The 67,945-nt window shown below is 43.7% G+C and overlaps 8 protein-coding genes, 7 non-coding genes and 2 pseudogenes across 17 annotated transcripts in view; 12 read left to right on the forward strand and 5 right to left on the reverse strand.

Moving 5' to 3' along the window:
* Positions 1 to 1,878: 1,878 nt before the first annotated feature.
* LOC130210575 (uncharacterized) lies at positions 1,879 to 4,195 on the forward strand. Its single transcript, XM_056441001.1, has 5 exons — positions 1,879 to 1,886; positions 2,215 to 2,518; positions 2,711 to 3,086; positions 3,194 to 3,269; positions 3,346 to 4,195. Exons 2-5 carry the CDS (start codon positions 2,511 to 2,513, stop codon positions 3,606 to 3,608), a joined length of 723 nt encoding a protein of 240 aa, XP_056296976.1. The 5' UTR covers positions 1,879 to 1,886; positions 2,215 to 2,510; the 3' UTR covers positions 3,609 to 4,195.
* Positions 4,196 to 5,122: 927 nt separating this feature from the next.
* LOC130211404 (U1 spliceosomal RNA) lies at positions 5,123 to 5,246 on the reverse strand (annotated as a pseudogene).
* Positions 5,247 to 7,945: 2,699 nt separating this feature from the next.
* LOC130211409 (U2 spliceosomal RNA) lies at positions 7,946 to 8,136 on the reverse strand. The gene has a single exon (XR_008835044.1). It is a non-coding gene; the product is annotated as a U2 spliceosomal RNA (small nuclear RNA).
* Positions 8,137 to 11,321: 3,185 nt separating this feature from the next.
* On the forward strand, positions 11,322 to 18,205 carry rps3 (ribosomal protein S3). The gene is given in 8 exon segments (XM_056441002.1): positions 11,322 to 11,421; positions 14,064 to 14,194; positions 14,730 to 14,760; positions 14,762 to 14,848; positions 15,445 to 15,563; positions 16,790 to 16,977; positions 17,201 to 17,404; positions 18,131 to 18,205. Coding segments are annotated over 7 exon segments (786 nt in total). The 5' UTR covers positions 11,322 to 11,391; the 3' UTR covers positions 17,401 to 17,404; positions 18,131 to 18,205.
* Positions 14,332 to 14,476, forward strand: LOC130211440 (small nucleolar RNA SNORD15). Its single transcript, XR_008835067.1, has one exon. It is a non-coding gene; the product is annotated as a small nucleolar RNA SNORD15 (small nucleolar RNA).
* On the forward strand, positions 15,171 to 15,321 carry LOC130211441 (small nucleolar RNA SNORD15). Its single transcript, XR_008835068.1, has one exon. It is a non-coding gene; the product is annotated as a small nucleolar RNA SNORD15 (small nucleolar RNA).
* On the forward strand, positions 16,506 to 16,651 carry LOC130211438 (small nucleolar RNA SNORD15). Its single transcript, XR_008835065.1, has one exon. It is a non-coding gene; the product is annotated as a small nucleolar RNA SNORD15 (small nucleolar RNA).
* On the forward strand, positions 17,798 to 17,944 carry LOC130211436 (small nucleolar RNA SNORD15). Its single transcript, XR_008835063.1, has one exon. It is a non-coding gene; the product is annotated as a small nucleolar RNA SNORD15 (small nucleolar RNA).
* Positions 18,206 to 18,792: 587 nt separating the features above from the next.
* kctd14 (potassium channel tetramerization domain containing 14) lies at positions 18,793 to 22,653 on the forward strand. The gene is made up of 4 exons (XM_056441267.1): positions 18,793 to 18,875; positions 20,894 to 21,121; positions 21,218 to 21,352; positions 22,021 to 22,653. The coding sequence occupies exons 1-4, from the start codon at positions 18,822 to 18,824 to the stop codon at positions 22,330 to 22,332; spliced, it is 729 nt and encodes a 242-aa protein (XP_056297242.1). The 5' UTR covers positions 18,793 to 18,821; the 3' UTR covers positions 22,333 to 22,653.
* A 1,145-nt stretch (positions 22,654 to 23,798) lies between these two features.
* LOC130210869 (uncharacterized) lies at positions 23,799 to 27,471 on the forward strand. The gene is made up of 3 exons (XM_056441368.1): positions 23,799 to 24,141; positions 24,770 to 25,244; positions 25,922 to 27,471. The coding sequence occupies exons 1-3, from the start codon at positions 24,084 to 24,086 to the stop codon at positions 26,259 to 26,261; spliced, it is 873 nt and encodes a 290-aa protein (XP_056297343.1). The 5' UTR covers positions 23,799 to 24,083; the 3' UTR covers positions 26,262 to 27,471.
* Positions 27,472 to 27,707: 236 nt separating this feature from the next.
* On the forward strand, positions 27,708 to 40,768 carry ints4 (integrator complex subunit 4). Its single transcript, XM_056441463.1, has 24 exons — positions 27,708 to 27,793; positions 28,528 to 28,722; positions 28,941 to 29,058; positions 29,581 to 29,687; positions 29,821 to 29,935; positions 30,802 to 30,887; positions 31,117 to 31,167; positions 31,435 to 31,523; positions 31,806 to 31,926; positions 32,459 to 32,530; positions 32,616 to 32,790; positions 32,905 to 33,110; positions 33,208 to 33,350; positions 34,190 to 34,305; positions 35,706 to 35,839; positions 36,326 to 36,480; positions 37,362 to 37,455; positions 37,584 to 37,664; positions 37,761 to 37,891; positions 37,978 to 38,037; positions 38,172 to 38,331; positions 38,419 to 38,562; positions 40,018 to 40,138; positions 40,386 to 40,768. Exons 1-24 carry the CDS (start codon positions 27,740 to 27,742, stop codon positions 40,583 to 40,585), a joined length of 2,928 nt encoding a protein of 975 aa, XP_056297438.1. The 5' UTR covers positions 27,708 to 27,739; the 3' UTR covers positions 40,586 to 40,768.
* Positions 40,762 to 43,239, reverse strand: aamdc (adipogenesis associated, Mth938 domain containing). Its single transcript, XM_056441464.1, has 4 exons — positions 42,911 to 43,239; positions 42,061 to 42,210; positions 41,874 to 41,969; positions 40,762 to 41,278 (listed from the first exon to the last, which is right to left on the reverse strand). Exons 2-4 carry the CDS (start codon positions 42,190 to 42,192, stop codon positions 41,138 to 41,140), a joined length of 369 nt encoding a protein of 122 aa, XP_056297439.1. The 5' UTR covers positions 42,193 to 42,210; positions 42,911 to 43,239; the 3' UTR covers positions 40,762 to 41,137.
* Positions 43,240 to 45,546: 2,307 nt separating this feature from the next.
* On the forward strand, positions 45,547 to 45,710 carry LOC130211400 (U1 spliceosomal RNA). The gene has a single exon (XR_008835036.1). It is a non-coding gene; the product is annotated as a U1 spliceosomal RNA (small nuclear RNA).
* Positions 45,711 to 49,044: 3,334 nt separating this feature from the next.
* LOC130211155 (uncharacterized) lies at positions 49,045 to 52,068 on the reverse strand. Of its 3 annotated transcripts, none has more exons than XM_056441812.1 (6): positions 51,530 to 52,068; positions 51,249 to 51,436; positions 50,830 to 51,152; positions 49,814 to 50,712; positions 49,234 to 49,703; positions 49,045 to 49,133 (listed from the first exon to the last, which is right to left on the reverse strand). In XM_056441812.1, the coding sequence occupies exons 4-6, from the start codon at positions 50,523 to 50,525 to the stop codon at positions 49,062 to 49,064; spliced, it is 1,254 nt and encodes a 417-aa protein (XP_056297787.1). In that variant the 5' UTR covers positions 50,526 to 50,712; positions 50,830 to 51,152; positions 51,249 to 51,436; positions 51,530 to 52,068; the 3' UTR covers positions 49,045 to 49,061. The 3 variants fall into 3 exon arrangements, with proteins under 3 accessions (XP_056297787.1, XP_056297788.1, XP_056297786.1); XM_056441813.1 differs by having other exon boundaries at positions 49,814 to 50,002; positions 50,090 to 51,152; XM_056441811.1 differs by having other exon boundaries at positions 49,814 to 51,152; positions 51,249 to 52,068.
* Positions 52,069 to 56,552: 4,484 nt separating this feature from the next.
* Positions 56,553 to 56,730, forward strand: LOC130211425 (U2 spliceosomal RNA; annotated as a pseudogene).
* A 270-nt stretch (positions 56,731 to 57,000) lies between these two features.
* On the forward strand, positions 57,001 to 57,113 carry LOC130211433 (U5 spliceosomal RNA). Its single transcript, XR_008835060.1, has one exon. It is a non-coding gene; the product is annotated as a U5 spliceosomal RNA (small nuclear RNA).
* Positions 57,114 to 66,252: 9,139 nt separating this feature from the next.
* Positions 66,253 to 67,945, reverse strand: part of LOC130211304 (dnaJ homolog subfamily C member 13-like) — an 8,461-nt gene continuing 6,768 nt past the window's right edge. Inside the window, exons 15-16 of the mRNA XM_056442044.1 lie at positions 66,447 to 66,770; positions 66,253 to 66,402 (exon numbers count right to left, since the gene is read on the reverse strand). Coding sequence (XP_056298019.1) covers positions 66,253 to 66,402; positions 66,447 to 66,770 — 474 coding nt within the window. The remainder of the gene's footprint in view (positions 66,403 to 66,446; positions 66,771 to 67,945) is intronic.

Genomic DNA, 67,945 nt, shown 5'->3' on the forward strand with positions numbered 1-67,945 from the left:
ATCAGAGGCAACACAAGTCTTCTTGGTCACGTGACATGCTCTGGTCTCATCACAAACAATGATCTAATTTACAGCCACAATACAAACAGTTGAAGCAAGAAAAAAAAGACTTATAACAATGTTCCATCATTCACTTAATGGGAATGTATGTAAACTAATATATGGAAGTGTAAACAATAACATTGAAGGAACTGATTTGGCTTTACCAAGAGACTATTTCACACCAAAATCATTAACTGCTTCACAGCAGTGAAACTCTGACCTTTTGATTATTAACCGTTTTGTTTAATTTCATAAAGCCAACCTTAATATTTATTTGTTCACATTTTAATCAGGGGAGAGCGTGAACGCAGTCCCCCACTACCACAAATTATGCAGTCAAGATTTCTACATTTGAGAAATTCGCAGAGCTCAGTCTGCAGTAGTGCAAAGTCTACAGTCAAGTGCGCAGCGACTGTAGACAATAACGTTTTGTGATTGGTCAGATCGACCGTAGACTTCCAATCAGATCTTTGGATTCGACTGTAGACGACCAATCACAAGTCGAGCTGCAACAAAATGAATACTAAGTAGGAAGAAATCCGAATTTAGCGGACAGGGTCCGAATCTACCGTTTCCTGCCGCGCTGAACTACAGTGTTCCTGATGAGACTGAATTCATGTATTCTTCACAGTATTTATAACCATCACTGTTTACGTAATTGTCCCAATAGTTGAGTAAACATTTTACCAGTGAATACATATAATGCAAAGGCAAACTAATATATGGAAGTGTATACAATAACATTGAAGGAACTGATTTGAATTTACCAAGAGACTATTTCACACCAAAATCATTAACTGCTTCACAGCAGTCAAATTCTGACCTTTTGATTATTAATCGTTTGGTTTAATTTCATAGAGCGAACCGTAATGTTTATTTTTCACATTTTAATCAGGGGAGAGCGCGAACGCAGTCCCCCACTACCACAAATTTTGCAGTCGAGATTTCTACATTTGAGAAGAACGCGCTCGAGTCTACAGTAGTGCAAAGTCTACAGTCGACCGTAGACAGTTAAGCGTTGTGATTGGTCAGATCGACCGTAGACTTCCAATCAGATCCTCGGATTCGACCGTAGACTACCAATCACATGTCGAGCTGCAACAACATGAATACTAAGTAGGAAGAAATCGGAATTTAGCGTTCCGAATCTACCGCTACCTGCCGCGCTGAACTACAGTGTTCCTGGTGAGACTGAATTCATATATTCTTCACAGTATTTATAACCATCACTGTTTACATAATTTCCCCAACTGTCTTTTGGTCGTGGACCGAGTCGTTAGCTAGCTCGCTATCCTTCAACACAAGCTGCCGTGACTTTGCCCTACTACTAGTTCACGGTTAACGTCTCGATAACATACCTCATAAAGTATAGATTTTATTTGCTATATTCACTACTGTCAATATCCACATTGTTTTAACCCGTTAACTCTGAGCACACTGTTCGCGTGCTTGAGCGCGCGCCGGGTCCGGTTACGTTGTCTCGGGTCTCTAAAGAGAATCAATCTCTCCAGTCATTATTAACAACGCAAAATTCAATTTTGCATCCATAAATAACCCGTCACTCACTAATCAGCTGATCATCAACTATTATCCAGTGTTTTAGAAGTTAGGCAGACAGTATTTTGGAAGGTTTATATTGTTCCCTGCCTTCAGAAACACCTGCATGAAGTAGGAGTGTTAATAAATAACCAAGACAAGAGCATTTAAGAGCTACAACTACTTCTGTCAGCGTGTTTTTTGTCTCCAGTGTTATCTGGAAGGCTGCACTTCTTCCCAGGCTGTGGATATGACGTGAGATACAGAATATGGAATAAAAGTAGTTCCATATTTCTGATATCTTACTGGTAAGATTGCATGCACACTTGAATGTTTTTGCCATGAATGTACCATAAAACAAGCTGAAAACGTCCATAACATTTCAGTGGAATCAGTCTTTCTCGTCGGCCCAGGAGTTATTATTATGATATATGAGTTATAACATGAGAATAACTCTCTCCCAGAGATCTCTATTCTGAGGAGCTGTAATCAGGGCAATATTGTGGCCTATTGTACTCTGACGTTCATTGTTGTATTCGTAATTAATGATTATAACATAACAATACCTCGTCTAACAATAATAACACTATTTTGTTGTAGTGGTGTTTCTCTACAAGTGTCTTTGAGTTACTTTAGAAAATGGCGAACCCCATCATACGGATCGTCAACCCAGATGCTCCTGGACATCGTCAGCAGGCCGTCATCATCGCCACCAAAGAGGCCCGGGACTACAGGGAGAAAAGAAAGGTCTTCCCCAACCCCCCACAGGAGCTGCTCTACCCGACCTTGGCCCTGGTCCACGCCAAGAAGCTTCTTCGAGCAGAAGGCGTCCCGCTCCATCTCGTCAGCTGTGCCTGGGAAAGCTGGTGGTTCCATTCGGCCAGTATGGAAATGCACCGTTCCACTGGCTCGTGGCCAACGATGTGGGCTACATGAAGTAGTAAGCATGTTATATTATCTTTATTATATTAATACCATCATCATGCATTTTAAGTACAATGCATATGGCATGCTTAAAATAAATTATCTGTATATATGTTTCAACAAAACTATCATCCGTGTTTATTAATCTTCCCACATTATCTCAGTGATATTAATGATACAAGTACTAAGTTGATGTATATGATTCCAGCATGCTGGACAAGCACAGACTGGAGACAACAAACCCACAGACAAAGGGAAAGGTGGGGAACCAGTGGGTGAAGGACTTCCTCACCGAGGATGCAGAGAGCTTGACACAAGTCTCCAGTCTGCTTGAGGCCCACATCGACAGGTGTATCTACGGCCAGAGAGGGTTTGAGCATCACACCTTTCAGGAGATGTGGGAGCTCTACAGCCAGTACCTCGCCCAGGAGGACCGGCCAGAGCAGGTCAGTGCTGAGCAGAGGGAGCTCACTCAGAAGGCCCACAGTTCTGTGAGGAGGTGGCTGCACACACCAGTGACCCACATCACCAGCGTGCAGATGAAGAGGTTCAGGAGGTTCATCAAGGAGAAGGACCAAGTGAGGGTTGATTTATTTATTATTTAAAGTGCTTTGGAGATTTTTTTTATTTCAAAATTGCTACGTCATAACATGTTGATAGTTACTTTACATTTGTTGTCCATTAACCACAGGTTAGCACCAGGTGTGATGTGTCATCATGGCCAAATGATGAGGCTGAACTGGTTGCTGCAAGCCAGGCTGTGGAAGGTAAGAGAGATACATAAGTAATAGACATCAAAACTTTTACGAGAAAATACAATAACACTAAACAATATTTTCTTAGACTTGCTCAACTCTGAAGAGGCTGCACGTCTGGGAAAGACGAGCAGCCATTCCCAGGGTTCCTGTCCTACAGAAGGGACCAAGCAGCCGAAACAGCCTGATCCCACTGTCCGGCAGAAACAGCCTGAGCCCGCCATACTGGGCGAGGTCTACGCAGTACAAGCGGAAGGGTGCGGAACAGCCCTCAGCAGTGGACTTAAAGGTGTCGCGGGTACAGAGTCTCCCAGTCTGTTCATGCTGTGGACAAGCGACCCAGGGACATAAAAAGTATTTTAAAAAAGACTTTCTGCCCTGTCAAGTTGATGTCCACATCCAAAGGTCTGAACAGAACTGTGTACAACAGCTATGAACACTTCACATCTGTTGTGGATAGATAGATAGATAGATAGATAGATAGATATATACTTTATTAATCCCCAAGGGGAAATTTGTCGTGACAGTAGCAGCAACACACAAGAAACTGGAGCAATAACTGCAAATTAGATTCTCATACACACACTCACACACTTGTAAATATTTGAGTCATGTACATACTTGTGAATATTGTAAACATGTTACATTGTCATGCAGACCACAAGTCCTTCCTTCCCGCTGCTGTCAGGCTGCACAACAAACTGCAGTAGATCGCTGGAGGTCTTGGCACTCAGCACTTTGTTTTCCTGGACACTTTAACCGGCTTGAAATTCACTTTAGTCACTGCCTTGTGTATCTATTTAGTTTCCTCTGTATATTTAGTATTTTAGTATTAGTATTTAGTATTTTGTTTCTATATTGTCATGCTTTTTTTGTGCATATTGTAAATCATTTACATTGTCATGCAATCTAAATTAAAAGTGTTTTTTCAGACTGTTCTCCATTTCAAGCCCTTCATTCAATAAAGTGGTAAGTGTTACAGTAACATCGAGTTGAGGAATATCAGCTAATGAATATTGATATGGGGTGTATTTGTTTTCATGAAGAATAGGAACATGGATATATAGTGACAGATTACACATATAAGTGCATATGCTTATATTACAATATCATCAGATCATTTTGTAAAACAAAACATGAAACAGCCTCAGAAATATAAAACTATTTGCCTGAATTTGAAAAGAAAGGTGACAAGTATCATTTTGTTTTAAATAAAGTGTTTTTAATAGGAAAAACTGTACAGTCCCCTGAATTAATGACACAATTTGCCAACACAAATAAACTTGAGATTCTGTATTCATAGCACAATTGTATTATGGCTTCAACAGTAATCCATTAAAAAGCTAATTACAAAATGAAAAGGCAAATTCCACACATACAGAATCAATACAGATGATGTCAACAGCGAGGCTTATTCTAGACTCTAGACTCCTCCAGTGGACTCCTTCCAATTCCCTAAATGTCATGAATCTTGTGTGCATACTTTCCAGTGCCGGGTTGGACTCTGTTTACACTGTCTCCTGTAAAGCAGCTGTGTATAACAATGTTAGTCAATAGTAGTACACAGTGTATAGACACATAGAGAAACCGGTACAGTAATAACATTCCTCAGGACAGTGTGCTTTCTGTAGTATGTTAATTTGTGAACATATAGACTGATTTCTTGAATAACAAAATTCTGCTGCTTATGCATAGTTTGGCCAGTTGGGTGCGCCATTATCCATCCTGCCCGTTTAGATTATTCCTCTGCAGATGAAACACTTGAAGGCACCATGACGTCTTCGTCCCACAATGCAGAATTTGCCCTTCAGGGGGCGACACTGATCCCATTTCGACCGTAGACTCTAAGCCAATCACGTGAAGGCGAATTGCACTTCGGTACGGCGCACCCCCGAAGAAAAAGGTCAGCTTAGCCTCAGTGCAATGGCCAAGCCTCGCCTTGGGTGAACCACCTTCTTGATCATGGTATCTCCCCTGCCAGGTAAGTATGAGTTGTACACGTCCGAGGTCGGGGACTCTTTCACAGACAAACCGTGTTGACTGATGGGGCTGAAAATATAGATATTAACAATTATACAGACTATAAAAGGCCTGATAACCTACGGGAATTCAATATGGAGGAAAGCTAAGTGTACATGGATGACAACGATTATTTACATTTTACTTGAGACATTATGCTCATATTTCCCACCATGCAATGCTGTATTTACATATCAAAAACCAGCCTAAACTCACCAGCTGTATCGATTTATCTCCAACTAACTTTTGTAACTGTTGTTGTAACAGTTAAGCAGTGAGTTCAGATGAGACGAAGCTAAATCAAGCTGCTGTTAACATTAGTTTGATCCACATTTTAAATTCAGAGGAAAGAATAAAATCACAACCACTTCCTGCTTCTTTGTTCACTGCTGGTGCGCTACTGACATCTACTGGTCTGGAGTATGAACAACGCTGGTTGTTCAGCAAATATAAAGAATACAGTTCTACAATAGACTGAACAGGATCATGAAGGAAGGATTTATTGCAGGTCTGTTGTATTAGACTGCTTTAGGTTTAGCGATGAATTGACAACTGGTTGAATATAAAGTGTATGTTTCTGTGTATGGCTAACAGCTAAATAATAAGGATGAAAAGTATTGGATTACTTAACTTTTATTATTTGAGTCTTTGTGTGAAATCACACAAGAGAAAACTGAGCGTCAGAATGTTTCCTCTTGTAAAATGAGTATTATGAAGTCCAACAACCGATGTAATCAGTGTGAATAAATCAATGAATGTTTTATTTTTTTACTGAACTGTTAATGTATTAAATTAAACCCAGTGTCTCACTCAGCAATTAAACACCTATAACAGCAATTTGAATCACATACTTTAAATAGAGTTAGAACATCTGAACATTACATAGACTGCAAGTAATACAACATATTATAACTTTAAGGGAGCTGCTGGTAGTTTTAATGATATTATTTTAGACACAGCAGAGCTCGAGTCTGCAGTATTGCAAAGTCTACAGTCAAGTGCGCAGCGACTGTAGACAATAACGTTTTGTGATTGGTCAGATCGACCGTAGACTTCCAATCAGATCTTCGGATTCGACCGTAGACGACCAATCACAAGTCGAGCTGCAACAACATGAATACTAAGTAGGAAGAAATCCGAATTTAGCGTTCCGAATCTACCGTTACCTGCCGCGCTGAGCTACAGTGTTCCTGGTGAGACTGAATTCATGTATTCTTCACAGTATTTATAACCATCACTGTTTACATAATTGTCCCAACAGTTGAGTAAACATTTTACCAGTGAATAAATATAATGCAAAGGCAAACTAATATATGGAAGTGTATACAATAACATTGAAGGAACTGATTTGAATTTACCAAGAGACTATTTCACACCAAAATCACGAACTGCTTCACAACAGTACAATTCTGAACTTTTGATTATTGACCGTTTTGTTTAATTTCATAAAGCCAAACTTTATGTTTATTTTTTCACATTTTAATCAGGGGAGAGCGCGAACGCAGTCCCCCACTACCACAAATTATGCAGTCGAGATTTCTACATTTGAGAAATTCGCAGAGCTCAGTCTGCAGTAGTGCAAAGTCTACAGTCAAGTGCGCACCGATTGTCGACAGTTAAGCGTTGTGATTGGTCAGATCGACCGTAGACTTCCAATCAGATCTTCGGATTCGACTGTAGACGACCAATCACAAGTTGAGCTGCAACACAATGAATACTAAGTAGGAAGAAATCCGAATTTAGCGATCTGCTAACAAACAAACTGCAGTAGATCGCTGGAGGTCTTGGCACACTCGGCACTTTGTTTTCCTGGACACTTGGACACATGGTTGACAACGATTATTTACATTTTACTTGAGACATTATGGTCAAATTTCCCACCATGCAATGCTGTATTTACATATCAAAAGCCAACCTAAAATCGCCAGCTGTATCTATTCATCTTCAACAAATGAGTAACAGTTCAACAGGGAGGTCAGATAAGACTATGCTCAATAAAACTGCTGTTAAAAGTAGTTTGATCGACATTTTAAATTCAGAAGAAAGAATATAATCACATGTTCTCTGCTTCGCTCACATTACAACCACTTCCTGTTTCTTTGTTCACTGCTGGTGCGCTACTGACATCTACTGGTCTGGAGTATGAACAACGCTGGTTGTTCAGCAAATATAAAGAATACAGTTCTACAATAGACTGAACAGGATCATGAAGGAAGGATTTATTGCAGGTCTGTTGTATTAGACTGCTTTAGGTTTAGCGATGAATTGACAACTGGTTATATACAGTGTATGTTTCTGTGTTTGGCCAACAGCTAAATAATAACAATGATATATCTTATATTACTTAACTTTTAATGCAAGACCACACACAAGAGCTGTCAGATTGTTCCCTCTTGGGAAATGAGTATTATGAAGTTTAACAACAGATGTTGTAATTAAATTAATAAATGTTTTCCATGTATCCTCAAATCTGGAGAGAAGTGCAGCAATGTATTACATGAGACCCTATGTCTGTCTCACCAGCTAAACGTCTATAACAGCAACTTACATCACATACTTAAAGAGATAGAGAATCTGAACATCACATATGAAAATCTGTATGCAAGACGAGGTCATGTAACTCAGAGGGACCTGGTGGTAGTTTTAATTATATTATTTTAAACACATTTAGGGGGTGCACCGTTCCTGGAGGTACTGCAATACCAGGTCGATGCGTGGAGTGGACGGAGCAAGCCCCTATTCCATCTCCCTATTCCAAAAATCAATTTAATATATGGTCCCCGGGTAGGGGACGTATCAGATATTAAACTGATAAGAACAGATACTACACTTGATCTTAGCCAAAAGGCCGAGAAGCGATAACATGACACAGCAGCAGAGGAGGACCCAATGCTACACACAGTCAATCTCACTGATGGGTCGGGAACTGAACTTATATTTGTTTAGAACCATTATAAACAGGAACAATGTACAATAGTAATAATGTACCACTGGAGTTGTTTCGTTTGTGATATTTATTTTAAACTTGTGTTCGCAGATTTGTCTTCTTGTTTATTTCCGGACACGTGGTACGCTGTCGTCCAATAGGAAGTAGAAACACGATCAATATAATTCCCGACTTGTAGACACGTTGGGATTTATATGATGTTTATAAAAGTAAGTCGTTTCTTAAATATCGTGTCACGAAGTTGTGAGGAGGGGGAAAAGTGATGTAACTAGGATTCAAAACTCCCTGAACGACAACAACTGGAGCTCTGTCTCTGTCTCTAGTGGAGAGCAGAGCTCACGGCACATTTCACCGTCTTCAGCCTCTCACAAAGTTAAGGAACAAAACCCAGCAGTGCAGTCCACGAGTTATTTGAGTTCCCGGATCATACAAAGCAGAATATAAACATTCAAATCAGGACGCATAATGACGAAGAGACCAGCGTCCAAATGTGTACCGTTAGCTTCCTTGTGAAGTCTAGAGGTCATTTATAGTCCTGAATTAAGTTTTAAACCGCTGAAATAGCAGAATAAGATGTAAATATGTAAAAGTGCGGACTAACTAGTTCACACGGCACCAAATGTAATCTGATCAAACTGACATTGTCGGTCAACTATGTCAAGTAGCTTCCAATGTAACAACTGCAGTGGTTTGTTCGTGTAATGCGCTGGATGACCTTGTGTTCTTATAATACTGTATCGAGACAAAGATGGACGCGTCCTGAAGTACCGTTAACCAGCCGAAAAAGCGGCTGAAAGTCAACACAAACGTTAAACTGAAGCGAGCATGACAGCCCGAAGAATACACGTTTGATACGACTCAGTTTTTTCTCCGCAGAATTGAAAATGTAGCATGAAAACAAGACATTGTATTGAGACGGGCTAGCTCGCAGCTATCATTAACTTATAGCTGGCTAGCGCTATCAACACAGAGGTGCTGCGGTGAAACACGATAAAGAGTCGAACACTACTTGCTTCCTGACAGTTGTTGTCTTAATAAAGTACGCTCTATTGTTTCCATTAAATATGTTGAGGTATTAAGTCAAAATTAACTAAGTGCAGGTTGTCATCATAAAATGATAATTGGTGAGGTGTTCCTGCTCAAACAGCAGCGATGTCTCGTCTGTGCTTGACCGTGTGCAAAATGACGTCATCTGGAACTGTGTTATAGCTGGATGTTGTGATATTATATTCTGATCCAAAAATCAATTTGCCTTGAGTTAAAACGTTTTAGAGACCAACAGTGGTATTCAAGCAAACCTTCAGCACATTTTAATATTATATATTATATATATTAATTATTATATTCCAGAATCCTTTATAATAAATAATCTATTCATATAGAAATCGTTATGAAAACAAATAACACATGAATTCATAAAATAAATGAAAAAGCACATCACAATAGTCTACATGAGTAAACAGACAACTCTGTACTGAGGGAGCACAACAGGTAGAAGAACCACAAGTTATTGTGTCCAATGCCATTAATACTGTGTATAATTCCATCCGGAGGCTCTCAATGGTGCCACGGTAGAAGGTGCACATGATGGGAGGAGGAGCTCTTGCCTTCCTCAGCTTGCGGAGGAGAGGCGCCTCTGGGCTATCTTCAGCAGTAATGTGGTGTTGGCTGTCCACGAGAGGTCCTCGCTGATGTCCACCCCCAGAAATCTGGTGGTGCTCACTCTCTCGATGATAGCACCGTGGGTGTTCAGTGTGGCCTCTCCGGAAGTCAACAACAATCTCCTTGGTCTTGCTGTTGTTGAGAAGGAGGTTGTTGTCTCCGCACCATGTGGTTAGAAGGCTGACCTCCTTCCTGTATAGACGGTCTTATCATCCTTGGTGATGAGACCGACCAGAGTGGTGTAGTCTGCAAACTTGACCATGTGATTGGTGCTTTAGATGGTTTTACAGTCGTGGGTCAACAAGTTGAACAGCAGTGGACTGAGCACACAGCCCTAAGGGGCCCCTGTGGTCAGTGTGATGCTGCTCGAGGTGTTGTTGCCGACCCGTACTGCTTGTGGCCTCTCACTCAGGACGTCCAGCAGCCAGTTACACAGCGAGGTGTTGAGCCCCAGCTGGTCAAGTTTGCAGACAAGTTGTTGTGGGATGATGGTGTTGAACGCTGAACTAAAGTCAATGAACAGCATTCTCACATACGAGTCCTTAGTGTCCAGGTGTGTGAGGGCTGGATGGAGAGCAGAGCAGATTGCATCCTCAATGGACCGTTTGGCATGCTATGCAAACTGAAAAGGATCCAGGGTGGGGGGGGGGGGGGGGAGAATGCATTTGAAGTGTGTCATGAATAGCGTTCAAAGCACTTCATTATTATGGGGGTAAGTGCCACTGGACGATAGTCAATGAAGGACGGTGTGGGTTGCTTTTGCACAGGTTTATGGCGGTGGCCTTGAAGCACGATGGAACGGCAGCTTGTCTCAGAGAAGTGTTGAAGACATCCGTGAAGACATCCTTAAGCTCCTCTGCGCAGTCCTTCAACACACGACCAGGGATGTTGTCTGGGCCTGTTGCCTTGCAGGTGTTGAGAGTGTCCTCTTCATGCTGGCAGCAGACATGCACAGCACCTGATCGTGGGGAGGGGGCGGAGTGTTACATGGACGTGTGTCTTGTAATTTGAATACCAAGATGACTACCTCCAAATAGTATGCAAAGTTGTAGTTTCGTATTGTGACATATGTAATCATTCTATTACTATTTATGTTATTTTGTCTCTAATTGCTTCAGGGTTGTTTTAGTATTTAAAACTAGTAACATCTATGTCATTAGCATAGATGCTATTAACATTATGACGAACATGACTGCGTAGTATCCCAATAATAATCTGCTGCTGGTGAGTTGTAGCTCAAACAGTTATATGTCACATTATTCCTATTTCGTTACCCATGTGGGAACTAACTAGTTGGATGCATATTTTCTTCCTTTCATTAAAGTTGTCCTTTGTTTGTAATTTTAGGCTAAAGAAAGATAAAGAAATCAGGCAGCTTGCATCGATTAACAAAACTACAAGTCCCAGTAGCAGCCTGAGCAAGGCATCACCGGAAGTTGGTCGTTTTGGTATAAATACATCTCCGTGTCCTCCGGGGGTCCTTTCCTGTCAACGGCCTTTTGGAAGATGGCGGTGCAAATCTCCAAGAAGAGGAAGGTGAGCGCTGTTTCATCCCCATTTTACTCTCACAGACAAACATTTGACATACAAATGGCTTCATATATGTCAGGATGCAACCGCTACGTGTTCGTCCCGGTGTCAGTCGAACTTGTAAACGGATTCTCCGGACAGGATTAATCCAGATGGCGCCGACGCCGCGTCCTCATTTGGCTCGCTAGCATGGCTCCACCGGGGCCGGCTCCGAGTTACAACCCGCTACCCGCAGACACGAGTCGCGTACCTCTTGTAAAACCCTCCTGGGTTGTGTATTTATCACTGATTTTATCAGACTTTCAACCACTCTGAAATATCTCTGCGCGAGTCCACTTGAGGAGTTTGTTTTAAAATGTGCAGTAGCTTGAACATTACAGGCATGAGAATCCCTCACCTTTCGGCGAAATTCGCCGTTTTGAAACCAAAATAGGTGACTTACGTGAATCGTGTAGATCCGAAGAGTTTTTGTTTTGGGGTAGGGGGGGGGGTCAATTGGCCGGCCGGCGTTTATGAGATTGGAGTGGGACACGGAGAAAATGTGGAGTGGTGCTCTTCGCAATAAAACATCTTTGATGGGCACGTGTCGCGTCTCGGCCAATCAGCGTCAAGATGTCTTCAGCGTTTGGTGGTTTAGGTTAGCTTGAATGTTCGACGCTACTTCTGCTGCTGTCGCGCTGCACGGTGGAGCGATGCTAACAAAGTACCCGTACGTTAAGAGCGATGTGATTTAGCATATTTTTAGTCTCAATACTTCATTAAAAGAGCGATCAGAGCGCACGCGCTGCTCCGTGTCGAGCTGTTTGCACGCGCAGCGCAGCGCTCACAGCGAGGGGCCTTAAGTGGCGGAATTGTCGGCTTTAAAAATAAAAATAAAAAAAGATGCCAGAAGTGAAATGTTTAAGTTCAGTCTGTAAAGTTCTGTAACTCTACAGCTGCTCTTCCTGATGAACTCTGTGTCCTCTGGCCAGAGACTAACGGCCTCATAGTGTATAATCATTGATCAATGCTATGATGGCTCCATGTAGTTTCATTCATATCTTGCTGTATTAATACTAATATTACTGCTATTTGTTAAGTGTTGAAAAAGTTGGTAAAAAGTGAACCATACTGATATTTTATTTATTACTATTATAGATAAATATACCAGTATCGTATTTATGGTATTGTATCATGATATTTATGGCAGGTATGGTATAGAAGATCGTGACAACCAGGTAGAGGCAGAACAGACTCGAGGAACAGACTCGAGGAACAGACTCGAGGAACAGACTCGTGGCTCAGCAGAGCTCAAGACTTGAAGACTTGTTCACGCCAAAAACAACAAAAAGGAAGTTGGTTCATGAATGACCATATTATCCACAATATTATTATAGTATTATAGGGCCCGATCACTGACTAGGTGTCAGAATGGAGGACCTATAGATTATCATACAACGTCCAACATTGATGTTCGTGGAAGTCACCACCAGCACCCCCCCCCCCCCCCCCCCGCGCGCCTATCCTCCTCACCATTTTCACCCCTGACCCGTTTTCATGCCTGACATTAGCTTCATAGCCAAATGAACGGCGATCGAATTAAAGTTGGCGAACTTTACACTAAATACACCGGTATCAAGTTTAGAAAACTACACCTAATGTATACAATGACGCTGTGCACATGTAATGGAAACGTTTATTGGCTACAAAGGGTGGAGAACATTAGTTAATATTAAATGACTGTTCACGAGTGTCGTTAACATCGTATTTGGCTAAAACTGTTGGGAGTTGCCTTAGAGTACTGCAAAACTTACAAGTCATGATGTTTAAGTAGTTATTTTAAATATACACGTTACATTTCCAAAACTTGACATGCGATAACCCTGCTTCTGGGCCTCTTTCTGTGATACTCACAGCTCTTGTATTTGTATTAATTCACTATTAAAAATGGAATTTGTGCTCAGTGGAGCGTCCCTATAGTTTGTGTTTTTACTGCGTTCACTGGATCTAACCTAAAACTAACTCACTAGAAGCATCAATAGTGTGGTTGGTTTCCATGTATTAAGAGTGATGAATCAAACACCATTGTATAGTTCTTTGTCTGAGGACAGCGAAACATGAGATGTAATGCTGTGAGTGGGTCAGGAACCATTGTTACTCTAGTAAAATATTACAATACCTGCAGTTTATATTGAGAAATGATGCAGCTGCAAATGTTTACAAATCTTAAATGACCTCCCTTCAGTGATGACACAAGGAAGAGACGGAAATGGGACTCTGGTTCTGGGGGTTACTGGTTCAGGGCCACATTCTGCTCCAGTTCCTCAGATCAGGGAGTCCTCTTCACATGAAGATACCGAGACATTTGTCTGAGAAGGGTCAAAGTGTCAGCACAAACGTGTGTATAAAATAACATACGTTACATTACATTACATGTCATTTAGCAGACGCTTTTATCCAAAGCGACTTACAATAAGTGCATTTCAACCTAGAGTACAAACTAAGAACAACAAGAATACAGGAAGTAACATTTCCTCAACATAGTCGAACTACAAAAGTACCATAAGTAAGTGCTATTTAAGTGCCACTGAGGGACCTAATGCAGTGAATGTCTGTCAAGTCCCATGTTTCGCTCAGTCAGCTTTACAGCTTTACTCCTCTCTCCTCAGTTCGTCGCAGACGGTATCTTCAAAGCCGAGCTGAACGAGTTCCTGACCCGTGAGCTTGCGGAGGATGGCTACTCTGGTGTGGAGGTGCGTGTGACCCCAACCAGGACTGAGATCATCATCCTGGCGACAAGGTGAGTGTCCAGCCCTTTTCATTTGTGCAATAAACACAGACGTATACATAAGTTGCGACCATGACATTTAACACCATCAAGCAGATTTCACATCAGATGGCAGAGACTATTGTACAGATTGTGTTTGTTCAGTATCCCTTCAGTGAAGAAACGATGACGAGTCGGAATAGGGCTCTGGTTCTGGGGGTTTTCTGGCTCAGATTCACGTTCTGTGGTTCTGCTCCAGTTCCTCAGAGCAGGGAGTCCTTTTTAGTTGAAGACACAGGCATTTGTCTGAGAAGGGTTGAAGCAGCACAATTGTCTGCTGAATGTAATCTAGATGTTAAAATGATTGTCTAAAAATCACTGCTGTCCATTTGAACCAAAAGGTGAAGGCTAAACTCTACATGGGTTAGTACCTGAGGTGGTTGTACAAATTATTCAAGGACCATATTCTGTCAAATTAGATTTTAATATTTGCCCTAATGCATTTTAGTTTAGCTTTCATTGTAGCATGTGATAAAACTAAATCCAGTACATGTGTTGAACTCTTTAGGACCCAGAATGTTCTGGGAGAGAAGGGCCGTTCGGATCAGAGAGCTGACCGCTGTGGTCCAGAAGCGGTTTGGTTTCCCTGAGGGCAGCGTGGAGGTAAGAATATACAAATAATATGAAGTAAAGTGCTCACTAAAATACATGAATGCAGAACAGTGGTAATGCCACTAGTTTAGACCAATGTATTGTGGTTTAGTACGTACATGGATATCAACAACAGTATTGGTAATTGATTGCATCCAAATCTTATCAAAATGTTCCGGGCGACAAGGCACTGTTAAATTGTGACCTTCTTTTGCTCGTCCAGCTAATGCTTGGACAAAAGTTGATAACTGTACAACACACTGTAATAGATTGTTACTGTAGTAAAATATTACAACACCTGCTATTTATATTGAGAAATGATGCAGCTGCAAATGTTTTCAAATCTTAAATGGCCTCCCTTCAGTGATGATACGATGACGAGACGGAAATGGGACTCCGGTTCTGGGGGTTACTGGTTCAGGGCCACGTTCTGTGGTTCTGCTCCAGTTCCTCAGATCAGGGAGTCCTCTTCACATGAAGATACCGAGCGAGGCATTTGTCTGAGAAGGGTCAAAGTGTCAGGACAAACGCGTGTATAAAATAACATCTCTGGAGTCGTTATCTTTTCTTATGTGCATGTTAAGTCTAGAAAACATGAATGTATTTGCCTGCACCAGGTTGCCTGCCAGCAGGTTCTTTGTTTCACGACTCTCTCTTTTTTCCTCTCCCTCTGTGCCACCCGTGGTCTTTGTGCCATCGCTCAGGCAGAGTCTCTGCGCTACAAGCTGCTGGGAGGCCTGGCTGTGCGTAGGTAAGCAGTGCTTGCTTGACTTGACATGTTAACCATCAACTCTTCCTTTATCCATAAAGCTGTTTTTTATTTTATACATGACAGGCAGCCTTTTTTTTAAACATCAGCAGTTAAAATGTGTTGCATACAACAACAAACGTTGGCAAGATTGTCGGGATCTCTTCGCTGCAGGGGTCCGGCTTTAATAATCCTGTACTTCAAATCATATCAGAAATGTTACTTTGCCAGTCTGAGATTTTAAAAGGTGCTAAAAGCAGGTTTACGAACAAGCCCGTAATTACTGGAAGTTGTTTAGATAATAACCCTGAATAGTGATGTAGACCACACGGATAACTAAATCTACCTGCAAGTCTAATTTGCAACCCTGATAAAAGATAGCGCTTCTTTTTAAAATGTGAGAAAGCACTGATAAGCAGACCAACTAAATGTTAGTTTCATATTAATGGATAATATATTTGGCTCAAAATAAAATTAACTGACAAAACAAATAAATACAATTCTGAAATGTAGTGGGGATACACCTGCACGTCAGAAGCTGCAAGTATGACATTGTTCTGCATAAACTATCTAATACATTCACAACAGAAAGTGGTGTTTATGTGGGCACTAGGTAGAAAGCAACAGTGTTTGTAGGCCTTGTGTTGAATCATTGATTTTTATTTCTCTGCCTACTGTAGCGAGTGAGGAGAATCTGCCAGTAGTGAAAAAAGCGAGCTCACAGACAGACTGGGAGCCTTGATCAATCTAAGTAGATATGGTAAAGTTCAAAATGCATATACAGCGGGGTATTTGTGATTTTAAACGGTTGTCTGTGCAGATTATGCTTCACTTAATGAGAAAAAAATAAACTTGAACTATAGAAAACACAGCTCGGTCTCTGTTGGATGGAGTCGGTGTGTATTAACAGTAAGGGTAACGTTGGTTCAGAGTTTGTTTTTGTCCCTTCGGTGATGACACGATGACGAGTCGGAACAGGGCTCTGGTTCTGGGGGTTCCTGGCTCAGTTTCACGTTCTGTGGTTCTGCTCCAGTCCCTCAGAGCTGGGAGTCTTTCTTGGTTGAAGACAAAGAGGCATTTGTCTGAGAAGGGTTGAGGCAACACTCACTTGCTAAATGTAGCGTAGTGGTAAAGTCAATTGAGGGAACCAAACTAATTAAGTATAGATGTTAAATTACATCCAAACTACTGGTGCCTGTATCTACAGCGACCTTGTGATCTTTTTTCAGGGCATGCTATGGTGTTCTGAGGTTCATCATGGAGAGCGGTGCTAAGGGCTGCGAGGTTGTGGTGTCCGGAAAGCTGAGGGGTCAGAGGGCCAAGTCCATGAAGTTTGTGGATGGCCTGATGATCCACAGTGGAGACCCCGTCAACTACTACGTCGACACAGCCGTCCGCCACGTCCTGCTCAGGCAGGGTGAGTCCATCTAGACAGGCAGACGGCAGCAGCCTGAAGGAAATGCACAATTACTTTGATGTTTGACATTTGGCAAAATCCTTTGCCTGTCATGAATTCATTGCTACTGAAACCAAACCAAATTATATTTCGAAGGGGAGTGCATTTTTCTTCTGACTCTACTTCATAGCCTTGGTTCGTTTGCTAAAACGTGTTTATTGATGCGCTTCATGGTCATCCTCAGGTGTGCTGGGCATCAAGGTCAAAATCATGCTGCCCTGGGACCCCAGCGGTAAGATTGGCCCCAAGAAGCCCCTGCCCGACCACGTCAGCATTGTGGAGCCCAAGGAAGAGCAGCTCCCTACCACGCCCACGTCTGAGCAGAAGGGGGCCAAGCCAGAGGCGCCCCCCATGCCCCAGGGAACTCCTGTACCCACTGCATAAGAGGGTAAGAGATGGTCCCATCAGCAGCAGGCTGGGCTCATGATGTGACGAGGCAGTAGCAATAAATATGTTATGGAAGTGGTGTTGAGTATTGCAGTGTAATTGTTTTTATATAATGGCCACCACAGAATCATTTCAGGATCTGCAGTCAGTGTAGGAATCAGTCAAAACTCAACGCATTTTTACTATGTATTTCTCAGTGTAGAATAACCAGATACATTTAAAAGAAATATACAAATGCTGACAGTTGTAGTAATTGCTAGGACAGATGTTTTTTTTCTCTCAAACTTTCCAATTAACAATTGTAAATGATTACTGCTAAACCAGAACAACGAGTTTTCCACCAAATCACATGTTCTGTCAAAGACAACGGTAAACGTGTAGTCTGGTGTTGGCCCTTCAGTGATGATACGATGACGAGTCGGAACAGGCCTCTGGTTCTGGGGGTTTCTGGTTCAGATTCACGTTCTGTGGTTCTGCTCCAGTCCCTCAGAGCCAGAGAATCCTCCTTGGTTGAAGATATTGAGGCATTTGTCTGAGAAGGGTTGAGGCAGCACAAGATCTAACTCTTTAATACGGGTTCGTCGATAACATGGCCATAACGACCAAAGCAAGTTGAATGTGCTCAAACAGCAACTAAATTACCAATAAATTCTACCCAAACTACAGATAAACAAAATGTGTAGCGTAATATACGTTTAACTCTGGTTGTTTTTTTTGTCTCTTTTAGGGTTTCAAGCGTGCCACCAGATGGAAGCAAGACTCTGATTTTTGTGTACAAAAACAATAAATTCTGGAAAACACACTTCCATGTTGTGGTCAATTTATTTATGTTCGCATGGTCTTTAAAAGTTGGAGAATTTCAAAGTCAGTTGGCTAAACAGCAATGTTGTTTTTTGCACGGTATAAATATAATCTCATACTTGGCAGGACAGCACTCTTTCTTAACATAAAATATCTACACAATAATTTTTGTAAAAATTGCCATGTTTAATTAGCTGCTGTGTAGTTGTGTGCAGAACATGTTGACGGTTAGTCCTTCACACTACAATGAAGTACCTTTTATATTTTGATTGAACCTTTCGTGAAGCATCCATGTACATGCTCTTGATGCCTTGAATTAACTTTTTCATCACACCAAGATGGCATTGTTGTGGCAGTACATCATGGATCGCATTAGTCACGGTCAAAACACAAAGATGAAAACTAAGAAATACATTTCAGTCAGCCAAGGTTTTTTTTGCTGTCTAATTGGTGTAATGAAACAAACGTGACTCAGTCCATGATAACGGTCTGATTATACTGAGTGATTCATCTCAGCTCTAAAGCGTCAGGTCCGGGTTAGGCCCCGCCCCCCACCCCCTACCCGTCGAGCAGTTTAAAAAGGAATCGGCTCCCAGCCACCTCATGCACGGGCCAAGATGAGTCTGCCGGATTACAAATCATCTGAGAAGCAGTCTCTGCCTGCAAATCCAGTAAGAAAACCGTAACTTTTAATATGGTGGCTTGGATGTTTAGTCGAGCAGTGGGAGCTGAACACCTGTCGTCAGCCCGACACGGATGTAAGCGTGCACGGGTTCGACCGCACCGAGTTTAGGACTCGTAAAGAGCCCAGTGTACCCTGCTTATTTATTTGCTTTTTTGGCAATATTCACGTGTGAATCGGTCGTTTCCGCCGGTTTTAACGGCCACAGGAATCAAAGGGGAAACTGCGGATTTATTCAGGCGAGACGGAAAACAAAGTGTCTCGGACTGCAAGATCATTTACGCTTAAATTGTAGCACAGAGGGAACGTTTTGTCCACTTCAAATAGTTGACTGTAGAATTGGATAAAAATGTGGAGTAGAAAAGATACTTATTAAGGGTAGTAGAATATAAGTAAATTAATTATAGTTCCACTCAAGTACTGAGCGAAATGTACTTCCTTTACTTTTCACCTGTGTAAAACTATAGTTTAAAAGTTCAGCTGAATTTATAAGCTGTTTTGGTACAAATAACTTAAAGGCATTGTTTTTAAATGAAGTTGTTGAATTTATTACGCTCTTCTGTATTTAATTTGATCAAATGGATTGTATAAGAATTGTATCGCGCCACAATATGAGTGTTTTATTGCATTGTGTTGTCCTCTCCACAAACTACACTTCAGATATGCGTAGTGGTGGATGCTCTTCCAGACTACTTCATGGTTTACATTCCACCTTTTCTGTCATTCAGCTTTTACGATTCATGTATTGATTTCCCCTCTTTAAAAACATATGACAAGAGCACTGCAGTCAGGGTTTTTAGTTGGACAAAGTAGATCTTGCTGTGGGTGTGTTCCAGCCGGACAGCAGAGGCACTAAACTACTAAGCTCTTATCGTCCTGCTGACGCCCTTGTCTTGTGTGCTCGTGGTCGCGTGTTAAAGTCACTGAGGTGTTATTTAGCTCTTGAGTGCAGGTATACATGCGTTTTCCCTGGCTTTTAATTTCCATTATGAAATGTCAAGACGTCTTGAGGTTCTCTTCAGTATCATTGAACCCAGAAGTACGCACTACATCTTATTAAAATGATTTTGAAGCAAAAATTTAAAGTACAAAAACAACTGTGGACTCCTTCCTGAGAAACTGCATAGTTATTCCCATCTCATTTAACTTTTGAAATGCATGTGTATCCGTTACATATATACAACTATTTGGAGGTGGTGAGTGAGACCCTCCGGCAGGACATAAATCCTCTGACATTTAGCACTTCTCATAAAGTCTAAACCAGTGATTCTCAAACTGGGCCGCAGGATGAAATGCAGAAAGACCTTTATTGATAACTTCATATATTACTCAAGTTCAAAGTACACTTACGTAAAACTAAGTCATTAATACATACTGTTGAAATGCCTGTGTCTTCGTGTACATGTTTACGTTACGCCGGTAACAGGTTACACTTGCGCATGCGCAACAGCCAAGACTCGCTGATTCTGGGCGTTTTGCACACAAAAAAACAATCTGTCAGACCGTTTTTTCTGCTGTTGCCCTTCAAAACAAAAGTTCTACATTGAGCATGAATGGAGAGTCGCCTTATCATGCCCGTTTTAAAATGATTTGTAGTGGAAAGCTCCCTCATTGCAGCCACTAAGACAAATACTGACTATTAGACACACATATCTGCACTCATTTTTTGTTTTGCACAGGTTATTGTTTTTAAAATGTATGCAGTGTAAAACTCTTTATTGCCAAATATTTGAACTTGTTTTGTTTAGTTGTTTACAGGTTGCACTTATAGTTATTATCTTGTAAACATTTCCAAATCAAAACAGGTTAATTGGAGCCACAATAATCTATTTCTTTGCCAGTGTCATTTGCATTGTTCCAACAAAGTGATTGCTCATCTGGTCTACTTGAAAGTGATTGCAATTATCTTTATTCTATTATTTGAAAAAGCACCGATGGAGGAGTCACAAAAAGTAATTTCAATAAAAAGTCAGCATAGACCATTTTGTTGAACCCCCCCCCCTTCAGCACTCTTCCGTCGTGCAGTTAAACGTCGGGGGCCAGCTGTTCAGCACTTCTCTGAGCACGCTCAGGAAGCACCCGAACTCCAAGCTGGCCGAGCTGCTCACCAGACGGACCACCGAGGCGTTCTGCGACGCGCAGGGCCGAGTCTTCATCGACCGGGACGGTGCCCACTTCGGGGCCGTTCTCGAGTTCCTGAGGTCGGAGCGGCTGCCCGCAGGGAACATCAAGGAGGTCTGAATGTTCATTTAAGAGTAACAAACAGACATATATATATCTATATATGTATAGATATATATAGATATTTTTCTTTCCTATATATATGTGCAGGTTCACAGGGAGGCGATGTACTACAACATTCAACCACTGATCAAACGCTTGGAGGAAACTCCCCAGCTGTTCGGAGAGCTGGTGGGGAGGCAGCAGTTTCTCTCCAGAGTCCCACACTACAAAGAAAACATCGAGGTCAGCTGGTGGACTTTCTGTCTCCCCACCACACACATATAAATCAGGTCACATCTACGTATAGGTTGAGTCTTCTAACCCTTTTTTGTGCTGATGTCTGTAGTTTGAGTTTCTGCAAGTATTTTTTTACAGGATGAGCGGAAGAGAAAAGAAGAGGAACCTGTATAAGAGAAAGAAATCTGAGCTCATGCTCCATAAGCAACCCCTCTTCTGTTTCCTGCTGTCACTAACTTGGATGGATTTGGGGGGGGGGGGGAATCTGGGAAAGTGTTCAAGGTCATAGTTGCACACATATCTGAGATTGTTACCTTATGCTGTGTTCACACCAAAAGGGGTTGCGAATATTATCAACACTTTTGGTTTGAGTGCAGCATTAGGGTTCACAACAGAGCCTAATTATAAAGGATTCCCATGTATCTTCGGTTGGTCGGACATCATCAGAATACCTTACAGACTCTGGTTGGAGTCTTTGGAAACAGCTGACGAGGTTTTATGTTATCAAGTGAGATAATCGCACCGAATTACCATTCCGATTTTCTTAATTATTCACTCAGTTGGATCCGGTTCCAGTGATTTCTTCTAAATCATGTGAATGCAGCTGATTCCAGCTGTTCGATGCTTTTGCTGTTTGGCTATGAAGAACGCAGTAATCTCAATCTTCTCCCCAGGTGCTGATTCGTATCGCCAGAGCCGAGGCCATCGCCGCCCGCCACTCCACCATCATGATCTGCGTGCTGCGGACCGAGGAGGACTTGGGTTTCTATGATAACGCCATCAGCAGCCTGGAGGCGGACAAGGTGTCCGTGGTGACATTCGGACCCTGGAAGGATGCCCTATCCACCAAGGACGTGCTAGACTGCGTGAAGATTGACATCGAGAGTCAGGGCTACATGGTGAGAATCGAGCCACACATGGGGGAGAAGAGTTTCCTGTCCAGGAGCTACGACTACTTCCACAAACTCACCTTCACCTGGTGGTGATGAGAGGGCGGCTTTTCTCTGCAGAGGCGGGAATTGTAAACAACCTCTTCGACGTAAGAACAGACAGCATTTCGAAACTTTCTCAGATCTTTTCCGAAATACTTTAAAAAAGTTAATGCAAAAAGAGATGGGTCTTGATTTAGAAAAGATTCAGAAAAGCATGTGTATATAATATAGTTAAAAGATAATGTGTTTTCTGACAAAGGCCTTTGTCTTATGCTAAGCCTAATTTTAGGCGATTATAAATATGGATATTGTTTCATATACCGTGTAATGTCAGTGAAATCTGCAGCTAAATTTGAATAAAAGATGACTACTCAACTTTGCAAAAAAAGATTCTGTTCACTCCTCAGGTTTAAAAGATCCCGGCGATAAGGGAATGGAGATATTAACACGAACAGCAGGACAATAGGAAGCAATACAAATGAACAAATACTAGTATTTAAATTACTTCACAAAGTAAAATTACAGAGCAACATGTGCATTAAGTATCGTGTTAATATGTGGCTATACGGTCAGTTTTATTCTATTAGAATTCATGTCTTGATACGTAAGCTTACCTGTAATATTGTAGTTGGAGTACTTCATACACTTTTGGTCGTTTAATCTTGAAGCATTTAGAAAGAGATCATATGTTTTGTGCTTGAAATCTTCAATTCGAAAGAGTTACTCATGGTTTATGGTTCGTGAAACAAGTGAAGTGGAAATCCATTTCTCCGAAATGATTCTCAGCAAGTCAGTTCGGTATGAAAGTTACCTCACAGTTCGTGTGCCGTGCAAGGGGAAATTCTGCCACAGCGTTGGGCAATCCGCAACTCAGACGATACTAAACAAAAAAGGTTGATAAAGCTGAATGCGCACATTAGCAGAAAGTGGTGCAGACGATTTAGGATCAACCACAGAGCAGATATGGGTCTCTAGCAGCCAACGAAGTATAACGTCAGACCACTTCCTGTGTGATAAGAGTGTGAAAAACAGCAGTAAACAGTGAGTGCAAATACAAGCCTGGAGCAGAAGGGTCAGAGAGGACGGCCATCAAGTGTCCTCCTGTCGGCTCTTCCACTGTTTGGACGGGGATTCACCTCGTGTCTGATGACATGTGAGAACATGCCTCATTGGGCATTTATGTTGTTGTTGACGGGCTACAACTGAAATATTTGATGTGTAAACAACAGCTGTTCATTAACGGTAGGCCTATCTTGTGTTTGCTCCTGAATTTCGGTCTTGACAGTAGGAAGATCTCGAGAGCTGCATTTAGAGCGCCATCCACTTTGATGAATACGATAATAATGTAATTACACCTTGATGCTTCACACTCCGAGGGTCCGATGAAGGAATCACTGGATTTCCTTTTGGGAAAATAAGGTTGGAGTCGTGTTTAAGTTCTCATAGATTGTCTTTAGACTTGCCAAAGGTGCGTTGGATGACAATTTTGGTCAGTCAGTCAGTCCACCACTTAGGTCCAATCTGAAATATCTCAACTGGAGGGTTGGCTATTAGCAATAGCACAAACATGTGTAATACTTTGAATAGTGTAAACTATAAATCAAATATAAAAGTGTCCCGGCAAAGATGAAGACAGATCTGTGTCCTGCTCAGTTCTGTGTAACAGGAAATGGAAGCAGAGCTGCTGTCAAGAAGAGCTTCAGCCAGAAGACGAGCAGAGCTGCTTTAGAGGTGAAGAGCAGCACAGAGACGAGTAGAGCTGCTGCATGTTGAGGTGGAAGAGCTGCAGCAGCTGAAACCTCAACATGACGTCCAGAGAAAACCTGATGAGTGTCCTCCTGCTCGTCAGTCTGCTTCTAGCAGGTACACTTTTATTTTTATCCGTTGGTTTTGATTTGGTGGAATAAGTACTTTACTTTAGTAAGAGTACCAATATAACTATGTAACAATACTCTATTATATGATTATATGTCCAGAAGTGTAATCTGATAAATCCACTGAATAAAAGTCACAGTTCTGACCCTCGAAAGGGTGAGACGATATATTTGATTAAACTGAAATATAAGTTCACTTTGTGGATATTATGCCTATATTTGCTCTTTTTTAGATATATTGAATCATTTGACCAGGTGCATTTCATATGGAAATGTCTTTATTTTATGGTATTTGTTCTATTTTATGGTAGCAGATTTTGTTCTATAATGCAAAACTGTATTAGCAGTACGTTCTTATTCACTTGGATTAAATAGAGGCATAGTGAGAGGTCAAAGTCCACTTTCAACTGCATTTAATGACAACGTTCTGCCTCTATCCCAGTGAGATGCTGAAAGCTCTGAAATATGTCATATAGGCTGCAACTGGGTTTTTTTGTGAGCGGAACATGCACCTTCATGTGAATGCATTTCCTAATCTTATTTTCTGTCTTCATCTGAAATGGAAACATAAAAATGAGTTATCATTGTTAGCATCTTGGGGACCCCTGTGTTTCCAGTAGTGAGGTGCAGTCAGGAGGCAGTGTTGTTGTACAGCAGAATCGGAGGGGAGGCCCTACTGCAGTGCATCAGCGTGGTCCCCCTCAGCTGCTCATCCATCACCTGGACCTTCTACCAAAGCGACCCGGGCCGGTACACTGAGGAGGTCAGCGAGGGGCGGGTGAGAGCGGACTCAAACAAGTCTAGCCGCTTGGCCATCGCACCCAACTGCTCTCTCGCCCTGCGCGACCTTGTCGTGGACGACGCGGGCTCCTACGTCTGCATGGAGCGCGGACAGTCCATCACTACCGTCTACGTCTCTCTCCTCGGCGTCACGTCGCACTCCGCCGTCACCGAGCTGCAGCCCGGAGGACGCCTGGCCCTGAGTTGCATCCTCTTCACCCACTACGACGCTCTGTTCTGCATGCGACACTCCACCGAGTTCGACCTCACCTGGGCGGCTGAGGACGGCGCGGTGCTGCGCAACGACACCAGGTCTCCATTTCTGTCCTGTTCCCGTTCAGATACTCACCGTGCACCTTTATGATTATAGTTTTAGACGATATAGACATCACGGATGGATGGGTGAAACACACTGTTGTTCTTGAAAAGTAGTAGTGAAATAAATAATATAAAATATAAAGATATAATACTAATTGTTATCTAGTTGAAAAGTTAGGAATGATACAATAACAATTCTAAATTTGACTTAAAAGGTCACGAGAATTCATATTTTCACAATGTCTTATACTTTCGTGGCAGAAATTGGCTTACATGCATATTATTACAAAGCACATACCTGTATTTTATTATCCGTATTCTTAACATTAGAGGGCTATAGTCTTAATTTGTTCCCATGAAAAACCCAAAACATCAATGGTTTACTTCCCTGTCTGTGGCTCTCCGTCTAAGTCCAATGGTACCTAATAAAAACGCAAATCTTTTTAAAATGACGTACAGTTATTAAGTTTAATTTCTGAAAGGGTTCACTCATTTCCTAAAACAGCTGATTACTCGAGACCAGGAGGAATCAGTGCATTTGTTGGGGACTATTTTCAGCAGTGGATTAATCTATATTTATTGCTCTATTGATGATATTGAGTCAACATAAACTACAATGTGTGCACCAGGGCAATGCAGTGGCTCATTCACATGTCTTTTTCGTCACACAGGCACAAACTGATTTCCGGCACCAGTTGCAACATCACACTGCTCACAGAACTCAAAAGGGAAGACAACAACAGGAAGTGGAGGTGCCAGGTGAGCAGCCGGAAGAACAGCCGGTTGGCGTTTCTGGACTTCACTTCTCCCTTTGTGTTCCAAAATCCTCTCACAGCCCAGAATCCGCCTTCGTCCTCCATCGACGGTCCAGTCCAGCTGCCCATCAGCCGCATTGCGCTCTGTGTGGCTCTGCCAGTCATGGTGCTCATAGTGGGATTCTTCACATGTAGAGAGGGCCCTAAGCAGGCCAGAGCATCTGCAACTGGCATCAAGCTGCAGGGAATGAACTGACTGTTCATCACTGTATCTGTTTTTCTGTTCTTTTTTTTGGGGGGGGGGGCTTTAAGGTGGATGTCTCTACTTGTTCAATCTCCAAATCTTTAAGGATCCCCAGACTTTGTAAACATGTCGTTACGTGTTGTGTTTTGCAATTTTAATTTTGGGCCTTCATTTTATACATGAAGCTCAGCTAATAGGATAATGCATGGGTTTGAGCATTTTGTGGTGACAGGTAGGATTTCTTTCAAGATGCAAGTTGTGTTTTCACTATTTTCAGTCACAAAAAAATGGTTTTGCAAACAAAACCCTAAAACAACTTGAATATTTTATGGCAGCAAGATTTTGATCATACGACTCAAAAAACAACAAAAACAATACGCCTTTAATAGAGCTTTAAACAAAATGTGCCACTGTTGATCCGACATGTTTTTTTTACATAGAACCTGGAGAGATCTAAACAGAACAGATAAAGCAACTCATCTTTTCTTCCTTCCGATTATTTAATGAGCAGAAAGCAGTGCTTGTTGCTGAAAGAAGTGCAGTTGGGTTATTTGTAACAGAAATATAACTAGTTGTAGAGGTAGAATTTATATTTTTAGTAGTGCAGAATAGGCTTGAGTTAAAACTACGAATGAAGAAAACATTTTTCTTCTTTGAAAAAAATACCCTGCTAATGTGCCTTTGAGCAAAGAGGCTGCTGGGGAAGCTATGAGGAAATGTAAAAAGTTGTGTGACAAATAAAGCTCTGGTTGCAGCTTCTTCAATATGAAGATTTATTTGTCTGTTTTGCATCTTTGTAAAGAGATTCACTTTGGGTTTTGACAGTTGGACAGACAGAACAAAACCTCGGAAGAAGCCACAAGGAGTCATTTGTTGGTCATTTTCCAAAATTAATACATATTGGTTTAGCTGAGAAAATAATGATCATTTTGATCAATAAGGAAATTCACTAGAATAAGCTAAAGCTTGAATAAAAAAAGAACTATTTTTACTGAATACTTTTGTTTTCAAGTGAAGCAGAACAGTGTAAGATTGTCTGAACCCCAGCAACTATATTATGAAGTTACTGTATATATACAATATATACAACTTTATTCATGGGGTAGATTAACATTTTTGGAATCTATGTAATCTATCTTGAATAAAAAAACATTAACAACATGTCTCTATGTTCATTGAAAGTAGTTGCTGTAATTGTTCCTCCTGTGCATATTGGCTTCAAAAAAATAAAGAGATTTCGATGTAAAAATATTAATTTTTAATTCCTGCAAAATGAACGACGAAACATTAATGTATCTATATAAATAAATAATTGGGTTCATAGTCATGACATGTTGTAAAAAGTCAATTTAGTGAGTAAATAGGAACAAGAATAATTTACCAAATGGCTTTTCCCTTTCTTGCCGTAGCTACGGGAAGTATAAAGGGACAAATGTATGTCGCTAACTGAATGCCGAACACAACACTCGGCTAGCCATCTTTCCCTCAACATGGCTGCGCATTTGAAAAAGAGAGTTTATGAGGAATATTCTCAAGTTGTCCAGGTGAGCATGTGACAGCCCTGTCGTTGCCCCTCGCTGTAAACTCATTATAACTCCTCGACGTGACCGTTAAAGGTTGCGCTACAGAGCTAGCTAGGCTGTTAGCTACTGCTAAATGGCTAACTAACGTTAACCCGACCACAACAACAGCTGCTCACAGTCACAACGCAACGCAGGTCATCTCTGTGATATTTATACACAATAAATACAATATATATGATACTATAGTATTATTTGTTGACTGTCGGAGTTAGCGTAGGTAGCTGACTGTCGTCCATTTGACTCCAGTAGTCTGAATACCAATGAGCTAGCCTCAACAACCACAGTTAGTTAACTTTTAAGATGTTTAAGAATGGTTATATAGCATTCGTTTATGTGGCGAGTAACGTCAATAGTGCCAGTTACTGGTTTCATGTGACACAGTCTGTATTGACAGACGCCAATCTTCCATGTAATGTTAAGCCTGTAAAAGTGAACAGTGTTTGTTCACAGACCCTGTCAAAGGTGGAAGAAGTAACGTAAAAACAAATGCCACGCTGTTAAAAATACTTAAAAGCAAGTCTATAAAGGTAGAACAGAACATAGTGACCATTGGTAGAGAAACATCCCTGTGTTTACATGTGTCTTGTGTATTGTTGAATAATTAAATGAGGCAGCTTGAAGGTGTGTCTGAACAGCAAAGGAGAGATTCACACACCCAATTGAACAAGCAAAATCACTTTGTTTTTTGGGGACAGATTCCCCAGGAGGAAGCTCCAGCCAAGAAGCTGCGTTTATCCAAACCCAGCAAGTCTGCGGCTCTACATATTGACCTCTGCAAGGCCACCAACTCCACCGATGCCCTGCAGTACCTGCTGCAGTTTGCACGCAAGCCCGTTGAGGTGGACAGCGTGGAGGGTGTGATCAGGATCCTGTTGGAGCACTACTACAAGGTATAACGAGGAACATAATCCATTGCTTATTGAGAGCGTTATAAATGTGAAGACAACCTTTTGCAAGGTTGTAATAAAAAATCTCTGCTGTGCTCATGGATAGCCTGTGGCTTTCTGCGCAAAATACAACGTCTTAATGTTTAAGTTCACTTGGTTTCGTCTAACTAAGCTAATCTGCACGCACACAAAACACATCTGATGCTGATGTCCTCCCCCAGGAGCAGGATAACTCGGTGAGGCTGAAGATCGCCTCTCTACTGGGCCTGCTGTCGAAAACGCAGGGCTTCAGCCCTGACTGCATCGTGGATGACGCCATTAACACGCTCAACAATGAGAGTAAGATCCGTTCACACACACAGTCCACAGCGTATTTATACACGCGCACATTAAAAAATGATTCCTGTATTTGTGTGTACTCTGGGAAAGAACTCACCTTGAAATATACTGTGATTAAAAAGAAAAAGAAAAAAAACGAGCACTGCCTACGAAATGTTTGTAAAGACATAATAGCAGCGTTATTGCACCGAGCATTGTTTTCACAGAACAATTGATGATGTCGAAAGAATTAATGAATGTCTGGCTGAAGAGATTTGAAACAGTGTGCCTATTTTTAGATCATTTTAATTAAAGATGATATTTCTAAATGTATTGCTTTTAAAAGAGTTTGCGTATCAATGACCTCCCGAGAGCAGTGGAAATTGCGACTAGATCTGCATAATCGAAACAAAGCACCTATTGCACGTTAACATAAAGGGAAATTGTATTTAAATACATTTTCCACTCACTTCCCAAAAAGACAACTATGAGTAGCTAACAAAGTATTTGTGTTTGCTCCGTTTTGTTTCTCTCTGTCTGCAGAGTCCCATCAGGTCCTCGCCCAGCTGCTGGACACTCTGCTGGTCATTGGCACGCAACTACCTGAGAGTCCTACAGTCAGACAGAGGCTCATAGAGATGGCCTGCAAGGTGATGCGAGCAGACATTTTGTCGACAGTACTTCACCTTTAGGTGTTCTTTATAGAGTCCACAGATTGACTGTCCAAACAAATACAATATTATAAATACAAATCTCCTCTGTGTATTTCTCTCCCCCTCTCAGCACCTGTGTGATACGTATTTCGGGGTGAGGAACAAGTGTCTGAAGCTCCTCGGATGTCTCGGCACGGTGGACGCTCCGCTGACCAAAGACAACGAGGGACTTGGCACGCCGTTAGGTTTGTGCCGTTACTCTGTATGTCTCCATTGCTGAACTCTGACAGACTTTCCTGACTTAAAGGTTCAATGGGCCTCAATCACAAAGAGTGCTTGAACCTTGCAGAAATCTGCTATTCATAAATAAAGAACGGAACAGAAGTGATTAAGGCCCAGCTGTCTTATAAAATGTATCTCATATTAATATGGCATTCAGTCGAAAAAGGCTTTAACAGACAACAGCATTTAAACTTCTTAATTAAACCTACTTTATTTAAATTTAGGCTTAAATCAATTATTCATTAATTATTATATAATACCTTAAAAACTAAGTGTCCCAGTCCTACTAGCTTCCAAGGGAGTATATGAGTTTTGGTTTGTTATTGTTTTTCTTGACTTGTCTATAACGACCGGCTACTCTCACCAATTTCTAGCGCCACGAATTTGCATTCAAGCATAAAATATGTTAGCTATTTATTTTTTGCTTTGTTGACCATACTTCTCTCTCCATTCGTCAAATTCCCCACCTTCTCCATGAGATAAGATAAGATGAGCCTTAATTTAGTTGTCATCATACTCTCCGATGCAAACACTTTTCCTAATGTAGAGAAATGGAGGCCTGTGTGAATTCTGATTCACAAATATTTGCATGGTGGTAAGATTAGGATTGGCCTGTGTTAACGGAATATCGGACCCAAAAAACATGTATTCTGTCCTGACAGTTTTCTTTTTCTTTACTTTTTATGCATGCAAGTTGACAGTAAAATATTTGAAGACTTTAAAAGGTCTGCCATTACTGTCAGAACTAAAATGAACTAATCTGTGGATCATGACGATGGTTTGTGATCTGTTGTCATGGTTCTTATTATAAGTTTACTCTGCAATCCAGGAGGAGTGTGGGACGTCCAGAGTATCATCAGCGACTACTTCGGGGACCAGGACCCCAGAGTTCGCACTGCGGCCATCAAAGCCATGGTAAGACACTTCCATCATCTGCACTCATCAAAAACAAAAAAAAACTCAACCAGCACTACACTTAAAAATAATAATAATAATTCAAACTTATATAGCGCTTTTCTAAATGCACAAAGACGCTTGCGTAATTCAGGGACCACACACACCAGCAGTGAGATCACCAAGTCTGCTGTCACGCCCGTGATTATTCTTTCCACGTAACAGCTCATTCTATGCGTTTGCTTTCCAGCTGCAGCTGCACGAGAGAGGAATGAAGATTCATGAAATCATTTATAACCAGGTAACAGCTTTGTCACCCGTGTCTGTCGCCTGCATCTTCACTGAAATGATGGAGCTCCGTCCTTCCTCACAGTGGACATTCTGACTATTGCAAAACAGATTTCTCTGGGGGAGAATAAAAATAAATTAATGATAAACAGACTTTCTGCCATGAGAGAGGTTCTGAGGGATTCGATGTACCGTTCATGATGTTAATTGTCAGCAGCCGTCCCAGTGACCGTGAGCGTGTAACACGTGTGTGCGTGTGTGTGTGCGTGTGCGTTCGCAGGCCTGCAGGTTGCTGACAGATGACTACGAGCAGGTCCGCTCGGCGGCGGTGCAGATGGTGTGGGTGCTCAGCCAGCTGTACCCGGAAAGGTAAGAATATGACTTCCTGTCAGCACAAGCTGTGGAGTCCGCGCCGCTCTCTTGGTCTGCAACACGACAAGCTTTTATAGCGTTAAGGGACACTCGGATCTGTCAGACTCGTCACTAGCTTTAAAAACAGAAACCCAGATAAGAAAGTATTTATTTGTAATGTTGATTGCTCATATTTTAATTTATTGATTTCCATTTGAACATTTTCACTGACGTAACTCATTGGTTGCAGCAGTTTTTTTTTGTAGCCCCACCTGACCACTGTACCGTCTGTCCCACCAGCATTGTTCCCATCCCGTCGTCCAACGAGGAGATCCGACTCGTCGATGATGTGTTTGGAAAGATCAGTCACATGATCAGCGACGGATCCTGGATGGTCCGGGTTCAGGCCGCCAAAACGCTGGTGAGGGATAAAACCGTAGACGTAGTATAAAGACGGTTGACGCGTTGTCACTTCCTCCCACTGTACACGCCACAGTTATCGAGGTCCCGCCTACAGCCCAAATGTGAGCATTATCAAATTGATGCATGTCAAAATATAGAAAAATATGGCGAGGTTGCAGATTGCAATTAAAACTTCTCTTGCGTGCCAAGTGTGTGGGGGAACAATGCTGGCCCACGCGGAAACGGCATGAATGGCCCTAAAGTCTTTAGTTTGTCCGTTCTGGGCTACTGTAGGAACATGGCGGCCGGCTCTGTAAAGAGAACCCGCTTCGAATGTAGATATAGATGTCTCTTTCTAAGCTCAAATAAACACATGTGAAGTAATATGTGACTTTGTTGAGACTGAAGATATCCAGTGCTAAGCACCGCCTCCGCCGGTCAGAAGGGTGAAATAGAACTGAATAACATCCCTTTCACAGATGAAGCCTGTAATGCCAGTTGCACTATTTATAATGATAAGTGAACTTGTTGACTCTTTTCTGATGTGTCAGGGCTCGATACTGCAGGTCAGCCCTCACTTTCTGGAGCAAACGTTGGATAAGAAGCTGATGTCGAATCTCAGAGTGAGTAACGGAAGTTTGCTCACAATTTGTATTTTACAACGTTAACGTGCACGTCTCCGCTCACGTTCCTGTTTCTGTGTTCCAGAGGAAGCACACAGCCCACGAACGGGCCAAGGAACTCTTCACGTCTGGAGAGTTCTCCTCTGGCAGGAAGTGGGCCGACGACGCTCCGAAGGAGAAACTGGACACAAACACCGTCTACCTCATCGCCTCAGGGGCCTGCGGGGCCTTTGTTCACGGCCTGGAGGACGAGATGTTTGGTAAGGGAGGCGTGATGCAGTTTGTTTTCGTCTCTCAGCCTCGGGTTTTTACTTATGTCGTATTTCCATGCTTTCCCCCCACTGGTGCTCTCTCCTCCTCTAACATTACTCAAGAGGTCCGTATTGCGGCAGTGGAGGCGTTGTCCCAGCTTGCTCGCTCGTCCCCCAGCTTTGCCGAAAAGTGTCTGGACTTCCTGGTCGACATGTTCAACGACGAGATCGAGGAAGTGAGGCTGCAGTCCATCCACGTGCTGAGAGAAATATCCACCCACATAACCCTCCGAGAAGACCAGCTGGAAACCGTGCTGGCTGTGTTGGAGGTAATCTCATGCAGATCTGCTCTCTAAACTGTAAATTATGTATTCTCACTTGTTCATTATCCACGCTAACATTGATCACGTAACTGTCTGTCTGCAGGACTCGTCTCGTGACATTAGAGAAGCCCTCCATGAGTTAATCTGTTACACCAACGTCTCCACTAAAGAGTGCATCCAGCTGGCTCTGCTGGAGCTGCTGAAGAACCTCAACAAGTATCCCACTGACCGCAACTCCGTCTGGAAGTAAGTGTGTGTGTGTGTGTGTGTGTGTGTGTGTGTTGTGTGTGTACTCTACGTGATTACTGCATGGATGAGTAATCAAAGGATCCTGGGAATCATAACACCTAACAGTCTTCGTCCTGCCCTTTGTTATAATCTGTCCACAAGTGATTGTTTCTTTGACAAAAGGTCCGGGGGATGGTATGTCATATGCTAGGTAACCTCTGTAGGACAGAAGATGATTTACATAGCCCCTTCACATTGTAAAAGAGTTACTATAACTAAGAATATATAAATTCCTATTACAACCTCCCCTCCCCATCCACATCCGTCATCATTTAAGCAAGCACTCAAAACCCACCTCTTCAAACTTGCCTTCACCTGCTAACCCCGAGCCTCCACTACATGATTCATTCCGCATAGCTTCTCCATTACATTATATTACTACATGTCATTTAGCTGACGCTTTTATCCAAAGCAACCTACAATCATGTTACACCGTAGACACAGCTACAGGGAGCAATTCAGGGTTAAGTGTCTTGCTCAAGGAAACATCGACTATGGCGGGGATTGGACCCCCTGATTGAAAGACAGACCTGCTAACCACTGACCCAGTCTCCAGTTTGTTTTCATTTTTACCTGAAATGTTCTGTATGTTTGTTTTGTTTGCTCCTTGGTTTTTTATTTAGTTTTGTTCTGTTTCTCTAAATATTTCTAAAAATACTCGAGGTGAGCGTGATGTTCAACCCTGGTGACAAACAAATGTCAGACCCCTGAATATGATCTTTCCTTTTTTTATAGTAACTCCCTTGATGACACTGAACACTAATGTTTGTTCATTTTATTTTATTGTTTCCCTCCAGGTGTCTGAAGTTCCTGGGTTCCCGTCACCCAACGCTGGTGTTGCCTCTGGTTCCTGAGCTGCTCAGCACGCACCCATACTTCGACACACCAGAGCCCGACATGGACGATCCAGCCTGTATCCTTCCCACAGCATGCAGCAGCTGACCGATACGTCTCTCTGTGTTGTTTAAACGCATACAACTTGCCTTATTGTAAAGTATACATTACGATAATCAAGATTAATTTAAGACAAAAATGGATGGATCTCTGCTACTTTGTGGCTCTATTTTGGAGAAGAAGAAAAAAGCACATAGCCAATAAAGCAAGTGTTTGTCTTGACCCATCCTTTATATTTAGGCACTAATAAGGATTCATTACCTTCGCATTGAAAATGCCGGAAGGTTATGTTTTGATCGCCATTTATTTATTTATTTGTATGCGTGTTATTCGCAAAACTCAAAAAGTATTGAACCGAATCGCATGAAATTTGGTGGGATGATTGTTTATTATCCGGGGACCAGTTGATTAGATTTTGGGATCGATCGGGTCAAAGGTCAAAGGTCATGAACAGGTCAAAATCTTTCGCAGAACTCAAAAAGTATTGAACCGAATCGCATGAAATTTGGTGGGATGATCGTTTATTATCCGGGGACCAGTTGATTAGATTTTGGGATCGATCGGGTCAAAGGTCATGAACAGGTCAAAATCTTTCGCAGAACTCAAAAAGTATTGAACCGAATCGCATGAAATTTGGTGGGCTGATTGTTTATTATCCGGGGACCAGTTGATTAGATTTTGGGATCGATCGGGTCAAAGGTCAAGGTAAAAGGTCATGAACAGGTCAAAATGTTCTTGAATCGCATGAAATTTGGTGGGATGATTGGTTATTATCCGGGGACCATTTGATTAGATTTTGGGATCAATCGGGTCAAAGGTCAAGGTCATGGAAAGGTCAAACTCTTTTTTTACCATAGCACGATACATTTTTGTCCAATTGGCATGCAACTAATGCCAAAATGTTCATAATTCAATGCCCAATCTTGTGATATGCGAAGGTATGCACTCTACCGAGTGCCCATTCTAGTTTAATCTAGATTAGGTCTGATGAGTAAATCCAGATTCCAACCCTCAATTAGAAACGAATCTCGATTTAGTAAATCCAAGTTTACACCAAAATTAGTATATTTTAATCATTATGAGCATGTATCCTGGCCAGAATTAAAATAATGGATACATTTGCACACTGTCAGGACCTTGTAAGTAGTCTATAGAATAGGAATGAAACTACTCGTGAACTTCCTTTGATGAACTTTAGATGGATTTTTGTTTCAAATCAGTCTAAAAAAGGCAGCCATTCTTAAATCTTAAGTTTCAAGTAAATTCCATTTGAGTAAAAGTTTTCAGTGCAACCGAATTAAATTGAATCTAGGACAAGAATAAAAACTAAACTTACCATTTAAAGGCAACTTTAATCTACTTTAGTCTGTGTTGGACCTGTGAACTGTGTTGTTCTTTCTCGACTCTGGTTGATCTCAGACATCGCGGTGCTGGTGTTGGTGTTCAACGCTGCCAAGTCGTGTCCCACCATGCCGGCGCTCTTCTCCGACCACACCTTCAGACACTACGCCTACCTGAGGGACAGCCTGTCGCACCTCGTACCGCCACTGAGAGTGAGGAGTGAAACACACCTGCCACATCAACGATGCCACACCTGTATTTAGTGTGATGGATACAGGAGGTCACAAGGTCATGGGTTACATCTGGTTTCCACCTGGGGTAACAGTTAATCAGCCGATTCTTATAAGATCTGAAAAATAGTGAAGGATACCAATCCCAGTTTGGTGGTGCTTTCTATTTGCCTGTGTTGTCAGTCCGACAAAATCAAAGATATTTATTTTACTATCACATAAGACAAAGGCAAAAGCAGCAAAGTCTCAAAATGAACCAGTTGCAGCAAAAGCGTTTGGCCTTTTTGCTTGAAAATGTAAAACACTTTGTTGATCTATCAAACTAGTTACTGAAAAAAGAAACATCTTTGATAATCGATCAATTGTTTTAAAATGTTCATGCAAAATGGGTACAATCAGTAAAGGTACCCATTGTCATGAAAGGGTCACTCACCCACCCACCCCTGTAACTGTTGTCCTGTCTTTTAGTTGCCGGGCAACGGTCTGGACTTAGTGGACTCGCGTTGTAGTTCGGGGTCTGTGGAATCCGCGCAACTCTTCCTCCAACAGAGTCTGAACAGGGTCAGCACCATCCAGAACCTGGAAGCACCCGGAGCCCAGGATCTGCTGAACTTCACGATTCGGTACACACACACACACACACTCTCACACTCACACACACACACACACACACACACACACACACATAAGCGACTTACAATCATACACTGTAGACACAGACTCTCGGAGCAATTCAGGGTAAAGTATTTTGCCCAAGGACACATCGACTAGGGCGAGCAGAGCCGGATCAAGCCTGTGATGTTCTAATTGAAAGACGGTACTGCTAACCGCTGACCCACAGTCGCGCAAATTGTCGCACACACAAATACATGCGCACACAACAATATGCACACACAAATAAAGACTTTCTGATGCCTGGGCTATCATTGTTAATGTTTTTGTAATGTGAAAATATGCTTTACTTTATCATAGGGCTGTACGGAACTTAATTAACATCTCAATTTGTCTATTCATGGTGTAGTATTCCTGCACAGTTGCGGGTTAAGATACTAATATTATTAGTACTATACTATTTGTAGACAAAGTGGGGAGCCAAACATTTCTAAAAACTCCAGAGTTGGCGTTTTTACCTTTTCAAAAACAGCTCTCTCTGGTTTGCAGTTGATTTGCTGACAAAACAAGTTAATTCATTCTGATGAATCACTTTATTGAAATTTAAAGATTTTGTTCAGGGAGTTTATTTTTGTAGTGTGTCATAAAACGACACGGACATTTCAAACTTCACTCAAAACCCCCAACATGGCTTTAAATAAGAAATAACGACATCCTATTTGAGTTGAATATACTGTGTGCAAAACCCTTAAGCCCATCGTCCAGCACTCAGACAAAGTTTGGCGTAGTTTTTAGGATCTGAAAACCATGTTCATCTGGTCAAGTGATGATTGTATTTGGTGACTATTGGAAGAAGAGTGTTAATCTGTCTTTCTGTCTGTTTGCCTGTCAGAGACCTGAGGCGGCTGGGGGAGCTGCAGACAGAGCTCGCAGGAGCCGCTGATTTCTGCGCTACATACTTGCGCTGCCAGCTGCTCCTCATGAAGGTGTGTATGTGTGTGTGTACGTGTGTACATGTGTGTTTGTTTGTATTATGCTTTGAGGACCCTGATGTTTAAGGACACAGATTGCTGGTTTCAAGGTAGCCACCAATTGCGTTGCCTCTTTTCTTCAGGCTCTGCAGGAGAAGCTGTGGAACATGGCTGTACCTCTTTGCCTCAAACAAAACGTCACAGCCACAGCGGCAGCTCAACAGGTCAGCGCACGCGCGCCTGGATATAACCGCTTTAGATGACTAGAACAAAGCGAAAGATAACATTTAGGATTTTTGATGGCATGGCTGTGTTTGTAGATCTTGGAGGAAACCTACAAGCTGGAGTTTCTGTACAGCGGCTTGGAGAGCAGACAGGTGGCCACCATACATCATGTTCGCCTCCAGGCTAAAGCTCTGCAGCTCGTCCTCACTGCTCGCACCAGGCAAGGGTCAGTACACACACGCACACATTCACCATATACATTTAATGTGGCCCACACGTGCATGCAAATGTTTCTTATCTCTTATATCTCAGGTTGGATCCACTCATCAGCAGCTGTGAGAAGTTTCTGCAGGACATTGAGTCTTTTCAGAGGTGAGAAATTATCTGTTAATGTCTGTCTTCTGTCCGGATGTTTGAGTTTAAGATATTACCACAAGATATGATATGTTAATATGCTTGAATGCTCTCCCTACATCCTTTTCTTTCATATTTTCTGCAACCCTCAGGCTGTTTCGGGCCGAGCTGCCCCACCTGCAGGACAGCTTTGTGGACAAGCTCTTGGAGCTGATGCCCCGGCTCTCGTCCTGTAAACCAGTGGAGATGGTGAAGATCCTCCAGACGACTCTGAGACAGAGCGGCCTGCTGCAGCTCAGGCTGCCTGAACAGGTATGATGAATCTGTTAGTGTATGTTTTTTTTGGACACATGAAGTACTTTCTTTGTTTTTCGTTGATGTTGCCCTGCTGATCGTCAGATTCATCGGGCAACGGCCACTATCATAGAGCCAACGGGGGAGTCGGACAACCCGCTGAAGTTCACCACGGGCCTGGTGGTGGCGCTGGACATTGATGCAACGCTGGAGCACGTCCAGGATCCCCAGAACAACGTGAAAGTACAGGTAAGTTTGGTGCATAACTATATTACTGCGCTCAGCTTCTCACTGGACCTTTTAGGGTTTGGGTCTGCTTCAAAGCTGCGGTGTGCAGCAGTCTTCTGTAGAATTTGACAAGCTGTCCAATATATTTTGCTTTTCAGAGATGGTTTTGCGGTAAGAATTGCTGTGGTCAGCTGCTGATTTTGTTGCAACAAAATAGGAACTGGCAAAGCTCAACAGGTTCAGATCAGGTTATTAAAAAAAGTTTAAAATGTATTAACATTGTGGGGGGGAGCTTCTTCTCAATCTAATAATCCTACAAATCGGTGTTTAAAGAGCAAAGTGCCTGCCCTTAATATGAAACAAACTAGTTCTAAATAAAATCAAGAGACCTCCAGCTGCGATGCCAAATATTTGGCTTTGTTTTGATCTCAACTCCACACCTGTAAAATCTTGTGATGGCATGAGTGAGACGCCTTCGCTGGGACGAAAATGTGTCGACAGACAAAAATATAGAGAAGGTGTCTCTAGAGCCACATTTTGCCGCGATGACTCGCATATCGACTGGCAATGTGAAAACACTGGCGTCACGGCTGGTAGCTGTGGTCAAATGTATTATTCTGAGCTATAACTTGGACAATGGAAAAAACCTACTCCCACACGGTCTTCATTTGAACCGTTTTGGTCATTCTGCCTGCAAAACTGGGAGCTTGTTCCTTTTTGCTGTTTAATTTAAGTGTTTGATTCCTCGACTACCTTCCCTTCGACATCAATTCTGTGCACATTGTGCTTAACAGTTGGAAGTAATGTGATATTTGTTCTCTACATGTGAATGCCAAATTGTTATTTATTCCAATATCAGATCATTGCGGTGGCAAAACATTTTCCATGACTTCGTAATATGTTTGTTGTTCTGCTCACTGTTGCTTCGGCCCCAGAGATGATGATGGTTCAAGGACGTACAAGTTGGGTTTAGTTAACCCTTGTGTTGCCTTAGGGTCATTTTGACCCGACTCAATATTACACCCTCCCCCCGCCTTTAGGTCATTTTGACCCGATTCAATGTTTCACCCTCCTGTTACCTTTATATTTACTAACATATTTTACCCTTTGGGTTCAATTTGACGCCAGCAATTAAAACCTCCAGAAAATTATTAGAATTAATATTGTTTTCCAAGTTTAAGTGTGAGGCACTTTATGTTTGTTTGTTGACTACCGAAAGAACACCGACATTAAACATTGAATGGGGTCAAATTAATCCTAAGGCGGGGGGAGGGTGTAATATTGATTCGGGTCAAAATGACCCTAAGGCAACACAAGGGTTAAAGCTGTCTGGAAAACCCTGAGCTGAAGCTCAGGAGTGTTGATGATGAGACTGACCTCGACTGGACTACCACATGGCCTCTCTTAAACACTGTCGCTGCCCACTCGTTTGCTCAGGTCTGAATCGCCTGCTTTCTGTGCATCGTGTCCCTGCAGGTTCTGTACCCAGACGGCCAGAGTCACATGATCCATCCTAAACCTGGAGACTTCAGAAAGCCTGGACCCGACAGACACAGACTCATCACACAGGTTTACCTCTCACACACCGCATGGACAGGTGTGTATCACAAAAGCATCCCATATTTCTGTTTCAATGAGTAATAAGGGTGTAAAGATGAACGGATACAGGAAACAGATTCAAGAGTGAGACATCACTCCAGAGCAACTGATATCCAACTCCATTTTTGCATTCAATCAAAGAAGCGATACAGCTTTAAAAAACAATTTCCCCAACTAATTCTCTCCAAACACACCCGTTTCATCTGTGCATCAACTTTGTCTTTACTGTCTCCCTCCTCTCTCAGAGCCGTCTCAGATCGAGGTGCGCCTCCTGCTGGCCTACAGCTCCTCCTCAACCTCCCTCTCCTCCCCTTCGCCGGCCTCCAAATTGGGATGGAGCGACAGCATCGACAGCCTCCCGCCGCCAGAGGCCGCCGTGGAGGGAACCATTCTGTTCAGCAAGCCCGTCAAAGTCTACATCATGCCCAAACCCGCCCGCCGCTGACCAAAACTCTGCAACCAAGGACACACAGATGAGGCTTGGACTCATTTTTAGATTTAGGCCAAGCGTGAAAATAATTTATGGTTAAGTAGGAGGCACGAGAGTGTGTCTACTCGTGTCGATTGTATGGGGAATATTTTTGTACTTCACAATTTGTTTCGGATAAAGACAAACCCATGTGATGGAGATGACTGTTTATTTTATTTTGTGCAGCAAACAGGCAGAAATGCATGACCTGAAATCTACAAAAGTGGTGTTGTGCTTTAACATCCCACAAAATTGGCCTGTGAAATCAAATGGATGCAAAAGAAGCATTTTTATCTCATAATAAAATAAAATCTTTTATTAGTCCTGCAGTGGGGAAATGTATTGATTTACAGCAGAATATCATGTTCAATACTTGAATTAGACATGACGATGTTTTCAGCTAAACTCTAAATCAGTGGTCTGTAATCTGAAAGAAGCGGAGAGCGAGAAGAGCCAGCGAGCTGCATCTGTCCTCCGTCCCGCGTAAGGCCCGCTCGGTTGGTGCAGCCAGGCAAAAGGGTGACATCATTAACAGGTGGAGTGGAAGACCCCCCCCACCTTGGCGCCCTGTCCAGCCAGTTTGTTGTATTCGGCAACGGCCTTCTCCGTCTGCAGGACTCGGACGTCGACGCCTTTTTGCGTCACAAAGTCCAGCGTGGCGGAGGGAACCTGAGGAACGAGACGACCGCACAAACCTCCAGAGTTTCAGACAGAACACACAATCGAGCCATCTTCGCGGTACTTGAGCTGTACTCACGGAAATGCAACCGGGAGTGCCTTCAAACGTGTGTGTGTGGTAACTGAGTACTTTTACCTAAGTACTCGAGTAAAGTACAATTCTGATGTACCATTTTTGTTGCTAATTACTTTGAAGATCCATATTAATTCAAAATAGAAAACAAATGAATAATGTTACATTAGTATATAAATAGAGCTAAGCGCCTCAAAAATAAAATGTTTTAATTTACAATAAGAAGAAATTATTTCTACCGCTACAAGTTTCAACAATAAAGTGCTAGCACATCAACCCATCACGAATTCAGATCCAACAAAGTAATGTAAATTGTTCCAAAATGCATATTCTGCATATTGACTGCTTTTTATGTTGGTGGTTTTAAGTATATTTTGTAATTGTACTTTTACTGAAGTAAAGATTTGAATACATCACATGTAACTGAGTATTTATATTCTGCAGTCATTACTTTTACAAAAGCACAAGATGTGAGAATTTGCTCCACCGCGGCTGTGCCTCTGTGTGTTTTACCTGAAGAGCTTCATTCATCCCTCTGCCGATGACCAGCAAATCTATTCCTTTCTTCAGCACCTCCTCCAGGTCGGCGGGTTGGACTCCAGGGGAATGCTGGGGGCAGGGGAAAGGTGTGTGTTGTCAACTGTTGGCCATCAACATGCAACATGTATTTTGTGGACGTTCAGGCTCCGGTTCCACTCACGTTGGTCCCGGTCTCCCTCCAGTCCCAGGCCCGACTGCCTCCGGGCCAGACCTTACAGTCCTTGTAGCTGGAGGAGCATCCCTTCACCTCGATGTGGCCCCAGGAGAGAGAGGCGATCTCTGGAGAGGACATGTCATCTGAGACCACCTACTGGAAGACAAGGGAGACCCGGTGGCAGAAGATGAGTATGTACAGGGCAATAAATACGGTTACAGGGTTCCAACAGAGCTTTGAAAACACCTTTAAAAAGCTTCTGGTGACATAAATCTTACTGGTTCAATTCATATGTTTCTCTGTGAGATGTCTATTAAATGGCTGCATGTATATATCCTAAGAGTGCTTTGTAGTTTTATATCTGATGTTTCTGGATTCATATTACTGTTGCATTAATGTGTATGTTACATTTCATTGCTGCAGATGTTTTTAACTCCTTTATATCATGTTGTTCCTGTCCGTATCTCTCAAACAATATAAACAGCTGTTTTTACTTTGTGGCAATGCATTTTCCAGCTGAACGAAGAAGTTTTTTATAGTTTATTTTGTTTAAAATGTCAGAGGATATTCTCAAAACCACGTTTATAATATCAACACATCTTGAGATCCAGGGTTTTCACTGGACAGGAAGGGGGTGAAAAACTCATCTGAAAAGTTACTAAAACTTTGACAAATAAAAAATATTTACCTCAGATGTAGTGGAGTAGAAGTATAAAGTTACAGAAAATGTGAATACTCAAGTAAAAGGTTAAGCACCTAGAATGTGTGCTTAAGTTGCCTAAATTAGTACTTGAGGAAATGTACTTGGATTTCACTGCTGATACATTAAAAACGTATCCCTTAAAGTTGTGTTTACCTGAGTGTGTTCTTTGTTGTGTGTATGTGATTGTTTGGCCACTGCATAAGTACTTTATGGGAGTACTGGTGTCATTTAATGTCAAGTATTGTTTGTGTCATTCCCGGTTCCTCTGATCGATGAATATATATGACTTGGAGGTTCTTCGTGAGAAAAGATCAAGTCAAAAGTTATTCAGACAACACCAGGACGAGCTGATCAGCAGTCAGCTGCAAAAAGCCAAACTGATCCACCACCACTGGTTCTGCCGCTAGCGACGGGAGCTATTTTTGTGCTGGCCACATCCTACAAGCTCAGTATACACCAAACCAAGGAGAAACTGCGAGTCAACGAATATTGTTGACTTACTAAACCGAAGTCGGTTGAGAACAATAACACGTGCAGCCTGTCGTCAGTAGTTCCTGACGCTATTACAAGGAAGTCATGAACCAGTTTACCTACCCGACGTCAACAGACTGGACGCGCCTCCCCCGGAAATGATTATTCCTCCTGTGATTAAAGGGAAACCCACACTCAATTTATTCAGTTTACAAGCGTTTTGTTGCAAAGAGTTTGAAAAGTATTTTAAAACTATTGAATGCTGTTCCAACAAAAGGCCATAAGAACAGCAACGGCATGCAAAACAATTACATGTTGATTGTGTCCCTGAAACCAGACGAGTGTTAGTCAACAGGTCTTATGTTTCATCACATACATAAGAATACATGTCAGTAATTAGCAAGCGTCTGTCTCTTTTGGTCCTGACTTAGTTTTAGATTTAGAAATATATGGAAATTACAGATCAGCTTATTTGTTCTAAGTGTCCGAACACAAATAACAAAGGTATTTGTAAAATGAGTTAAATAAGAAATGTATTTGAGACAAATCTACATTTATAACAATAAAGAATCACGTTATGTCCAAATTTATATCTGAAATGATATAAAGAAATACATTTTGAGTTGCGTAACATAACCCCGTGCTGAAGTACCCGACTGGCCCGCTGGGGGCAGTAAAGAGCTCATGTGTATAACTAGACAGCAGACCGTGAGCAGGACGAACACCCCACGACGCGATACGTTGTATCAGTATAGGTTACATATGTGTTTTTGACCCCGCAACGGCCTGCGGTAAGTTCATATACACATGCATATCACTTTTCTTATGCCAGACGCGTCTCGTGCCAACAGTGTCAATCGAGTTTTTGGTGTGTTGTTTAATGGCGTCCGGGCCCTGTTTTGAGCTTCACCTTCAGGTTTATGTCTCCGGGTAGATTTTTTACCGAAGAGGTGATGTCAGAATGAAAGTGTGTGCTCATGAGTAATTGATGTAGTTCGTTTTTTCGACAGGGAAAATTCATAATGTGTATTACCGCCTTTTGAAATGTGTTCGTGCTCCGTTACATTTCTGTTGAATAGGCTAGCGAAATGAAGCGTTGCTTACTGAGTTTCGGGGCCGGTGTTACGGTTTAGCAGGCGACCGTGTTAACTGGTGACTTTCACGTCACTTTTAGCTGTTCTCGTAAATGCCGCTTTGTTTAATTGTTTTAAACCCATCATGTACTTAATAATATACAAATTGTGCAGCTACGTGTTTTCTTATTTGCAACAGCAGTCTAACTACCACAAAACGGACGCTTTGGATCAAAGTCGCCACTTAACACGGTCGCTTCTTAAACCGTAACACTGGCTAACCATACGCTGTAGCGCCGCTTTTAAAATGTAGTTGTATTGCATTAAAACTGTTTAAAAAAATGTTTTAATATCTCGTGTCCTCTCCACGCATCGACCTGGTATTTTGAGCCGTGAGCCTGGAGCAGTTAAATCTGAATTGATACCACGTGTTTCAGCGTGCCGTGCTCTGGTTTAGACAGAAAGTGGACATGGAAGCAGTTTACGACGCTTAAAGCAAACAGCGTAGTTCATGTTCCAGACCAGAAGAAGGCAGTAGTGCACCAGCAATAAACAATTAAAGAGGAAGTGGTTGTAATGCGAGAAGCAGAGAACATGTGATTTACTCTTTAGTGGGAGATAAATAGATGCAGCTTATGAGTTTTGGTCGGCTTTTGATATGTAAATACAGCATTGCATGGTGGGAAATATAACCATAATGTCTCAAGTAAAATGTAAATAATTGTCAATCAACTACACTTGGCTATTGTAGAACTGTACTCTTTATATTTGCTGAACAACCAGCGTTGTTCATACTCCAGACCAGTAGATGTCAGTAGCGCACCAGCAGTGAACAAAGAAACAGGAAGTAGTTGTGATTTTATACTTTAGTCTGAATTTAAAATGTGGATCAAACTAATGTTAACAGCAGCTTGATTTAGCTTCGTCTCATCTGAACTCACTGCTTAACTGTTACAACAATAGTTACAACTGTTAGTTGGAGATAAATCGATACAGCTGGTGAGTTTAGGCTTGTTTTTGATATGTAAATACAGCATTGCATGGTGGGAAATATGAGCATAATGTCTCAAGTAAAATGTAAATAATCGTTGTCAACCATGTACACTTAGCTTTCCTCCATATTTAATTCCTGTAGGTTATCAGGCCTTTTATAGTCTGTATTATTGTTAATATATATATGTTCAGCCCCATCAGTCAACACGGTTTGTCTGTGAAAGACTCCCCGACCTCGGACGTGTACAACTCATACTTACCTGGCAGGGGAGATACCATGATCAAGAAGGTGGTTCACCCAAGGCGAGGCTTGGCCATTGCACTGAGGCTAAGCTGACCTTTGCGAATTTCTCAAATGTAGAAATCTCGACTGCAAAATTTGTGGTAGTGGGGGACTGCGTTCGCGCTCTCCCCTGATTAAAATGTGAAAAAATAAATATTAAGGTTGGCTTTATGAAATTAAAACAAACGTTTAATAATCAAAAGTTCAAACTTTAACTGCTGTGAAGCAGTGAATGATTTTGGTGTGAAATAGTCTCTTGGTAAAGCCAAATCAGTTCCTTCAATGTTATTGTTTACACTTCCATATATTGGTTTACATACATTCCATAAAGTGAATGATGGAACATTGTTATGTCTTTTTTTTAAATTTTTTATCATTGTTTGTGATGAGACCAGAGAGTCACGTGACCAAGAAGACGTGGGTTGCCTCTGATAAGTGTCCTTGCCTTTGCATTATATTTAGTCACTGGTAAAATGTTTACTAAACTTGTTTTAAGGAAGCTCCTTTTTTTTAGATTCTTTGACAATTCCTCCTGCTCCTGGTTGGATACTCTTATTCACCCTCCAGACCTGTCATTGAGAGTAACTGTGTGCTGTATCGTGCCTTTTAAAGCCAATTGTGAACTACTTTTGCTTCTCTGCATTCTGGCCAAAATGCAAGTGCTCCTGTTGGTGGTAATGCTAGTTATTATATTAACTCTTTTGGAACAATGTATTTCAATTGCAGGTGTACATCAGTGACACACAGGACTTCAGTGACTTCCATTTTAACATTGAAACGTCCTCATTAGTCTCCTCAAACTTTATTATTTTATTTGTATTATTGTAATGTAAGAATTGTGTTTTATTTTTTTATTAGCCTGCATCAAGTGTTGATCTTTGGGCCCAAACATGAAACAAACAAACACTCAGCAACACAACCCGCATACGACTCACCAAAAACCCAGATGATCCTTTTTGACCTCCTTAGTTGTATTCGTAAAACCGGAGTGATGCCTGCTGGTTATCTAACCACGACAGAGTGGGAGCAGTGAAGAATTAGAGACGCATCACACTTATTCTGACCTGTGTCATTTAGCCGTCCACCAGCTTTCTCTTTTATCTAGACATTTTGACTTTTTTAGCAGGAGTCTTAACTACCGGTAACCAGGCTCTGATTGATTAGGAGCAGGATCCAGTGAGTCCAGTGTGCAGACTTACATTTTGCAAACTGTTATAATGGCAGAATGTGAACCATTCAGCTCCTCTAAACAGAACAGAACCAGCAACTGTCATGAATGGTGGCTCAAGAGATCCTCCCAGTCGGGTCCGTAATGCACTCCTGGGGTAAAACTGGCTCTGACTGGTTGTGGTGCGCCTGAGTCAGTGAGGCATCTTCTTTGGGAGTGCAGCGCCGCCGGTGTAGACCAGTGGGCAATGGCCGGCTCCTTATAATTCCCGTACTTGCCGGTAAGGGAGGTCCTTAACAGCACAGCTGGTGCTGTATGAGGCGAGCAACGGTAAAAACCCATCGGTTGCTCATCATAGCCGCCATCAAAGACGCCATATGGACCTCCAGAAACTTGCTGGCAAGGAAGCGCATGTAGATCCCCCCCGTGGCTGTGATCCGGATGGCTGCAGGCCAGGACACAGCCACAAAGAAGAATCGCCTCTGTGCCCATTCGGACGAAGGAGCCGGAGCCACACGGTAAAAGGTCAAAGCGGCGGCGGCGGCCTGACTCTCCGGGTGAGGCAGGTGGGAAGGAGCAACAGGGTGGGGGGGGTCTCCTCTGAGCACCACAACAGGATCCAGATGGACCAGATCTGTTCAGGGGAGAGCAATGGGTTACCAGTGGTAGGGACTCACTGCGCTCCTGCACAGCAATTGACTTTAAACAATGCACTAATTAAAAATAAAAATAAATACAAACTCATGACAATTTGAATCTAAAAACTGACGATTAAAATATATATTTCTGACAAGACAGGACTTCAGTTAAGACAGTTTAAACTTCATGAACATAATTATGAATTAAATGGAATTTCTATTTATTTATAATCATTAACACGATACCTTTACTCAATGAGAATGAAGACTCATTTAACAATAACTCACTTAGCTGCTTCAACACTCTGTCGCATTCATCCAGAACAAAGTGCTTGACGTTTTTCAGGTTTTGTGTCTTGTTTCGGACGAGCGCTCGTATGCGGCCCGGCGTTCCAACAACAATATGAGGGCAGTTCTTTAATACACCCTCGTCCTCCGTTAAGGCCAATTAGAATTAAATGGAATTTTTATTTATTTATAATCATTCACATGATACCTTTACTCCTTTCTTTATTATATTTTTACATTAAAGACGTGTGCATGACTATCTAAAATATTTACAATATGCAAAAGTGTGTGTGCATGACAATTATCACTCCAGCTTATCCACAACAGAAGTGAAGTGTTCGTAGCCGTCGTACACGGTGCTGTCCAAACCTTTTGATGCGGACATCAACTTGACAGGGCAGAAAGTCTTTTTCTTTTTTATATCCCTTGGTCGCTTGGCCACAGCATGAACAGACTGGGAGACGATGTAACCGCGACACCATTAACTCCACTGCTGATGGCTGTTCCACACCCTTCTGCTTGTACTGAGTAGACCTCGCCCAGGATGGCGTGCGCAGAGTTGGTAGAGTTGGAAGGACCGATGGAGTAAGCAAGGCAGGCAGTATGGGCTGTGTGGAGGGACCAGCCGTCTCAGCGGTTGCGGAGGATGCAGAGAGGGAGGGCACAGGTCTGGTGACGGTGCAGGTGGCAGGTTTTTTTTAATGTGATGGTCGGACAAGTGGCAGTGGTGGTTGAGGCCGGGACAATGGTCTGATTATGTCCGTCCTTCCCTTCAGCACTTTAGTCCCTGCAGTGCTGGGTGTGGGCACATACTCCATCAGAGGGTAGAGGGGTGGAGGGAGGACTGCCGGCTGGTGTGGTGCTGGAGGGAGGTCAGCAGATGAAATTGAGGCCGTTTTTGTGACCATAGAGGACTGCTTGGTGGCATGCAGGTTCAGGAGGCGCTCTTGATGGCGGATGAAGTCCCGTACAGTTTTTACATTGATCTTTGGCAGAGGAATGCCTGCTTTGCACAGGATCGGATCCTCTACCAGAATCCGGTGTTGGACTCTCTCGTACGCCTTCAAGATGGTGCTCTTCTCAGGACTGCTGCGAGATCCGTGAGGCGAGCGCAACCACAGCAGTTTGACCAGCGTGTACATCAGCCTGTTGTGCTGAGCGCTGATGTCCTGTTGAGCTGGTGCGTAGCGCTTGGCCATCTTCAGCCTCTGGACCACAGCAGCGTCAACAAGATCGTCCCTCTTTGTGCGGCAGTACAGGGTGTTGCCCCAGTGAGTTCTGTACAGCTGGTTGAACTGCTGCGGCTGCTTGTCATGCTCCTCCACTGCATTCCAGGCTGCGAGGACCGTGTTCCTCTGCTCACTGGAGAGTCAGCTTGTCCTCTGTCAGGCTAATTTCCACCAGAGCAGAACTTTTCCAACCGTTCAAAGCCAGGAAGGGGGTTTGGACTGCAGGCATCCTCCTGTTGAAAAGTGGGCACATAAATACGGTAAGTTCAAATATGCACATTGTCCAGAAGTCAATGCATTACATTTAATTCTACCAGATCCACAGTTACTCACAAAGGCCGGAGGGTGAACAGTGGAGGTTTCATCGTTGGTGAGCTTAATGTGGGACAGGTTGCAATCCAACACATCGGCATGTGCTTCCCCGTCGCTCTGGTACGCCTCGTCTGCCTCGAGGTCTGGATCGGGCTGCCCATACTGAACCACCTCCTCCTCCGGACCAGGTCCATCATTGACAATGTCCTTCAGAGAGAAGGGTTCAGATTCCCCCGTGCTCTGGCTGAACAGGTATTCCAACCCTAGCAGCTCATCTGAAGCAACATTCGCAGGGGCCCGGAAATTCTCCTCCACAGTCTCTCCGAACAGCTGCCGACAGCGGGTGTTGAGGCGGTCGATGAGCGGGGCAGAGTAGGTCCTGTGGTGCCGTCCTTTGCCACCAAACACGGCATCTGAGCTCCTGTCTGCATTCCAGCGGGCAATGCCACTTAACAGGTAAACCTGATAGGGCCGCGCTGCACAATGGGGACCTGAGTCGAGTAGAATGGAGCAAAGTTCAGCTTTAATGCAAACTTCACATACACATAAGTACACAGTTGGCACCAACATCACCTCTAGGGCAGTAAAACCTTCCATTCACCTGGAATCATGTGTGGCAGAGATTTATGAAATCCTTCCAGACTGTTGCTTCCACGCAGACATTTGTAATAGGGCACATCCACATTGTTGATGGTTGTGGTCCGTGCCACCCGATACATGTTGATGTCTGGTGGATCCTGGAGGCACTCCAGGTGTCGCTGCTGAGCTGCCCACATCTCATCCATGGCCTCTGTAAATACACATGCATACAGTTTGTTATGTTCAACACTATCTGTATTAATGTATAATAACTTTTTGTGTATGAGGTGTTTTGTACCAGGTGTTTTGAAGAGGCTCACTCCGCTCTCGTCCAGCCCAGCGGGACCTTTCAGCTCCTCAATGGCCAGGTGGATGAGCCGGAAAGTCTCCTGGGCACCAAGTGTGACCCTCCTCACGTGGTGCTTGAGCTGCTCCCTGGATATGTAGCAGCGGACAATATCGTGATCCGAGACCGACTTCAGAGTGTCCGGGTCCTTGGCTCTGGCCGCTTTGATGAGCAGCTCCAGGTCCGAGCGGTTGTAGGCCAGCACTGCACCAGCGACAGCAGACTTGAAGACGGCATACTTGCAGTGAGCCTCTGTCCGTATGGCTGCGTCAAACCGGTGGATCCAGTGAAAGATGTCCAGGCGTACAACCATCCAATGGTCCACCCAAGCCTTGAACAGTCTCCAAAGCTGTTGGAGCCTGAGACCGGCAACACCCACGGTCCACATAGAGGATCTTGGGGTCAGGTTGGTTCGCCATCCGGAACCGCTCCATGACTCCACGGCACATTGGCGTCAGCTTTGGAGTGGACTCCTCGCAGGTCAGCACAAATGAAACTATCTGTGAGTGTTCGTTCCCGATGCTGGTGAACCACTCGGCTGAGCCTCGACCTTCCCCAGACAGCTTCTTCACCACCTGCAACAATATGTCAGGTTTCATACTGTGACCTCTGATAGACTCTAGTGATTTGTGATTTTAATCATGTTTTGCATCATACAGTATGGCATAATGGAAAAGGTTAGATCAACATACTTTCTTGGTGGAATCCATTTTCAGCACGATGCCAAAAGTGGAGAGGATCTGGCTGCGGTAATCCTGCACATTGTTGGCCTCTGCTAGCAGGACGGCGTGGCGCAAGAGCCGTGCGGAGGGGAGCTCTCTTGGAGGAGGTGGCGCCTGGAACGACGAGACGATCCCTCCCGGTTCCACTAGTCATGAGGAGTGTGGTGTACAGGTCCTTCTGCTGAAGGTACTCCTCAACATGGTTCTCCTGTATTTGCCGCCACACCTTGACCATAGTGTTCCCTTCGGTCCGGTCCCTCAGAAGACTCACAACGCTCTTATCAACACCACGCCTGTAAGTAAATTCACAATCAATATGGGGAGGTTGATTTGAGGGATTATTTTTAAATTAGTCTGTTAAATGCACACATTGTGTTCAGTATGCTCACTTGCTGGTCAGGATGGCGGGGAACTGAGCTTGATGAGCCTCGCTGAGTTGGGTTAGAATAGCCTGGTCCCACGCAAGCCACCGGCCCACTTTTCCTTCTCCGCTCCTTGCCGCCTTGGTGCAGGGTCCACAGCACAGGACCTCAGTGAACACTGTGTACCAGCTGGACACGTCACAGATGTGGCGTACCTAAAGCACATATCATTATGATAAAAATATCCATATAGCAGCATCTGATTTTCTTTGCTTCTATTGTATTAACACAAAGGAAGTGAGTTGTACCCGGTGGTGGTAGCCAGACTTGTAGAGGTGCACATTCTGTCCTGAACCCACAGTCACCCCCACGAGGACACTTCAGGGAGCATCTCCAGACTCCAACAGGGCGCCACACAAAGACGCGGCTCCGGAAAAAGAGGTGTGGAGTTGGCAGAGCACCCTTGACGTAGCCAGGAGGTTCTGGTGGATAAAACCACATGCGGTCGCCTTTCATCACCCGTCTCCTCTTCAACTGGCCAGTGCTGTCCTTGAACATTTGAACGGGGGTGAACAGGCCTCGTTCAGTGTCCTCCTTCAGCCAGGACACATCAGCACATGGGACGCCATTGGGGTTTTCCCACAATCGCACCCAACCCTCCAGCTCCACCTGCAACACAGATACAAAATGTAGTTATTGTTAAAAAATGAAACACATTTTTTAAACTGTTTGTCATTGTCTGAGTATATCACTTACAGGGGAGTCACTCTGAGGTGATTCCACGGAGTAATCCGGACCGCTTGATGTGGACGGGGTCTCCGTGGGCTGCCTGCAGGACACAAGTTGTTTCTGCTGGACAGCGTGCTCAGGCTGTTTCCTGCGGGCTCAGGCTGTTTCTGCTGGACAGCGGGATCAGGCTGTTTCGGCTGCTTGGTCCCTTCTGTAGGACAGGAACCCTGGGAATGGCTGCTAGTCTTTCCCAGACGTGCAGCCTCTTCAGAGTTGAGCAAGTCTAAGAAAATATTGTTTAGTGTTATTGTATTTTCTAGTAAAAGTTTTGATGTCTCTTACTTATGTATCTCTCTCACCTACCACAGCCTGGCTTGCAGCAACCAGTTCAGCCTCATCATTTGGCCATGATGACACATCACTGTCGATGTGGGCCTCAAGCAGACTGGAGACTTGTGGGAAGCTCTCTGCATCCTCAGTGAGGAAGTCCTTCACCCACTGGTTCCCCACCTTTCCCTTTGTCTGTGGGTTTGTTGTCTCCAGTCTGTGCTTGTCCAGCATGCTGGAATCATATACATCAATTTAGTACTTGTATCATTAATATCACTGAGATAATGTGTGAAGATTAATAATAAACACGGATGATAGTTTTGTTGAAACATATATACAGATTTATTTTAAGCATGCCATATACATTGTACTTAAAATGCATGATGATGGTATTAATATAATAAAGATAATATAACATGCTTACTACTTCATGTAGCCCACATCGTTGGCCACGAGCCAGTGGAACGGAGCATTTCCATACTGGCTGAATGGAACCACCAGCTCTCCCAGGCACAGCTGACGCGATGGAGCGGGGACGCCTTCTGCTCGAAGGAGCTTCTCGGCGTGGGCCGAGGTCGGGTGGAGCAGCTCCTGTGGGGGGTTGGGGAAGACCTTTCTTTTCTCCCTGTAGTCCCGGGCCTCTTTGGTGGTGATGATGACGGCCTGTTGAAGATGTCCAGGAGCATCTGGGTTGACGATGCGTATGATGGGGTTCGCCATTTTCTAAAGTAACTGAAATACACTTGCAGAGAAACATCACGACAACAAAATAGTGTTATTATTGTTAGACGAGGTATTGTTATGTTATAATAATTAATTACTAATACAACAATGAATGTCAGAGTACAATAGGCCACAATATTGCCCTGATTACAGCTCCTCAGAATAGAGATCTCTGGGAGAGAGTTATTATAACGTTATAAACTCATATCATAATAACTCCTGGGCCGACGAGAAAGACTGATTCCACTGATATGTTATGGACTTTTCAGCTTGTTTTATGGTACATTCATGGCAAAAACATTCAAGTGTGCATGCAATCTTACCAGTAAGATATCAGAAATATGGAACTACTTTTATTCCATATTCTGTATCTCACGTCATATCCACAGCCTGGGAAGAAGTGCAGCCTTCCAGATAACACTGGAGACAAAAAAACACGCTGACAGAAGTAGTTGTAGCTCTTAAATTCTCTTGTCTTGGTTATTATAAACACTCCAACTACATGCAGGTGTTTCTCAAGGCAGGGAACAATGTAAACCTTCCAAAATACTGTCTGCCTAACTTCTAAAACACTGGATAATAGTTGATCAGCTGATTAGTGAGTGACGGGTTATTTATGGATGCAAAATTGAATTTTGCGTTGTTAATGACTGGAGAGATTGATTCTCTTTAGAGACCCGAGACAACGTAACCGGACCCGGCGCGCGCTCAAGCACGCGAACAGTGTGCTCAGAGTTAACGGGTTAAAACAATGTGGATATTGACAGGAGTGAGTATAGCAAATAAAATCTATACTTTATGAGGTATGTTATCGAGACGCTAACCGTGAACTAGTGGCAGGGCAAAGTCACGGCAGCTTGTTATGTTGAAGGATAGCGAGCTAGCTAACGACTCGGTCCACGACCAAAAGGCAGTTGGGAAAATTACGTAAACAGTGATGGTTATAAATACTGTGAAGAATATATGAATTCAGTCTCACCAGGAACACTGTAGTTCAGCGCGGCAGGTAGCGGTAGATTCAGATCGCTAAATTCGGATTTCTTCCGACTTAGTATTCATGTTGTTGCAGCTCGACTTGTGATTGGTCGTCTACAGTCGAATCCAAAGATCTGATTGGAAGTCTACAGTCGATCTGACCAATCACAAAACGTTATTGTCTACAGTCGCTGCGCACTTGACTGTAGACTTTGCACTACTGCAGACTGAGCTCTGCGAATTTCTCAAATGTAGAAATCTCGACTGCATAATTTGTGGTAGTGGGGGACTGCGTTCGCGCTCTCCCCTGATTAAAATGTGAAAAAATAAATATTAAGGTTGGCTTTATGAAATTAAAACAAACGTTTAATAATCAAAAGTTCAAACTTTAACTGCTGTGAAGCAGTGAATGATTTTGGTGTGAAATAGTCTCTTGGTAAAGCCAAATCAGTTCCTTCAATGTTATTGTTTACACTTCCATATATTAGTTTGCATTATATTTATTCACTGGTAAAATGTTTACTAAACTTGTTTTAAGGAATCTCCTCTTTTTTTTAGATTCTTTGATGTTTTCCTCCTGTTCCTGGTTGGATACTCTTATTCACCCTCCAGACCTGTCATTGAGTGTAACTGTGCTGTATCGTGCCTTTTAAAGCCAATTGTTGGTGGTAATGCTGGTGGTTATATTAACTCTTTTGGAACAATGTATTTCAACTGCAGGTGTACATCTTTGACACACAAGACTTCAGTGACTTCCATTTTAACATCTTTATAGCTGCAAGTGGAGTGGTGAAATTTGGAACAGATGGCCTAAAATTACAAACAAAGGACAACTTTAATGAAAGGAAGAAAATATGCATCTAACTAGTTAGTTCCCACATGGGTAACGAAATAGGAATAATGTGACATAACTGTTTGAGCTACAACTCATCCCAGCAGCAGATTATTATTGGGATACTACGCAGTCATGTTCGTCATAATGTTTATAGCATCTATGCTAATGACATATGTTGCTAGTTTTAAAGACTAAAACAAACCTGAAGCAATTAGAGACAAAATAACAGAAATATTAATAGAATGATTACATATGTCACAATACGAAACTACAACTTTGCATACTATTTGGAGGTAGTCATCTTGGTATTCAAGTTACAAGACACACGTCCATGTAACACTCCGCCCCCTCCCCACGATCAGGTGCTGTGCATGTCTGCTGTCAGCATGAAGAGGACTCTCAACACCCGCAAGGCAACAGGCCCAGACAACATCCCTGGTCGTGTGTTGAAGGACTGCGCAGAGGAGCTTAAGGATGTCTTCACGGATGTCTTCAACACTTCTCTGAGACAAGCTGCCGTTCCATCGTGCTTCAAGGCCACCGCCATAAACCTGTGCAAAAGAAACCCACACCGTCCTGCTTCATTGACTATCGTCCAGTGGCACTTACCCCCATAATAATGAAGTGCTTTGAACGGCTATTCATGACACACTTCAAAGTTTAAAACTAATACCCAAAGACCTGAGGAAACCGACATCCTTTAACCTGCCACCAGCCTATGCTTTTATTCAGATGTTTTTAAAGAAATATGAACTTGAGAAGGAGGACTTAAACACCCTTACTAATCACCGCTGTCTCATTTCTGTTGTGCAGGAGAGGGAACCAGTGAGCCCAGTGCGCGGGCTTGCCTTTGGAGAGCCATCAATGGTATGGCGCAACGTGAACCATCCTGCTCTTCCAAACAGACTCCGGGACCTGTCATGGATGGTGGCTCACGAGATCCTCCCAGTCAGGGCCGTAATGCACTCCCGGGGCATGTCTGCGAGCTCTACCTGTCCCCGACCAGGTTGTGGAGCCCCAGAGTCGGTGAGGCATCTGCTCTGGGAGTGCAGTGCTGCTGTAGACCAGTGGGCAAAGGCCGGCTCCTTACAATTCCCGTACTTGCCAGCAAGGGAGGTCCTGACAGCACAGCTGGTCCTGTATGGGGTGAGCCAGTCCACTCAAATTCCAGCTCAGGACATTGCCAAACAGCGGCTCACCCTAGTCGCCATTACAGATGCAATATGGACCGCCAGAAACTTGCTGGTAAGAAGACACATGCAGATCCCCCCCGTGGCTGTGATCCAAATGGCCGCAGCGACGGTCCAACTGGCCGGAGCTGCAGGCGACAGGCCAAGGACGCAGCCACAAAGAAGAATCGCCTCTGTGCCCATTCGGACGAAGGAGCCGGAGCCACACATACAGAGGTCAAAGCAGCAACGGCCTGACCCTCCGGGAGAGGCAGGTGGGAAGGAGCATCGGGTGAGGATCTCCTCTGAGCACCAGGACGGGAACCCGAGAGACCAGTTCTGTTTGGAGGAGCAAAATGAGTTGCCCGGGTAGGGACCCACCCCCCGCTCCTGCTCAGCAGAAATGTTATAACGTGTACCCTTTTCATGTATGTATTTCTAGGTGAAATTGAAAAAAAAAAGATTGTCCCAAACTGCTAAAATACAAATGTATATGTTTTAAAACACTATTTATTGTATATTTATTAATTGTATCGTGAAAAGAAATTGAAATCCTTTGTATGAGTATCAATAAATTTTTTCGAAAGAAAAAAAATCTGTTCTTATCAGTTTAATATCTGATATATCCTCTATATGAGGATAACTTATTAAGCAGATTTTTAGCATTGGGAGATGAAAAAGGAGCTTGCTTCATTCACTCCACGCATTGACCCGGTATTGCAGTATTGCTGGGAACGGTGCACCCTTCAAAAACATTGTTTAAAACAAAAATCCATGTATACTTCTTACTGATTCCCCCTCTAATGAAAGGAAAACAAATTGGACGATATCGCCCTATGTAACATGTTGGAATGTCCTCTTCATCATATGAAAATGGGTGTGGCGGTGGGAATACCTTCTTTAAACATGTTAGTGGGTGTGGCTTGGATCTGGAACACGGCACGTCATCCGAGGCTCACCATGAGATATCGGAGTGGGACAACTAGGTTACCTTCTGCTCTTGGCAGGAGGGCGGTACTTACTTTGGTTTCTCTTCATAATGCACAAGTCTTTCGCCTTTTACTAAAGACTTCCGTGGAGAGGAACACCAATGAGTTGAACTTATTTTTGTCTTGCTCTGTCGTTAGGCCGAGCCTTGTGCATTTGTGAAAAGAACGAAAAACAGTGCTTGGGTTAGTGCGCTGAGCCACTGCTCTGCCTGATTGAAAGAACTGCAAGTTCACACACACACACACACACTCACAGACATACCACACACACCACACGCGCACACAGACACACACACACACCACACGCACACAGACACACATACCACACTCACAGACACGCACACACACAGACATACCACACGCACACACAGACACACACCACAGACATACACACAGACACACAGACCCACACACTCACACACGCACACACTCACACGCTCACACAGACACACCACGCACACACCCACACACACACAGACACTCGCACACACACGCACACACACACACACGTAAACATGACATAGCCGGTCTTTTTCGCCATACAGGCCCGGCTATGGTTTAGATGGACTACCCTTTCCCGAGGTCCCACAGCTTTGGCAGTTAGGTTCAAACACTTTTAAAAAATCAGAAACAAATTCAGCTCACTTTAGATTTGAGATACACAGTACACAACTTCATACACAGCCACCTACTTATATGGTGGTATAGGCAGACATTTCTTTTTTGACAAGTGTGGTTTATAAGGACTAAAAAAACACTGTTGGGTCTTTAAAGGGACAATAACCCCGCCTCCTCATTAACATAATACACACTAACCTGACAAGACACAGTATTACTGGAACAGTCAATTTAATATCAAAATTAATCTTATTAGATGACCAAATTGGAGGCATGCACGTTGCCCCCCTCCAGAGTGAGCCAGTACGTGGATAAAGAGATGGATACATCTCTCCATCTACGCAGAGAGAACCAGCCAGTGACTGAACACCCTGGCTTCAATCTCTGGCTTTCATTAAACATGAAAAACACAACAAAGAGCTGGGGCGCTTTATCATTTAGTTTATTGATGTATCCAGACTTTAGTGGTTTGTAAACAATACTTTTTTATAGAGATGCACCGATCAGGTTTTTTGTGCCGATCACCGATCACTGAAATCAGTATCTGCCGATCACCGATAATACCGATCACTGAAATCAGTATCTGCCGATCCGATAATACCGATCACCGATCACGGTGTCGATTGAAGCATTCTATTTATTGTGTAGCATTATTGCCTAGGACTATGAGGAAATACATATATAAAGCAACTCAAACATTAAAGAAATTACAGATTTCTTTAAACATTTAGGACTTTTACTTTGAAAAATGTCCTAATTGATACATTAAAATTGTTTGATTGCTATTGTAGGATTTCAGATATGTATGGAACACATCTGCATTATTCATTTCCTGGAACTCTTGGGGAAATCTATATACAGGACTTTTTTTAACATACAAAAGTCTGACTTATTTTTATAAACTCTTCCTTGGTACAGTAAAACTGTTTTAATGTTAGCATAATTTAAGCTAAATCTCAGAAACGATCTATAAAGATACAAAATCAGTTCATTGTTTACTTTTATATGTTCGTGTATGATTTGTCGACATCTTATTTTGAAAAACGGATGTTGTTTCACGTGGTTCTTTCCGCTAACTTTGCAAAACCGGATGTTGTCACTTAAATCCTTCCGCTAACGTTATCAAAACCCTCTTAGCTCCCGATGGAATGTGTTTACCGTGAGCATCAGTCTCTAGGGGCTCAGACATGTGAGAGTCGGCTGAGTTGACCCAGTGATTCAACTCGGGGGACGGAGACGCCGCTCGGTGGTGAGGATCCCCTCTGACCTCTCACTCTGCGGCCTCGCGGCGATCGTCTCCGCTATGTGCGCGGCGATTGAAACGTCTGATAGTTCTCGCAGATGTTATGTCATCTGATCGATTGGTTTGATCGGCCGTTTTGAGAACGCCGCTCAAAACCGATAATGGCAATATCGGCCGATATGGATCGGTGCATCCCTACTTTTTTAAGATACAAACAATCGAGGAACAAGCCTATAGTGGGATGTAATCAATACTTTTTAAAGATAGAAACAACCGAAGAAAATGACAGAGCGAGAAAGAGTGAGACACAAAGACAGTGATAGAGACACACACATAGACACAGAGACACAAAGAAAGAGAGACAGACACAGAGACACACATAAAGAGAGACAGACATAGACAGTGAGGAGACAGAGAGACACAGTGACAGTGATAGAGACACACATAGACAGAGAGACACAAAGAAAGAGAGACAGACACAGAGAGACAGACAGTGAGGAGACCGAGAGACAACCAGAGAGAGACATAAAGACAAGGAGACACAGAGACAGACACAGAGAGAGACATAAAGACATATACAATGAGGAGACAGAGACAGTGAGGCGACAGAGAGAGAGACATACATACAGATAGAGAGACAGACAGTGAGGAGACAGAGAGAGACATACATAAAGATAGAGACAGAGACAGTGAGGAGACAGAGAGAGATATACATAAAGATAGAGAGACAGACAGTGAGGAGACAGAGAGAGACATACATAAAGATAGAGAGACAGAGACAGTGAGGAGACAGAGAGAGAGACATACATAAAGATAGAGAGACAGAGACAGTGAGGAGACATATATAAAGATAGAGAGACAGAGACAGTGAGGAGACAGAGAGAGAGACATACATAAAGATAGAGAGACAGAGACAGTGAGGAGAGAGAGAGATATACATAAAGATAGAGAGACAGACAGTGAGGCGACAGAGAGAGACATACATAAAGATAGAGAGACAGAGACAGAGAGAGAGACATACATAAAGATAGAGAGACAGACAGTGAGGAGACACAGAGACATACATAAAGATAGAGAGACATAGCCAGTGGAGAGACACAGTGAGAGAGACATAAAGACAGACACAGAGGGACATAGACAATTTGGAGACAGAGAGAGACATAAAGACACAGACACACATAGAAAGTAAGGATACAGAGATAGACATCAGACAGACACAGAGACATAAACAGTGAGGAGAGAGACACAAAGAGAGACAGAGAGAGACATAAACAGTGAAGGGACAAAGAGAGAGACATGGAGAGACAGACAGTGAGGAGAGAGAGACATGGAGAGACATAGACAGTGAGGAGAGAGACATGGAGAGAGACACAGAGAGATAGAGATAGAGACATAAAGACAGTGAGGAGAGAGACACAAAGAGAGAGACATGGAGAGAGAGACAGAGAGATAGAGAGACAGATATTGTTGCTTTGTGGCTTACCACAAACATAACAGTAATCGTTTGTAGTTACTTGTTGTCTGTTAAGTTCAACTTCACACTTTTCCTGTGTCGAGTCGTTGGTAACTCGAGGTTTCAACAGCATTGGAAGAGTTGGGCAACCTTTTGACGACCGGGATGCTTGTGTCTGACCCATGAGATGCTCCAGCGTCAGGTAGTACTGGTTTCACTTGAATCCGTCCTGGTTTCAACTGATGAGGCGTAATGGGGATGCTTGCATCATCATAATCATCATCGTCGTCATCTTGTGTTTCCGAGTCCGGTGTGCATTCTTCATCGGACATGCACTCCAGAAACTGGTAAGAAAACAAAGGATTTAAAATGATAGACAGCTAAAGACCAACAACAAACCACATGTGCTCTGCTCTGTGTTCCACTCACCTGTGATGGGTGTTGGTTATCATTTGTAACTCTTCTGAGGATTGATGCCAGAACAAACTGGAAGACATTTTGAATATATCGTACAAGTTTAAATACCACAGTTGTTCCTGTCAGAGCAATACAGAGATCTGGAATACATGAACATGCAAAAATGTCCCCTTTTATAGAGATAATTGTTGCCCATGTTTACACTTTTAAGTGTAACAGCTGGTGTATTGGAAAAGAACCTCTAGCATTAAACCATAAGAGATCTTGTCAGTACCAATGAGGCAAAATAAAACACTTTTAAGTAATTTCAATGATATCCCACTCTTTAAACTACTTAAACTTCACAATTTTGGAAATAGTTGATATAGCATCCTATGCTGTGAATTAAGGATTATTTGTCATAAGTGTTTCATTATAGAATGGTTTGTACATTTGAACACAGCAAATATACCGACCTAATACCCCAAGACGCACTTTGTACCAATCCACGAAATATCTTACCTCTGCATTCATAGCCACGCCACTTGGAGGATACAGGTCCCAAACATTGAACATACTTGTCCAAGGAGGATATTGTTGTGCACACCAGGTGATACTTTTGACACTGGTCCAAAAAAAGATTTGACATTTGATTAAAAAAGAACAAAAGAGACTGGGTGGACCGTCATAATTACAGATGTAAAAGGGTTTTAAAAAGATCCTGAGGTAAAGATATCTATCAAACTTCATGGAGGTTTAAGATATTCCATAGAGTTTGTACCATGTCATCTGACTCCAGAGATGAATGAAAGGCAGAATAGTGTTTAGAGTAGTTCACACAGTTATAGAATGTCAATTCTGACTGTCTAATGTCCTCATATATCACTGCCCCTATATACCATATGAGGTGGTTACACACACACACAGTAGTTACAGAAGGTTGATTCTGAATGTCTCTTGTCCTCATATAACCCTGTCCATCCAAACCATATGAGGAGACTACACACACATACACACACAGACGCACACATGAACAGGATTTAATGTTTTGTTCACATATAATGTAATTAAACTTAAGTTTAGACTTGCTTACCTCTTCAACCCAGTTGAGGAGACCAAGTTGTGTGAATGTTGGATTCAGGCCATCCACAGAGGTCTCAAGCTGGTCAGTTTCGTCCCTCTGAGCAGACTCAATCAGCTCACTGTTATCATCTGGAGCAGAAAAGGGGTAGAAAGAGACAGTAAATAGGATGTGGAACTGTACCATCAAGTGTTGTAATAGATGATCATCTCAGGGAATCATTAGCGTGAGAGGTCCTCCGCTCCGACTAAGTCAGTGCTCGGGCCCTTATCAAGAGGCTCTGGAATCCTTCTTTGAAAAGGCCCAAAAAATCCACTGCAGTGACTAAATGTGCACCCTTTGTGGTGGTCATGAAAATAAATGAACACCAACATGTTTCAAGTGTTTGAGTCGGTCGGTCTGGTCCCCCCCCCCCTGAAGCTGTAAACCTAGGGGAAACACTGACACCCATTTGTAGTAAGTGAGGTAAAGAAAAATTTATTCTGAGATAAATCGTGATTCTCTTTTGAAAGAATGACAACGCGCAGAAACTAAATTGTCAACGTTATGACTGGTAACAATTTTTTTGCTCCATCCCAATGCGCGCAGACCGGCGTCGGAGCTCTGCAGCAGAACAATCGATCGGCGTATTGAGCACCCCTGCATTCAAGCATTAAATAGCCGAGAGGTTTTTTCAGCGTGAGGAATTCGATGTGTGGCGGGAGTGCGTGAGATGAGACCGAAATGCCTGAGTCTCACGCTCAATGCGTGAGACTTGAGAGCCCTGATACTGCTAATCATCCTCTCTGCAGGCCCAGAGTAAACATACCATCAACATTAGCTTTGTGCTAGCAGCTCAGGGAGCAAGCTGCAGGTGATTCAGTCAAGACTGGTGAGGAGATGTGTGATGTAAGCTACAATGGCATGCTAACGTCAACCTTTTGCCTTGTTTCAAGCCACATAGTATGTTCACTAGCAAGCTAACGTCAGCAAACGAGCGCTAGCTAGCGTTAGCACGGTCGCTAACGGCAGCAAGCTAACACGCCATGTGGCTCGACACAGGCCGTGACAATGATAAAGCACGAGATAACACGAGCTAAACCACCACGTGACTCGACTGTCCTGAACCACAGGGCCTGCTAGCATAGCTCACCTCACACTCATCTCCTTCAGTCTTCACCACCTGGAGCGAGCTCCGCTTTATACTTACACATATAAATGGTGTGTATTCAGGTGAAAAGTTCGGACATACCATATCCACCAACACACACACACACATACACACACACACGCACACACTTCGTGCTGCGTGCATAGACAGTGAGAGGAGGAAACAGTGATTTTTCAGCAAAAGCAGCAGTCAGTCAGCAGCCCCTTGATAAGAAGCGTGTGTAGCACAGACAAGACGTTGATATCGTTAGAGAGGTGAGACTCTTCCGAACGTTGGGATGTGACCGTCGTCCTCGTGGGGTTTCGGGACGTGAGCTTTACGGCAGTTTGGAAAAGTGGTACCGTCGGCTTTCTTGAAGAAAACGGTGGTCTGATTTAACATGGAGTCCAATGGAGCAGTTGGCTGCGTTCACGCCGCTCTCAGGCTCACAGGAGCAAATGTGTAAATCTGTTGGATTCCACAGACACACGTCTACGACCGGCACAAGATTCCCTACGTTTACTACCTAAAACGGATGCGCTAGGAGCGAGAATTGGGACTGAAAGGGAAGTTTGTTTGGGAGAATGACAGAATATTTGTCCAGCTCCTCCACTCTAGCTTGAACATTCCGTGCCACACACACCCATTGTAAATGCTGAAAAGAAGCTTTCTGAAACTTTTAACGGCGATGGCGTGAAAACGGCGTGAGCTATCCGAACGTCCAGCGGGCAAAATACAGTCCAGAGTTTTGTTCACGTTACACACTTTAAATCATTTTTTTCCGTTAAAGTATGGCGAGTCAACGGGGGCCCAAAGTAGAGTGTGCTCAATGATGGATGGCATTATGATGTCATCATTGATCCGTGGCTTTGAACACAGCTTCAAAGCCACAGAAAACATGTACAGTATATAAACCCCTGCTGGGAGAGTCCACCATTCAGTCCAGCATTCAGATTCATCTCTACAGTTTCATCTCTACAGATTCATCTCTACAGTTTCATCTCTACAGATTCATCTCTACAGTCGGATAATGTCAACGCTCCCTATGGAACCAAACACAAGACCAGAACCAGCAATATTTCTTGGAGATCAATTTGTGCCGAACATTTTTAATCTGTCTGGACGAAGTGTGTTGAGGTTTGTCCGAAACTTGATATTTAATAGTGAGTTGGATAACAATGACCCTCTATTTACTACAGGATCAGAGATGGAAAACTCTGACCCTCAATTTACTACAGGACCAGAGATGGAAAACTATGACCCTCTATTTAGTACAGGATCAGAGATGGAAAACTCTGACCCGATGGAACTGGAGCCGAGCTGGAAGTCAATCTATCAGCTGAACACGCAGGACGTGTTGCTGGAGGAACTCCAACGGTTGAAGGAGGAAAACGAGGCCCTGAAAAAAAAAAACCGGAACCCCAAACTGTGGATGGGAATCAAACTGGGGAAAGAGGAGCTGGAGCTCGAACTGCTAAAGGAGAAAAACAAGGTCCTTACGGAGAGAAACCAGACCGTAGAGATGGAGCTCCAAGCGGCGAATGAGGAAAACAAGAACATGAAAGAGGGTGATTGGGTCCACTTCGCGATATGCCAGAGGTTGAGAGAGACAATAAGGACCCAGGAGATGGAGCTCACAGTCGCAAAGGAGGAAAAGCAGGTCTTTACGGAGAAAAACCAGACCCAAGAGATGGAGCTCACAGTCGCAAAGGAGGAAAAGCAGGTCTTTACGGAGAAAAACCAGACCCAAGAGATGGAGCTCACAGTGGCGAAGGAGGAAAAGCAGGTCTTTACGGAGAAAAACCAGACCCTAGAGATGGAGCTCACAGTGGCAAAGGAGGAAAAGCAGGTATTTACGGAGAAAAAACAGACCCTAGAGATGGAGCTCACAGTCGCAAAGGAGGAAAAGCAGGTCTTTACGGAGAAAAACCAGACCCTAGAGATGGAGCTCACAGTGGCAAAGGAGAAAAAGCAGGTCTTTACAGAGAAAAACCAGACCCTAGAGATGGAGCTCACAGTGGCAAAGGAGGAAAAGCAGGTCTTTACGGAGAGAAACCAGACCCTAGAGATGGAGCTCACAGTGGCGAAGGAGGAAAAGCAGGTCTTTACGGAGAAAAACCAGACCCTAGAGATGGAGCTCACAGTGGCGAAGGAGGAAAAGCAGGTCTTTACGGAGAAAAACCAGACCCTAGAGATGGCGCTCACGGTGGTGAAGGAGGAAAACCTGGTCCTGAAAGAGACAGAAAGGACCCAGGAGATGGAGCTCACGGTGGTGAAGGAGGAAAACCTGGTCCTGAAAGAGACAAACCGAACCCGAACTGGAGATGGAAATCCAACTGGTGAAAGAGGCCAAAGAGACCCAGGAGCTGGAGCTCCAACAACTAAAGGAGAACAACCAGGTCCTTACGGAGAGAAACCGGACCGTAGAGATGGAGCTCCAAGAGGGGAATGAGGAAAACCAGAACATGAAAGGGCGTGGTTGGGTCCACTTTGAGATGCGCCAAATTTTGAGAGAGACAATAAGGACCATAGAGATGGAGCTCACGGTGGTGAAGGAGGAAAACCTGGTCCTGAAAGAGACAAACCAGAACCCGGAACTGGAGATGGAAATCCAACTGGCGAAAGAGGCCAAAGAGACCCAGGAGCTGGAGCTCCAACTGTTAAAGGAGAACAACCAGGTCCTTACGGAGAGAAACCGGACCGTAGAGATGGAGCTCCAAGAGGGGAATGAGGAAAACCAGAACATGAAAGGGGGTGGTTGGGTCCACTTCGAGATGCGCCAAATTTTGAGAGAGACAATAAGGACCCTAGAGATGGAGCTCACGGTGGTGAAGGAGGAAAACCTGGTCATGAAAGAGACAAACCGGAACCCGGAACTGGAGATGGAAATCCAACTGGCGAATGAGGCCAAAGAGACCCAGGAGCTGGAGCTCCAACTGCTAAAGGAGAACAACCAGGTCTTTACGGAGAGAAACCGGACCGTAGAGATGGAGCTCCAAGAGGGGAATGAGGAAAACCAGAACATGAAAGGGGGTGGTTGGGTCCACTTCGAGATGCGCCAAATTTTGAGAGAGACAATAAGGACCCAGGAGATGGAGCTCACAGTGGCGAGGGAGGAAATCAAGGCCCTGAACAACAACAAACAGATCCAGGTGGTTAAGCTCAGAGGGGTTCAGGACGAAAACCAGATTGAAGTTGGACTGTTGAAGACGGAGCTCCAACAGATGAAGGACGAGAATAATCTCCTTGAGGACATCTCTCTAAGACAAAAAAAAAAGAATAGATGGATCTTTGGCAGGAGGATAGAGGGAAGAGAAATAGAGTTAGCAAAGATGAAGTCCAAAATGCAGGCTCTGGGGGACTAGGGTGGCGATGGGTAAGGAGGAGCCGAAGCCCGAGAAGGGACTCGGGGCCTGGAGCCCACGAAGGGACACTCGGCCTGGAGCCGCGGGGACTGGGGCCTGGAGCCGCGAAGGACTCGGGCCTGGAGCCGGGCGAAGGGACTCGGGGCCTGGAGCCGCGAAGGGACACGGGGCCTGGAGCCGGCGAAGGGACACGGGGCCTGGAGCCGGCGTAGAGACTCGGGGAGCCGGAGCCGGCAAAGGGACTCTGGGAGCCGGAGCCGCTGAAGGGACACGGGGCCTGGAGCCCGCGGCAGGACACGGGCCTGGAGCCGCGGCGGGACACGGGCCTGGAGCCGCGGCGACACGGGGCCTGGAGCCGCGAAGGGACACGGGCCTGGAGCCGCGGGGACACGGGCCTGAGCCGCGGGGACACGGGGCCTGGAGCCGGGCGGGACACGGGCCTGGAGCCGGGCGGGACACGGGCCTGGAGCCCGCTGGCGACACGGGGCCTGGAGCCCGCGAAGGGACACTCGGCCTGGAGCCCGCGAAGGGACACTTGGCCTGGAGTCGGCGAAGGGACTCGGGGCCTGGAGCCGGCGAAGGGACACGGGGCCTGGAGCCCGCGAAGGGACACGGGGCCTGGAGCCCGCGAAGGGACACTCGGCCTGGAGCCGGCGAAGGGACTCGGGGCCTGGAGCCCGCGAAGGGACACTCGGCCTGGAGCCCGCGAAGGGACACTCGGCCTGGAGCCGGCGAAGGGACTCGGGGCCTGGAGCCGGCGAAGGGACACGGGGAGCCGGAGCCGCTGAAGGGACACGGGGCCTGGAGCCGCTGAAGGGACACGGGGCCTGGAGCCGGCGAAGGGACAGGGGGAGCCGGAGCAGGGACAGGGGGAGCCGGAGCCGCTGAAGGGACACGGGGCCTGGAGCCGCTGAAGGGACACGGGGCCTGGAGCCGGCGAAGGGACACGGGGAGCCGGAGCCGGCGAAGGGACACGGGGCCTGGAGCCGGCAAAGGGACTCGGGGAGCCGGAGCCGCTGAAGGGACACGGGGAGCCGGCGAAGGGACACGGACCCTAACCCTAACCCTCCCAGTTGACTTCAATCTTTATTCTCTGGCGTCTCTTCCTTAACCCTTGTGTTGCCTTAGGGTCATTTTGACCCGAATCAATATTACACCCTCCCCCCGCCTTCGGGTTAATTTGATCCCATTCAATGTTTAATGTCGGTGTTCTTTCGGTAGTCAACAAACAAACATAAAGTGCCTCACACTTAAACTTGGAAAACAATATTAATTTTAATAATTTTCTGGAGGTTTTAATTGCTGGCGTCAAATTGAACCCAAAGGGTAAAATATGTTAGTAAATATAAAGGTAACAGGAGGGTGAAACATTGAATCGGGTCAAAATGACCCAAAGGCGGGGGGAGGGTGTAATATTGATTCGGGTCAAAATGACCCAAAGGCAACACAAGGGTTAAGATCACGGGCTTTTGGTTTGGGTTCTGAAATCAAAAGAAAAATGAAAGACTTTGATGAGTCGTTTCAGGTAAGTCATTATTATCAACAGCATTATATTGTTGTTCATTCACAGCTTATGGCATGAAGAGAGTAGTGAAGTTGAAAATGGCAACAACGTGAGCATTACTTCACGGACAAGGACACCAGAAATGAATGGCACCAGTAAGGAGAAAAAACGATAACAAATGTTTT

This window comes from Pseudoliparis swirei, chromosome 20 (assembly GCF_029220125.1).
Source record: "Pseudoliparis swirei isolate HS2019 ecotype Mariana Trench chromosome 20, NWPU_hadal_v1, whole genome shotgun sequence".
Lineage (NCBI taxonomy): Eukaryota > Metazoa > Chordata > Actinopteri > Perciformes > Liparidae > Pseudoliparis > Pseudoliparis swirei.

What these genes read in the sequence shown, in the direction of transcription:
- ints4 (XM_056441463.1), top strand. Translation starts at nt 27,740, where the DNA reads ATGGCTGCGCATTTGAAAAAGAGAGTTTATGAGGAATATTCTCAAGTT. An exon ending in AATATTCTCAAGTTGTCCAG is followed by an intron (nt 27,794 to 28,527) that starts GTGAGCATGTGA and finishes TTTTGGGGACAG; the next exon opens with ATTCCCCAGGAGGAAGCTCC. An exon ending in TGTTGGAGCACTACTACAAG is followed by an intron (nt 28,723 to 28,940) that starts GTATAACGAGGA and finishes GTCCTCCCCCAG; the next exon opens with GAGCAGGATAACTCGGTGAG.
- aamdc (XM_056441464.1), bottom strand. Translation starts at nt 42,192, where the DNA reads ATGTCCTCTCCAGAGATCGCCTCTCTCTCCTGGGGCCACATCGAGGTG. An exon ending in GGAGGGAGACCGGGACCAAC is followed by an intron (nt 41,970 to 42,060) that starts GTGAGTGGAACC and finishes CCCTGCCCCCAG; the next exon opens with CATTCCCCTGGAGTCCAACC. An exon ending in GGATGAATGAAGCTCTTCAG is followed by an intron (nt 41,279 to 41,873) that starts GTAAAACACACA and finishes CTCGTTCCTCAG; the next exon opens with GTTCCCTCCGCCACGCTGGA.
- kctd14 (XM_056441267.1), top strand. Translation starts at nt 18,822, where the DNA reads ATGAGTCTGCCGGATTACAAATCATCTGAGAAGCAGTCTCTGCCTGCA. An exon ending in AGTCTCTGCCTGCAAATCCA is followed by an intron (nt 18,876 to 20,893) that starts GTAAGAAAACCG and finishes CCCCCCCTTCAG; the next exon opens with CACTCTTCCGTCGTGCAGTT. An exon ending in ACTACAAAGAAAACATCGAG is followed by an intron (nt 21,353 to 22,020) that starts GTCAGCTGGTGG and finishes TCTTCTCCCCAG; the next exon opens with GTGCTGATTCGTATCGCCAG.
- LOC130210575 (XM_056441001.1), top strand. An exon ending in AGGAGAAGGACCAAGTGAGG is followed by an intron (nt 3,087 to 3,193) that starts GTTGATTTATTT and finishes CATTAACCACAG; the next exon opens with GTTAGCACCAGGTGTGATGT. An exon ending in TGCAAGCCAGGCTGTGGAAG is followed by an intron (nt 3,270 to 3,345) that starts GTAAGAGAGATA and finishes ATATTTTCTTAG; the next exon opens with ACTTGCTCAACTCTGAAGAG.
- LOC130210869 (XM_056441368.1), top strand. Translation starts at nt 24,084, where the DNA reads ATGACGTCCAGAGAAAACCTGATGAGTGTCCTCCTGCTCGTCAGTCTG. An exon ending in CGTCAGTCTGCTTCTAGCAG is followed by an intron (nt 24,142 to 24,769) that starts GTACACTTTTAT and finishes CTGTGTTTCCAG; the next exon opens with TAGTGAGGTGCAGTCAGGAG. An exon ending in GTGCTGCGCAACGACACCAG is followed by an intron (nt 25,245 to 25,921) that starts GTCTCCATTTCT and finishes TTCGTCACACAG; the next exon opens with GCACAAACTGATTTCCGGCA.
- LOC130211155 (XM_056441812.1), bottom strand. Translation starts at nt 50,525, where the DNA reads ATGTGGACCGTGGGTGTTGCCGGTCTCAGGCTCCAACAGCTTTGGAGA. An exon ending in TCTGCCACACATGATTCCAG is followed by an intron (nt 49,704 to 49,813) that starts GTGAATGGAAGG and finishes TACTCGACTCAG; the next exon opens with GTCCCCATTGTGCAGCGCGG. An exon ending in CTGTTCACCCTCCGGCCTTT is followed by an intron (nt 49,134 to 49,233) that starts GTGAGTAACTGT and finishes ACTTTTCAACAG; the next exon opens with GAGGATGCCTGCAGTCCAAA.